Below are 72,089 nucleotides of genomic sequence, written 5' to 3' on the forward strand. Positions count from 1 at the left end.
TTCTTCTGTGACTAACCCTCCGGATGATGAATCCAGTGATAACTCTTCTGAAAATGAGTTTGTTTTATTTGCAAAAAAATTCAGGAAAATGGCTAAGCTCAAAGGCAAAGGCAGCAGCACAAGGAGAGTAAAGAAAGACCTTAGCAAGGTAACTTGCTATAATTGCAAGGAAATGGGGCATTTCAAATCTGATTGTCCCAAGCTGAAGAAGGAGGAAAAGCCGAAAAGAGGAAAGAAGAAAGGACTGATGGCCACATGGGAAGACTTGGAGAATGACTCTGATGATGATGATGAAGAAACCGAGACCAAGTCACAAACATGTCTCATGGTAGACCACATAGATCAGGTAGTCTTTCATAACCCTAATACTGAAGATCTTCATCTTATGATAGACCACCTTTCTGAAAAAATAAGATGTTTTCTGCTGGAAAATCAAGAACTTGAACAGCAAATTACCATTCTTAAGGCCGAAAACAGTTTTCTAAAAGAAAAGGTGAGAGAGGCCGAAACTGCTTGTGATCTTGTTGAAGAAAATAAGCAGTTAAGAGCCCAAGTTAGGAGCTGTGAAAGTAACCATTGTGTTCTTGCATATGTGGACTGTTTTAAGCAAAATGAAGAGTTGCTTAAAGAGGTTAAAAGACTTAAGGAAGACTTGGCCAAGTTTACACAAAGTTCCAAAAGTTTAAATCACATCTTGGCTAGTCAAAAACCTCTTTATGATAAGGCTGGGTTGGGATTCTATAAATCTGAAAATTCACATTTTGAAAATATTGCTTCATCTTCTAATGACACAAGATTTCAAGATCCCACCTACTTTAACAAAAAGGCAACTCCAAGGTTTTGTAGACTATGCAATCGGAATGGACACTTTCCCATTCAATGCTTTTTCGGTGAAAGAATGGTTGGTGACAAGGTTTATAAAATTGTTTTTTATTACAATGGCTTAGGACATAGAAGATGGTTTAACGTAAAAGGATCTAAAAAGATTTGGATACCTAAGGTTACTTAAGCTTGTTTTGTAGGTGTGCCTAGCATCCAAAAGGAAGGAAAATATGTGGTATATGGACAGCGGATGCTCTAGGCATATGACCGGAAAGGCAACCTTCTTCATAAAGCTTGATGACTATGATGGAGGACTTGTCACTTTCGGTGATGATGCAAAAGGAAAAATTGTGGCTGTTGGGAAAGTTGGTAAAAACTTTTCTTCTTGTATAAATGATGTTCTCCTTGTACATGGCTTGAAACATAATTTGCTTAGTGTTAGTCAACTTTGTGATTTGGGTTTTGAAGTTATCTTTAAGAAATTTGTTTGTTTAGTTGTGTGTGAGAAAACTGGGGATGTTCTTCTTGAAGCTAAGAGATGTAACGATGTGTATGGATTAACTCTTGAGGATTTAAAGGAACAAAATGTAACATGCTTCACATCATATGAATCTGAAAAATGGCTTTGGCATAGAAAGTTGGGACATGCTAGCATGTATCAAATTTCTAAGCTAGTCAAAAGAAATTTGGTTAGAGGAATCCCAAACATCAAGTTTGATAAGGATCTTACTTGTGACGCTTGTCAATTAGGCAAACAAGTAAAATCCTCTTTTAAATCAAAAGATGGAATCTCAACCAAAAGGCCATTGGAAATGTTACATATTGATCTTTTTGGTCCTACTAGAACTCAAAGTTTAGGAGGTAAACATTATGGTCTTGTGGTGGTAGATGATTACTCTAGATTTGGTTGGGTACTTTTCCTTGCTCATAAGAATGATGCCTTTCATGCTTTTTCTACCCTTTGTAAGAAAATTCAAAATGAAAAGGATTTGAAAATTGCCCATTTAAGAAGTGATCATGGAAGAGAATTTGAAAATCACGATTTTGAAAAATTCTGTGATGACTTAGGGATTTCTCATAATTTTTCATGCCCTAGAACCCCCAACAAAATGGGGTGGTTGAAAGAAGGAATAGAAGCCTTCAAGAAATGACTAGGGCTATGTTATGTGAGAGTGAAATTCCTAAATTCTTATGGGCTGAGGCTGTGAATACAGCATGTTATATTTTGAATAGAACAATCATTAGAAAAGGGTTAAAGAAAACGCCTTATGAGCTATGGAAAGGAACCCCTCCAAATCTTAAGTACTTTCATATTTTTGGATGCAAATGTTTTGTGCTTAACAATAAGGAAAATCTTGGAAAATTTGATCCAAAATCATATGAAGGAATGTTTGTTGGATATTCCACCACAAGCAAGGCCTATAGAGTTTATCTCAAAGAACATAGGACAATAGAGGAATCCATACATGTTACTTTTTGTGATTCTAACTTAATTCCCAGTATTGTGAAGGATATTGATTCAGATTGTGAAGAGGATGGAACAAGCAAAGAAAATCCCAAATCTGTCCAGAATGAAGAATCTGTCAGCCCGGTTCTGTCTCGTCAGATTGGAGGAGACACTTCCATTTTGTCTCCTGAACAGGCACGAGCAACTGAAACAGTGAGACCACCAGAAGTTCATCAAAGTTCTACACCTGTTCGAAAGCCTAGAGAATGGAAGTCTATGAGGGGTTATCCTCATGATTTCATCATTGGTGATCCTTCTCATGGCGTAACAACAAGATCCTCCACCAAAAGACAAACCGAACCTAGCAACTTCGCTTTCTTGTCACAAATGGAGCCCAACAATGTCAAACAAGCTCTTGAAGATCCATCATGGGTCAAGGCCATGCAAGAGGAGCTAGCTCAATTTGACAAGAATGAGGTTTGGACATTAGTACCTTATTCGGATGGTATGAAGGTAACGGGTACTAAGTGGGTCTTTAAAAATAAACTTGGTGAGGATGGACAAGTTGTTCGTAACAAGGCTAGATTAGTGGCCCAAGATTACGATCAAGAAGAAGGTATAGATTTTGATGAGTCTTTTGCTCCGGTAGCTAGAATGGAAGCAATTCGGTTGCTTCTTGCCTATGCCGCCCATAAAGGTTTCAAAATGTTTTAAATGGATGTTAAATGTGCTTTCCTTAATGGATTTATTGATAGAGAAGTGTATGTGGCACAACCCCCCGGTTTTGAACATAAAGAGTTTCCAAATCATGTTTTCAAATTAACTAAGGCTCTTTATGGTCTTAGACAAGCTCCAAGAGCTTGGTATGAAAGGCTTAGTGCCTTCTTGTTGGAAAATAAATTTCAAAGGGGTACCACCGACACTACTTTGTTCATTAAAGCATCTAATAATGATATACTTCTTGTTCAAGTTTATGTTGATGACATTGTATTTGGATCGGCCAACATTTTCTTGTGTGAAGAGTTTGGAAAACTCATGACTAGTGAGTTTGAAATGAGTTTAATGGGAGAGCTCACTTTCTTTCTTGGCCTCCAAATTAATCAAACTCCTAGTGGTACTTTTATTTACCAAGGAAAGTATGCAAAAGAACTTATTAAAAAGTTTGGCCTAGAAAATTCCAAAGCAATGGGTACACCAATGCATCCCAACACAAAACTTGAAAAGGATGATGATGGTCAAGATGTGGATGAAACAAAGTATAGAGGAATGATAGGTTCACTCATGTACCTTACCTCCTCTAGACCGGATATTGTTCAAAGTGTGGGTGTATGCTCAAGATTTCAATCTCACCCAAAAGAATCCCATCTTACGGCTGTTAAACGCATCATTAGATACATTAAGGGAACTTGTGATTATGGCTTGTGGTATCCTAAATCTGATGAATTTTGTGCCGTAGAGTTTTGTGATGCAGATTATGCGGGAGATAGAGTGGATAGAAGAAGCACATCCGGAATGTGTTGCTTCCTTGGAAGCTCACTCAATATGTGGTCAAGTAAGAAACAAGCCACAGTAGCTTTATCCACAGCTGAAGCAGAATACATTTCCGCATCTGCATGTTGCACTCAATTAATTTGGTTAAAAACACAATTAGAAGATTACAAATTAAAAATCAATAGTATACCCTTATTTTGTGATAATATGAGTGCTATAAATATTTCAAAAAATCCTGTTTTGCACTCAAGAACAAAGCACATTGAAATTAAATATCATTTCATTAGAGAATATGTGCAAAAGGGAACTATTGATATTCAATTTGTAAAATCTGAAGACCAAATTGCTGATATTTTTACAAAACCCCTCTATGAAGACAGATTCTATAGCTTGAGAAAAAGTTTGGGAATGTTTGATTTAAATTTTATTGAAAATCTGTGAATTTGTGACTCTGTTCAGATTTTGCTCGTAGGTTTGGACGAGATAAAAATTATGATGGAAGAGCTGTGGTCAAGGGGGAGGCAGCGCAGAATTCAAAATTTTATGGGCCCCACCAAAAATTCCTTGACCCCACCTTAACAGTTATGGTAGTTATCTTTCTAGTCATCAAATCTTCTTGGAAGTGGTTATTGTCAAATCAAATCCCTATATCCATCTAATCCCTTGATTTAAGGCAACAACTTTTCAGTTTTGGATTTCAAAAGTTAAAAGGGAAAATCATTTTTGGATAATAACCACTCATTATGGTCATTAACCGTCCACTAATGGTCATTACTCTCCATATTCTCTTTCCAAACCCCATTAAATGCGTTCACCCACCTTGTCTCTCTCTCCCTCTCAATTCGGTTATCACCCCCAACCTTTCATATTTCATTCCCCCATTACCATGAAAAAGAAAACCGCGCCAAGAAAGAGTGAAAGAATTCTTCTTTCTCAAAAACCATCAACACCCCAAACTCACACTCACATCCACATACATTCTACTTCCTCATCCTCTCCCTCACCTCCAACCAAACAAACCGAAGCCATGAGAAGAAAGGTAGTGGCCCAAAAGAGTTCCGGAAGAGGACGAAACAGAAAGAACAAGGACCCCCAAGAGGAAGAAGAGCAAGAATCTCATACTTCTCCCATTCCTTCACCTCCACCCTCATCACCGAAACGGACTACTCCTGGAAAAAGCTCCCAAAAGAATCAGGGGTTTGCACTCAATGACACTACTGAACCTCCAAACTTGGAATCCATGGAATTCAGAGACAAGTATGGCAAGACTCACTCCCACTTTGATCCAAGCAGATTTAACTCTTGCACCTCTTTTGAGTTTCATAAAGAGGTTATGGAGAAGCGTCATTTGTGCACAACCTATCTTGTTAGCCTTGAAAATCTCACCAACAAGGGTATCAATATCTCCTCTCTGTTTGAACTCCTCAATTGGAAGCCTCTGCTTCTCATCCAGAAACCAGTCTACCCTGGTCTTGTTCGAGATTTTTATGCCAATATGCGGCTCATTGACGGCACCCTTCATTCCTATGTCAAAAGGGTTCAAATAGCCCTTGATGCTGAGACAATTGGAGCGGCTCTTGGGTTCAAAGATGAAGGACCGCGAGCGTACATGGTGAAAAAATGGGACACACAAGTTGGCGTTCCATACAAAACTGTTCTCAAGCACATTTGCGAGAACCTTTCTGGATTGCATGGCACCATTCCAACACATAAAGCTCTAGGACCGGTCAATTCCCTGCTTCACCGAATCATCACTCATATTCTGACTCCCCAAAGTGGCTCACACAACCGAGTAACATTTTCTGACTGTCTCATCTTATTTGCTTTGGTTACTTCTACTCCTATATCCTTTGGTTATATTATGATTAGGCACATGTGGGATTCTGTTAGAAGCACCAGAAAGGCCAATCTGCTTTATGGTATGTTTTTAACTAGAATATTTGAGTACTTTAAAGTTGATTTGTTGAATGAGGCTGTAGAAAATAAGGTGTCTTCAATTAGAGGAGGAGGAGCAACTAAGGACACCAAAGGGCGAAAATCTGTTGCATCGGATAGTGAGTATGAAGGCAGGCCAGACTCTTCCAAAACAATTAAGTCCATCAAACAGATTTTGGGAGAACTTTCGAACATGGCAGATCTGATGTATAAATCCCACAAAGAAGCCCGCAAACAAGCTTGTGAAAGTGAGAAAGCTTGGAACAATTGCAAAGAAAGGGTTAATCTGATGATGGAACGTTTTAAAGAAGATTTGGGAGATGATAGTGACGGAGATGCTGAAGAACAAATTAATTTAAATGATGATTAGTGACTGTTTCTTTACTCTGTTTGATATTGGCTCCATTAGGCTCAATCTGTTTTTTGTATGAGCATGACTTGATACTCCCTGCTCTAGGATAATCTCTAGGATATTGTCATATACTCTTGCTACTTTATCTTGAATATTTTGCTGTGTTGATCATGTTTTGTGCAGGTGCCCCCATGATGACAAAAGGGGGAGGAAATTTATGTGTTTCCAAAATTGAATTTGGAACGAAACAGGGGCTGGAGAAACAGGGGAACAGGGGATGAAATTTTCAAAATTGAAAATTCATGATCACCCTTGTTCAAAGAATGCATGTCGTTATTGCATTCACTATGGTTGTTGCTTGAACTGCATTTGGTTTATAATGATGGTTGATCTATTTTTGATGCCTGGCTGTTGATTCATCATTGATAAACTTGTTGTTTGAAAAACTTATTTTTGGCAGTTCCTTTAAATTGTGTAATACATTAAAACTGCCTTGTTTTGATCATGTGTACTTCAAATACTTTTCCATCATGTTGTTTTGCTCTGATATCTTTAACAGGAAAGGATTTGAAAAATATTTTGATATTTTTTGTATGAAATAGTTTGAGCAGTAAATCAGTTTATGATATCAAATGAGTTTTGATTATCAATTTAAACTGCTCATAAATCAAGCATTTAGCATCATAAAATATACTAAATAACATTGTTACTTGAAGCTTGATTTAAATGTTACAGGTTGAGTGCTTCCCTTGGTAACATAAGCATACATCAAGGGGGAGCTATGTGACATTTAGAAAGGGGGAGAAATTCAAAATCAAAGGGAGTATTTTTTACTCAATCTTTAAATTTCTTTCCATTTCAATTTTAATAATGTTTGTCATCAAGGGGGAGATTGATGAGTTTGGAAAACTCCTATTTAATTTTGATGATGAACAAACATTATTGAAATATTTAATTACAAAATTATTAATTTGATTTCAACTAACATATGTTAATTAATAATTTTGTGGTGCTGATTTTACCTTGGGCCGGAAAATATAAATGTTGCTAGCCCAAATTAAAAACCAGCCTTGCTGCATGTGTTATATTTAATGGCTGAATTTTTATTGATGGGCCAAGCTCAATGTTAGCCCATGATTAATTTTTGATGAGAGCCTTCTATGCTTGATCCGAAACAAATCTCATCAAGAAAGCAAATGTTAACCATTTGGGCCAGATTAAATCCTAATGCTACCAAGCCCAACATTATTTTGATAAAAGTTTCCAAGCTTGGTCCGAAACCAAGGTTAAATGAAAGCTAAATGGTTTCATGCTTTTCAACGGATTCCATCTCTTTGTTAAGAATGGATTTCAAATTTTAATATGTTAGCATTGGAAACATGAGAGAGAACTTGACTTTGATTTGATGGGAATCATTATGATTAATGCTATACGCTACTCAAAGCAAGGGAAGTAAAAAGCAATCTATCAACTTGTTTTATTTTCATTTAATTGCTTTTACTTTAACTTCACATTCTCTCTCATCTCTTTCTTCTTCTTTCTTCGGTCTTTGTCCAGGAAATAATGGAAGAAATGTTCTTCAACCAACAGAAGGAAGAAGATGCATGCATCAAGACCATCAAGTTAATGATGGCAAGAAAAAATACTAAAATAAAAATGAGCTGTGGCTGAGATTTTCACCATATTTGGTTAGATTTGGTGAGGTATCTTGAGCCTCTCATACTCAAAAATGGACATTGAAGATTCGGCCAGCATGGAGGAGATTCTTGAAGCATGGCTTGTCTTTGATTCTGTTCAACCACCACAGGGAGTAGCTAGAGTGGCGAAGTGATGGTTGAAGGCAGAGATTGAAGCAGATGAAGTCATCATCATCATGAAGCATCAAGGGCCAGAAATCCATCTTGGAGAGCAAGCCAAGGATGGAGAGCTCGGATTGATGAAGGTGATGATCAAGAAAGGTCCAGAGGTAATTGCATGTTGAGTTTTGCATGGTTATCTCTTCTCTCTCTATGTGGCCGAACCGGTTCTGTTTGTTGAAGGAGGAAGAAGTTGGTTTGGCTTTGGCTTCAATAAGTGGAGGCTCCCCTCTTCTATAATAAGGGTGGACAGCCACTGTTTGAGGCAAGGAGAAAATTGAGAGTGCAAGGCACAGTGTTCTCAGAGCTACCTGAGCTAACAGTTTTCTCTTCTCCTTCAATGTGTTCTGTTTTGTATTTTTTTTGTTTAATTTTGTCATGTCTTGAGTCTCATGGTAAAAGGCAAACAGTGAGGTTTGTAATGAAAAAACCATAGAGCGGAAAAAGGCAGAGAGTGCAAAATTATAAAGAAAAAGCCATAGATGTCTTAGAGTTCCTTTGTTCATCTATGTTGTGTTTCATGATTCTGTGGGAATCCCCTTGTAAGTTGGGTTAGCACTTTACAAGTTGTAATCAGATTGATTATAGTGAAATTCCATCATGTTTGTGATGGAGACTGGATGTAGGCTGTACTGCACTTAGCAGCTGAACCAGGATATATTTGGGTGTAATCTTTCTTCTCTCCAACTCCATTTCTGTTTTCTACTGCATAGGAGCAAAAACTAAAATGTCTCGTGCCAAGTGACGAGACAAAACAAAAAGTCTCGTGGCAAGTGACGAGCAAAAACAAAAAGTCTCGTGTCCAGAGACGAGCTAAAACAGAAAAGTCTCCTCTGAGTTCAGCAAGTGTTAGCAACAAAAAAGGGGGCTAAGATTCAACCCCCCTTCTCTTAGCCACCGAAACCATCAAACTCAAAGAGTTCAATGAGAATACAAAACTCTAATATCGTACTAAAATTCATGATAATAATTCAAGAATAATAAAATTGATAACTAGATGCTCTAACAATATGTATGATACAAGGTACCATTTATTTATTGGTTATGAACAATTCAAAAAATAATTAAATACTAAATACTTTTCATTATTAATAAGAGTATCAATCAAAATTAATCTAATTAATATTTAAATAAATATGTTAATATTATCTAACAAATATTGCCAAGGAAAAATATGACACATGATATGAGAATAACTTAAATTTGTTCAAAAATATTAGACAGTCAAGCAATTTTTTTATTAAGTCCAATTATCGTGACTTTCTTCAATGTTTCCAAAGGGTACAAATAGTGGAAACAGATAAGATCAGGCTAGGCTTTATTTTTAATAGATTAGATTTATAAAGTAGTTAATTAGTTTGAATTTAGTTTGCAGTTTTTTGTAAAATTTGACTTGTTATTGAAATTGGTCTGTGGATTGAATTTTGTTAGAAAATCTGATAAACTTTTGAGACATTATTTGGGTCACTAAGTTTAGTGAGGTTAACAATTTTATTACGGCGATATAATTTAGCTTCACTAATTTTGGTGAGATTAACAATTTTATTATAATAAAAATAACCATAAGTTTACTTTGATTGACCCAAAGATATAAACTAAATTTCTTATTTTAAAGAGAGCCTAAAAAATAAACACAAACTTATGTTATATTCAAATTAACTTCACTTCATAAACAAAAAAAGTACATATATATTTATAGTAATAAAAAAGAAAAGACTATTTATGATTTAGACAATGTGAAATTAATATATAACAAAATTTATCATACTAAACTTATATTTTCTTATTACAATTAATTCATATACTTAACCTACAAATTTACTTACTCCTGTGTAATTTTTTTTAATAAAAATAAAAAATATTATTTTAAAATACTTTTTTTAATAAAAATTACTTATATATAATATATTAAATTAAATTTAATGTTTATAAAAATATTTAAACTTTTAAAATATTCTTATTTATATTTTAATAGATCTAATAAGCCATCAAGATTAATTTATTAATTTAAGTATAATTTATTGAGAATTTTAAATTTTTAAAAGTTAGACCTATTTTATAACAGATTAAATCAAGTTAAACACTGTAATTTTTTGATAAATCATTTGTCTCATTTTTATTCCTACGTACAAATAGTATTGTTTAACGGCAAATATGGCCAAATGATGGTTAAATCAATGTTATTAAACCAATGAAACAATTGTTTCAACCATATAATAATGAAAATATATATTAGCCAAAGAAACGATTCAAATATTATATACGGTTAAATCAATGTTATTATTTATAACAATAACAATAAATCCAATTGTTATCTGGTTAAATTGATCAATTTATATAACTCATTGGATCTTTTTTTTTTAAAACAAAAATCAAGAATATATTTATCTTTTTATCAAAAATTTAAACATAATTCGGTTTAGATTGTGTAAATCAATCAGATTAAAATGAGTCTAATAATTATAATGCAGACAATCGGATTTATTATTGTTACTATAATAAACTGATTTTATTATTCTAATTTATTAACCAATTTAATAAAGATATCCAATAATATCATGACACATGTAAATATTTAAAAAAAATTATTTTAAGTATTTTTATCGAAATAGTCTCCATGAAACAATTGTTTCAACTATATAATAACGGAACATTTGAAAAATTAACTATATAAATAATAATAATGTTGTTGTAACGTTGTTTCATATAACTTATCATTTATATGGCCGTTAAGTCAATGAAACAATTCAACATACAATGGTTGATAAATTGTTCCTTCAAATATAAATAAATTGACGTTATTCAACCTCGATTATATATTATTCAAAATTTTCATTCCCATGATTTAGTTCTTAATATGCAATGATTCTCTTCTTATAAAACTTCTTTATTCACATGTAACTTTCTTCTTTGGGAAGATAAGTATTTTTATTTATGGATAATTTTGTTATCCACTTTCATTCACATTAATGACTCTTTTAAAATTTCAATAATCTAATTAATAATCTCTTATCTTTATCCTTTTAAAAGGATTCTTATCAAGGGGAAAAAGGAAAAAAACTAAACGTTGCACCTTCTTAATATTTGAAATAAATATTTTTATTTTTTTTTCCTTGAATGATATCAGCATATTAGAATTAACATTATTAATATTAATTATTGACTACTGTGAGTGTTGATCATGGTCTAATATTAGGCTGTATGTGTTTGGAATAAAAAATATATGAAATTGAACTATTAAAAAGTATGTACTATAAATATTACTAGCTAGCAAGTAGTTTGAAACATGATACATTACTACAATTGCAAAATCTATCATCAATTCATCATGAAGGTTCACACATGTACTCTTGTAGTCCTTTGTTCTATGCTTTTAAGCACTAGTTGTTATTGCATCAACCCCAAATTTTTCAATCCTTCCAAAGTTGCAAATGATGAGAAACTATGGAACCAAACACAAGCTACATGGCATGGAACCCCTGATGGTGCTGGATCAGATAGTAAGTGTGCAAGTTAAATTAATCTTTATTATACATACTTTGTATATTTTATTAATTGGCATGCTAATATTGAAACTTTTCTTTGTAAGCACCAAGTATAAAAGCCTTTTTTCTAGAAACTAGTCAAACTACCATAGTTGATTTGAATAATTTTATTACCAATTGTTTTTGTCACGGAATTGTTTTTAAAATTTTACATTATTTTATAAAGACACGCAAACAAATTATATATATATATATATATATATATATATATATATATATATATATATATATATATATAATATTTTTTCGTAATAGCTTTATTCTTAAGTTTGAAACCTGGATAATGTAGAGATCTCTAGTCATATTTTGTGCTAAAATTATACTTTTTTGTTTGCTTTTAATTTAAAAGAATAGGACAGTAGGGATTAAATTTTAAATATTTTAGTTATAATAAGCACCCTAATAATATATCATATAATTTTTGAACACTACTTATTAAGGGTTCATCAGATTGACAGGTGATATATATATGATATATTAATATCTAAAAAATTAGAATTTAATAATATATACATTCATATTAAGAATGTATGTAATAAGATAATTAAGAATGATATTTTAATTGAATCAATTTTATGATGTACGGATACTGACAATACGTAGATGCAGGATACAACATAATTTGAAATAATATACGTACATATGAATTATAAAGTATTTTTTAGATAAATTATTAATAATATTTTGATATGCTATTAATATTAAAATATAATTTTTTAACTCTTTTTAATATATTTTTTAATTATATAAAATATTTAAAATAATTTTTTAATAAATAATACTATTTCTAAACTTATTTCAAGAATATATATTAAAAATTGGACCTATAGTATTTAAGTGTGTTTAAGTATATTCGAAAAAATATTTTGTATTTTTTATTAAGACATTTAGATACAAAAGACACTAATATTAAATATCATGTCAAAATATATCTGAACATATAAATTAAATACGACAATTTAGCGAAATATTCGTGCTTGAGATACTCAATCAAACTAATCTGTATATGTTAGAGATTAATTAATTAATTAATTAATTATTTTGATGATATTAAGGTAATTATGTGCAGATGGTGCATGTAATTACGGTAAAACTGTGGAGAGTCCTCCAATCTCTAAATTGACAGCGGCTGCTGGTAGTTCTATTTTTCGCAAAGGCTATGGATGTGGTTCTTGTTATGAGGTACATTTATTTGCTTTAATTTTCCATAAAAACTGCCCTGTTTTCTTTTATATTTTCATATATGTTTGAGGAATTTATTTTAATAAAAATATAATTACTAGAAAAAAAATTCAAAAGTATATTTTCTAAGTAAGCTACTATTTTTAGTTTTCAAAAAAAAATCAATGAACATAAAAATGTATTAAAAGACGAATTAATATTTTGAATAATATTAAATATATACAAATTTTATGTTATTTCACGCCTAACCACTAAACTTTTAAGCATTCAAATTGTTATCTTAAAAAAAAAAGAGAAAATATAAGAAAGAATAACTGTTTCTTAATCAATTTATTACTCACTACATGCTAAAGATTCATTTCTCTCTTACAAGTATTTTTAACTTCTAGAAATTAAACTACAAAGTACAAACACGTACTTTTTTTTAATTTATCAGTATAAATTAAATACTTTTCCAAAAAACAATTCCAAATCAAACCTAATTGATATGTATTTCTTTACTATTTTTCTTTTTATTTTCATTTAATGATGAAACATATGATAACAAATAAAGATGATTATGATATATAGGTGAAATGCACAGATAATGCAGCATGTTCAGGGAAGTCAGTGACGGTGGTGGTAAGTGATGAATGCCCATCGTGTTCAGGATACCATTTCAATCTCAGTGGCGTCGCTTTTGCTTCCATCGCAAATCCAGGTCAACAAGATACTCTTCGCAAACTTGGACAAGTCAACCTTCAATACAGAAGGTATAATGCTTTGCAAATAATTTTATTATTTTTAAACTAAATCTTTTATATATAGTAATCTAATAAGTTGGTCCTCTTAATTATTTATGTTTCGGAAAGATTATTAGTTCAAAAAAAAACTAAAACAAAAATTAATTTTAAATAGTTTTAACAGAATGACAAATTAGTCCATTTATATTAAAAAAACTAATGACTTTTTATTTTGTTTAGGATTAATTTGTTTAATATTCTAAAATTATTAGAGTTTTTTTTGTTAGAGACCAATTCATTTAAAGCATGAATTGTTAAAGATTATTTTGGGATATTTCTTTTTCTTTGTGTTAAAATAAAATTGAATTGATTTTCGATTCTTCTTGAATTTTAATTAACTTGCTTGTTTTTCAGATTCTATTAAAATTTGAAGAATTAGATAGAAATTCATTTAATTTTAAATTTTAATAAGCACTAATAAAATTAGAATGATCCATTTTAGTCATCACGATTTACAAACAAAATCTAATATATTTTAAATATATAATCATTCCAATAAATTCCAAAATAACACCATTAATTATATTAAAAGTTTAATAGCCAGCTGGTCACCAAATTAAAATATTAAAAATATAACTATTCATATATATCTGTTTTAAATTTTTTAAAAAAATAATTTTATAATATAGTATTAAAATTTTTATGACGTAAAGATCCAAAATGTTATATTTATTGAATTCAAAAAAATATATAAAATAAATAAAAACACAAATCCAAAAAAATTATTGCATCATGAGGAATATATCGCCAAAAGATTTAGACCAATATAATAAAAATAAAAAATACAACATTTCTATCATTGCATTTCAAACTATTTAGAATGATATATATATATTGTAGTATTAATTTTAATTTGGTGTGTTTTAGGGTTTCATGCTCATTTGGGAATTCTATAGCAGTGAGGATCGGTGAAAACTCTAGACCACCAACTTACATGGAAGCATCAATCGAATACGTAAATGGAGATGCAGACTACATTGATTTAAAAGTTCGTGATCAAAGTTTCCTTACTGTTTCTCGTTTGGGGGGTGCAACATGGAGTTTCTTTTTTGCTGGTTATAATTTGCAACCTCCAATGACTTTAACACTCACTCAACGTTATTCCAATGGCACCAAAGGAAAGACCATTCAACTTCCTAATATCATCCCAGTTGATTGGAAGATTGGTCAAGTTTATCAATCAAAGACAAATTTTTAGAAGATTCTTACTAGAAAAATTTACTATATTTTTATTTATAAATAATTGTCTTTTTTTTTTAAAAAAATATGAATTTGACATAAGTATAAGGGTAAGTAATTGTTAAATAAGACGATTAAATCTACTTTTATTATATGTGATGAAACCATCATGTTACGTGTAAAATTAGACATATATTTATTTTTACGATTCTCATAAATTCAATCAACTTTAATTCATAACACCGGTCAAAATTCAATTAAATTCATAATATTTTTAGCAAAATATATTAATTTATTTATACTATTATTATAGTAAATGAGTATAAATTTAATCTATCTTAATAACTTAAATTCTCTAGCTAAAATAAAAAGTTAAATCTAACTCAATGATAATACTAATTATTAACTAAAACACAAATTAAAAATAGAGACATATAATCGAGCACTTGGCATGCAAAAGTATCAAATAATAAGAAATAGTACAATCAAGTATTTCTTCAACATCAATTCACACAAATTAGTGTCAATGACCCAACCATTAGCAACACATTGCAGAAATTTAGCAAAAAATCAATCAATCAAGTCTAAAAAAATTCAAATTCAAATTCAAGAAACATAACAATATGTTGAACTAATTTTTATAAATTCTTTAATTAATTCTAAATTATTACCTAATTGAAGCAGCAAGCAACTTGAAAACAAAATTAAAGCAACAAAAAATAATTTTCAAGTTAAAGATTAAAAATAAATTAAATTAACAATAATAAAAATATATATATAATAAAAACTTCACTAAGCAACCTGAATAATCAACACAAATCGATCAATAATAATTAATACAAATCCTATTTTATAATAACAAGTAAATTTAGACCTTAATCCTATTTTAGAAGTTTAGAAGTATTATCTGAAATAAGCTTTATCAGGGGAAGGAAACGTCTGAATAGGAGCTTCTGACCTTCCTTCTCATGCCGGCAATGAGAAGAGGAGTAACAGGAGAAGAAGAAGAAGAACAAGAGAAGAAGCGGCGGCAGAAGCGTTTCGAACAGCAGTGACATCAAAACAGTGAGAGGGTGCCGTCGGAGGGGTTGCCAAAGAGGAAGGGGTTAACAGTAAAGGAGAGAGAGAGAGAGAGAGAGAGAGAGAGAGAGAGAGAGAGAGAGAGAGAGAGAGAGAGAGAGAGAGAGAGAGAGAGAGAGAGAGAGAGAGAGAGAGAGAGAGAGAGAGAGAGAGAGAGAGGGTTTGAATTTAGGGCACGATTATTGTCATATATGCCGGTAAATCCAACGGTAATGCGTTGCTAAAACGCAGCATTCCACTAAATGTGTTTACCGTTGGAATAATCCGACGGTAAATCCAACGTTAAATTTTGCACCTATCTTTCTCGTCTTCTCTCCAATTATTAAGAGCAAATTTATTGTCGAAAATAAAAATCCGTCGGTAAAGCCGCTGCTAAATCTGACGGTAAATCCGATTATATTTAGCGTCTTTCTTGTTGTGTTTTATCTTATCAACATAGCTACGAAATTTTTGTCAAAAAGTATTGAAATTATTGATATAGTATAAAAATTTTTGCACATAACACAAAAATTTATTAATATAGCACAGAGTAATTTTTGTCCTATCCGTGGCCATCTAACCTGGTCGGCCAATCCGACAGGTTAATATGCGGGTCGAATAAGGTATGTGTTGATGCTCAACTCTACCCAACCATCCAAAATGTATTAGGAGTGAGTATTGAATTAAGAATATTTCATTCTTATAAAAAACTTTTAATTACTAAATCAAGATCTTTGGTTAAAAATTTAATATTTTTATTTATATAAAAATTAAATTTATTTAGTGATATATAAATAATTAAATATTAAAGTATAACTCCAAGATATCATCATATTATTGTTTTTTTTTTTAATGACTCGCAAATAAGGTCGGATAACCACGTGTTGACTATTCCTAACCATAAGTTAAAACAAGAGGATTTATTTCGAATTAGAATTTATGGAGTTTAAGGCTAAATGATAACATTCTATATTAAGATTCTTTAGCATGGATAAGTAGGAGTGGTTTTTGTTTTGAGAATATAAACTTAAAATATATTGTTCTAATATTATTTTATTTTTGTTTGGTTGAAACTTTGCTATTTTGCCTTTTTCCATGGTCAACCTCTTACTATACACATTTTATGTTCAAATAAAAAATTTAATTAATTAAAAATTTTATGATGTATATATTCTATTGAAATTCAAAATAGTTTGGCATATGTAACACCAAAACTACTAAAATAACGATATATATCGTTGAAAGATTTTTCTGTTTTCAATTTCTAAATAGATGCAAAATTTTATGCTAAAATAAAAGGATGATGATTGTTTGTGATCAATTAGTCCATCTCATTATTAATGTAATTAGGTGGCAGTATATTATTGTTATAATTAAATAACATGAAAATAGTATGACTTTATTCTCAAATCTTTCTCAATTCAATTATATTCTTAAATTGTTGATCGAATTAATGAAGGATTAATAGTCTATAAATTCACATAATTTTGATGTTTTTAATGATAAAATAAATTTTTAAATACATAAAATCCTGTATTTTTATAAGTTTTTTTCCTTTCATCATGAACAAGTAAATCAATTTTTAATTACTCAATATTAATCTATTTTTTATTATAAAAATAGTTTTTTAATTCTTATTTTTTAAAAAATTTAAAATTAGGATTTAGAATAATATAGGATTTAAGATTTAAGATAAAAGAATAATTTTTAAAAAATTAGTTGATATTAGCTAAAAAATAATTGTATTTTTTTAACTACTATTATAGGTGTTAAGTCCAAATTAGCATGACTTTTCTAATGAAAAATAAATCAGAAACATTTTCTCTTGGAAAAACTTTTGAAACTTTTGATAGCATTAGAACAAAAAATGCAGCAGTGTTATTGGGTCTTCAGTTTTCTTTTCCCAGAAACTTGCATAATGCACCAGACATCTTCGACAAAATAGAATTGTTGAGAGAAAGCAGTAACATATCTATGTCCTCACAACAAGTGCCACAATTATTCACTCTAATATAACAAGATGCTTCTCACACCACCTTACCAAAATTTTTAAATCTTGTCTAGTTTATCTTGCTACAAATAGAAAGGAATTGGATCCAAGATCCAAGAGATTTGCCTTCTTAGGATTCAGGGAGGATACCAAGGATTAAATCCTCGTTGATATTGAAAGCGGAGAAATTTTAATTTATCTCAAGAGTGTAGAATTTTATGAACATCAAATTAAGAAAGTCAACTAATTAAATAAAGAGGAGAAAACCTTCTCATCTCAAGAATTTTCAATGTTTATTAGCTACCATCACTAACACATCTTGTATTTCGAATGAGAGATATATCCCTTATCAAATATAGATAATGACTAAGATATATTAAAATTAGTTATTAGTTACTTATTATTCTAACAAAAATATTATTAGTATATCAAAATTAACTACTAAAATCAGTCATTATATATTTATGTATATCAAATCGATATATAATTTAAGTATTTAACTAATTTTTAGTGTGTATTTATATTTTATATTTTTATATATAAAATATACGAATAGTAGTTTGGTTGGCAAAACTAATATAAATTAGACCTCTTACTTCTAAAAGAGCCTAAAAAATAAACACAAAACATATATCATATTTAAATCAACTTTATATATATATATATATATATATATTGATGAATTTGAAAAACTCCAAATTAAATTGATGATAATCAAACATTATTAATATAATTAATTACAAAATTATTAATTTAAATTTTAATTCATATTTGCTAATTAATAATTTTGTTGCTTGCATATTTTGTTTTGGGCTGAAAGAAAAATTAACAAGTCCAATGTGAAGTTAAAATTCAGCTTTGGTACAAAAATGTTTTTAATTATTATGGCTGAATCAATGCTTGGTTAGATGGGCCATATTTTGTTGAACAAGCCTAAATTAATATTTGCTACTAGACCAACAAGGTTTGGTCCGAATTAAAAAGAAAGGGGGAAGAAGCTTTGCATGTTTAGTTCAGTTACCCATTCACTTGGGTTATGGAATTCAAATTTTGATTTACTTGGATTTAATGCAAGCATTGGAAACATGAAAGAGAAAGTGAAATTGATTTGATTGGCATCATTACTATCACCGCTACCAAGCCAAAGGGAAGTGGAAAACTTAATTCATTTCATTCTATCTCTTAGTTCCATTGAAAACATTTCAATTTACTCTTTCTTCTCTCTCAAGTTTCGGTCACTTCTTTGTCATAAAGAAAGATGAAGAAGCAAGCCATCAGAGGTAGTAGTAGAGAAGCTAGTTACAAGCAAGAAGCCATCGTGATGATGGCATCAAGAAAAAGAAGATCAACAGTATAGTGTGGCTGAGATCTTTGCCACTTATGGTAAGAAGTGGTGAGGAAGCCTCAAGCTCTCCATACCCGAAAATGGAAAAAATCCAATTCGGTCAGAGGAAGAAGATCCCTTGGAAGCATGGCTCGTCTCTACTTTTGCTCAACCACTACAGGAGGTAGCTACTGTAGCTACGTGGAGGATGAGGCAGAAGATAAGAGCAGGAGGAGCTGTCAAGTAATCAAGGACTCATCAAGGGTTAGGAATCCTTCTTGGGGAGCAAGTCAAGATGGAAGGCCCAGATTGATGAAGTTTGGTGAGAAGGGAAGACCCAGAGGTAATTGCATGTTGGTTTAAGCATTCAGTTTCCTCTCCTCTCTCTCTCTGGCCGAACCAGTTTTTGCATGAAGAAGAAGAAGTTGGCTCGGTTCAATAGTATCAACCTTGGAGGCTTTTCCTTCTATAAATAAGGGAGAACAGCCAGGGCTTGAAGCAAGGAGAAAAGAGTGAAAGTACAGAGTTCTCATAGCTACCCAAGCTAACAGAAGTTCTTCTCCTTCAATGTGTTTCTTTTTGTATTTTTCTGTTTAGTTTTGTCTGTCTTGAGTCTCATGAAAAAAAAAACAGTGAGGTTTGTATGAAAAAGCCATAGAGCAGAAAAAGGCAGAGTATACAAAATTAAAAGAAAAGCCATAGATGTCCTAGAGGTCCTTTGTACATCTGTGTTGTGTTTCATGATTCTGTGAAAATTCCCTTGCAAGTTGGGTTAGCACTTAGCAGTTGAAAGCTTGGTAGGTGACCAAGTCAAGTTCAGGATTGGGGTTAGATTCTGGACTTGTCTCAGATAGGAATGGTAGTTCCTAGGGAGAATTGGTGTATGTAATCATGAAGATTATAGTGAAATTTCATCATTGTTGTGATGGAGACTGGATGTAGGCTGCACTGCACTTAGCAGCTGAACCGGGATACTTTTGGGTGTGATTTTCTCTCTCTACTCTACTCAAATTCTGATTCCGTTCGAAGGAGACAAAATTGAAAAATATCTCCTCATTGGTTACGAGACAAAAAGAAAAAGTCTCTCGACCAGTGACGAGACAAAAAACAGAAATATCTCCTGAAGCGTTTTAAAAGGACAACAAGTTTTACTCAAAAAAAGGGAGCTAAGATTCAACCCCCTTCTCTTAGCCATTAATAACCATCATATTTCTATAAAATATTTATAGTAGTGAAAAAGGAAACGTCTTTATGATGGGATAATATAAGACTAATACATAATATAAAGTTTACTATCATAAGCAATATGAGATTTATATTTTCTTATTACAATTAACTTATATACTTAACTTTCATAAAAAAAACAAAACTTATATACTTAACTTATAAATCTACTAGCTCCCACATCATTTTTTTATATAAAAAGAAAAAATATTCGTGCACTGACATGTGTAAAACATTTACATAGTTAGAATGAAAGAATCATTAGAGTTCTTGATAAATAGAGTTGTGTCAGTGGTGCCTCTTTGAAAACCATTTTTCAAAAGAAAAGAGCTAAGTCTCTCATACCAAGCTCTAGGAGCTTGTCTTAAACCATAGAGAGCTTTAGATAATTTGAAAACATGATCAAAATGCTCTTTATTTTCAAAACCAGGAGGCTGCTCCACATACACCTCTCTATCTATCACACCATTCAAAAATGCACATTTCACATCCATTTGATATAATTTAAAACCACAAAATGCGGCATAAGCTAAGAGAAGTCTTATGGCTTCCATTCGGGCAACAGGGGCAAATGATTCATCAAAGTCTATTCCTTCTTCTTGGTCATATCCTTGTGCCACTAGCCTTGCCTTGTTTCTTGCAATGCTACCATCTTCTCCCAACTTGTTCCGAAATATCCACTTGGTGCCGGTCACTTTCTTTCCACTTGGCCTTGGAACCAAAGTCCATACTTGGTTCTTTTCAAACTCAAGAAGCTCATCCTCCATAGCTTTAACCCAAGAAGGGTCACTGAGTGCTTCCTTGACGTTTTGAGGCTCTATTTGTGAAAGAAGGGCAATGTTTGATCCTTCATTTGCTTTTCTAGTGGAAGACCTTGTTTGCACTCCATGAGATACGTCCCCAATGACAAATTTCTCAGGATAATTCTTCAAGAATCTCCATTCACGAGGTCTGGTGGACCTGGAGGCAGATTCAGTCACCAAGGGATTCTAAACGCTGCTTGCTTGCAGAATTCCTTCAGATTCATGAGACAAAATGGAATTGTCTCTTGAATTCTCAGCATTAGCAGTTTCTGGTGCAGCTTGTCCAGAATTCTCTTTTTCATGATTTTGAGCAGCTTCATCTTCCTTTTGAGCTTGATTTCCTGCATCACAATCTTCCAAAATACTTTGTACCAAGTTAGTATCACAAAATGTAACATGTATGGACTCCTCAATAATCCTAGCATCTTGATGATAAACCCTATATACTTTACTAGTTGTGGAATATCCTACAAACAAACACTCATAAGCCTTTGGATCAAACTTACCCAAATTTTCTTTGTTGTTCAATACAAAACATTTGCATCCAAAGATGTGTAAGTAATCTAAGTTTGGTGGGTAGCCTTTCCAAAGTTCATAAGGGGTTTTCCTTAAAAATTTCTTTATGATTGTTCTATTCAAAATGTGGCAAGCCATGTTAACCGCTTCAGCCCAAAGGAATTTTAGAACATTACTCTCACAAAGCATAGCTCTTGTCATCTCTTGTATGCTTCTATTTCTTCTTTCCACAACACCATTTTGTTGTGGTGTTCTTGGACAAGAGAAGTTGTGAGATATTCCAAATTCCTCACAAAATGATTCAAATAAATTATTTTCAAATTCAGTTCCATGATCGCTTCTTATAGAAGAGATTTTCAAATCCTTTTCATTTTGAATTTTCTTGCAAAAAGGTTCAAAGGCCGAAAAGGCTTCATTTTTGTGTGCAAGAAATAAAACCCAACCAAACCTAGTGTAGTCATCCACAATTACTAAACCATAATGTTTACCACCTAGGCTTTGAGTTCTTATTGGACCAAATAAATCAATGTGTAGCAACTCAAGTGGTCTTTTAGTAGAGATGTCTTCCTTTGGTTTAAAAGAACTTTTTGTTTGTTTTCCCATTTGGCAAGCATCACAAGTGATATCTTTGTCAAACTTTATCAAAGGAAGACCTCTTACTAATTCTTTCTTTACAAGTTTGTTTATTTGAAACATACTTGCATGGCCCAATCTCTTGTGCCATAACCACTTTTCAGATTCTTTAGAGTGAAGACAAGCTACATTTTGATCTTTTAGTTCATCAAGAGTAAGTCCATATATATTATTGAAACGCTTGGCAACAAACATCACTTCATTTGTCTTTTCATTAACAACACAACATTCAAGCCTTTTGAAAACAACTAAATATCCTAAATCACACAGCTGACTTATACTCAAAAGATTATGCTTTAAACCACATACCAAAAGTACATCATCAATGAAAGTAGATTGCTCATTACCTACTTTTCCAACAGCAATGATTTTACCTTTATCATCATCTCCAAAGGTCACAAAACCTCCATCATACTTATTTAGTTTGATGAAGTAGGTTGACCTCCCATTCATGTGCCTTGAACATCCACTATCCATGTACCACATGTCCTTTTTGTTCTTGGATGCTAGGCAAATCTGCATGATGAGTTTCAAGTAGCCTTAGGTATCCAAATTAATTTGGATCCTTTGAAGTTAATCCATCTTGGTTGCCCAAGTGCATTGAAATCACAAACAACATTGTAGACTTTGTTTCCTACAACTCTCTTTTCAATGAAGCATTGTGCATATGAGTGACCAAATTTCTTGCAATTAACACAATAATTTTCTGGTGTGTGTTGCTGAAACTGATGTGAGTTATATTGCTTGAAATGATTAAAGTTTTGAAATTTTCTGTTTTTTGGAGGAGATGCATTTCTTTTGACAAACTGATTTTTATTAAATTTATTCCTCTTTGCAAAAGCATTTTCACCAGAATTTTTTTGAACATTTTTACCTTTCGAAAATGAGGTTTTGTTGTAAAAAGGTGGTTTCTTGAAAGCAGCCTCATTTTTCAAAATGTAACCCAAACCTGGCCGGTTTGAACTCGGACCAGTTCTTGGTGAAGGCTCAGCTTCATTTGTGTATTCTTCATCAGATTTTTCTTCACATGTTGAAACATATCCGATACCTGATTTGTTTGGTATGGATTTGGTATTTGATGAAGAGGCCACAAATTTTATAGAGGAAGTGGTAGAAACTACATCTTCCTTGGCTATGTAGCCTAAACCAGATTTTTCAAACAGTGGCCTTTGACTTGCAAGTAATTTATCCAAGTTGCTAGAACCTTGAGCAAATTTTGCTAAGTCACCATTCAGCCTTTTGATCATATCATTTAATCTTTCATTTTTAGCAATTAACTCATGAGAAGGATCCACAATGTGCTTTCCTTTTAATTTTTCAAGTTCAGATTTTAGAAATCTGTTTTCTTCAATAATGTCCAAGGCACATTCAGTTTCCTTCACTTTTTCTTTTAAAAAATCATTTTCAGCTCTTAACACATCTCTTTCAGATCTGCATTCATTGTATTTGTCAAGCAGTTTTGATGTGTTTAAAGTGAGATCATCAATAATAGCATGTAAGTCCTCAATGGTCAAATCATAATAGTTTACCTCATCAAGATTGTTGTTTCCAGCCATGAAGCAGTCTTTGTCATCTCCTTCAGATTCTTCTTCTTCATTTGAGTCATTTTCAAGATCCTTCCAAGCTGCCATGAGTACTCTCTTTCTTTCCTTCTTGCCTTTGTCCTCCTTCTTGAGCTTTGGACAGTTTAGCTTGAAATGTCCAGCCTCCTTGCAGTGATGGCACGTCACTTTGCTCAAGTCGATTTTGTGCTCCTTTGAACTTGAACCCTTGTATTTGCCCATGTTCTTCATCATCCTTCTAAATCTCCTAGCAAAAAACAAAAGTTCGTCATCTGAAATACCATCACTAGACTCACTCTCTTTCGGTTCTATTTGTGACTTGAGGGCTATTCCCTTTTTCTTTGAGTCTGTGTTTGTGTGTGTGGCTTCATAGGCAAGGAGTTTTCCTCTCAGCTCATCATAGGTTATGGGACTTATGTTCTCGGTTAGGACAGTGACAGTATTTTTCCATTCTTTTGTGAGGCTTCTAAGGAGTTTTCTCACCAAGGTTTGTTCTGTATAGTTTGTACCCATAGCATCAAGGTTGTTGATTATGATTGAGAATCTCTCAAACGCTTTATCAATGCTTTCTCCATCCTTCATGCTAAACATCTCATACTCTTTTCGCAACATATCAATCCTCATTTTTTTTACTTGTTTGGTGCCTTCGTGTGTAACCTTGAGTTTTTCCCAGATTTCTTTAGCTGTCTTGCATCTAGACACCTTCCGGTACTCTTCAAAGCTGATAGCACAATGAAGAAGGTTGATTGCTTTAGCATTCAGCTCTATCTTCTTCTTGTCATCTTCATTCCATTCAGCTTCTTCTTTTGGAGTCACCACTCCATCAGCACTTATTTTTGTTGGGATCTTGGGACCGCTCACAACAATCTTTCATATGTTGTAGTCAATGGATTGGATGAAAATCCTTATCCTTTCTTTCCAGTAGGAGTAGTTCTTCCCGTTGAAGAAAGGTGGTCGGTTGTTTGACTGGCCTTCAGTGAGGGTGTAGGCAACTGTGGTTGTGCCCAAGTTGTTCGCCATTGGATCTTTGCTCCAAGCGGTTAAGCTTGATTCTTGAGACCTTAGTTCCTGATACCAATTGAAGGTTGTAGTAGGCTTAGAGAAGGGGGGTTGAATCTATGCCTTCCTTTTAAGTTGCTGTTATGACCCTTTTAAACAAACTTTCAATTCTGATTCTGTTTGTACTCAGCAGCAGAAATTTATGAGACAATTTATTTTTGTCTCATGAATATCAGAAAACAGAACACAGCAGAGAAGAGAAAAGCTAACACCAGCATGTATCCTGGTTCGGTTGCCTTGTGCTATGCAACCTACGTCCAGTCTCCTCCACAACAATGGAAGAATTTCACTATAGTTAACAGTATTACATACACCAATTCCACAGGATTGACCAAATCCTTTCACACTCAAGTTCTAACCTAACTTGACATTGGCTATGCTAATACCTAACTATTCCTCTTAGTGCTAACCCAACTAAGAAAGGGATACCTCACAGGTACAAGATACAAGACATAAACCTACCTAAAGAAATCTGAAAATATTTCTAGGCTTTTCTCTCAAGTGTTTCACTCAGCCTTTTTCCACTCATGGCTTTTACTTGAGCTTTCTCACAATACCTTTTCTCACAAGAAATTACAGAAAGATAAACATAGAAAAGTACATTACAATCAGTAAAACATGAAGGAGATTGACTTCATCAGCAGCCTCTTTGCTATGTGCAAAACCAGATTCGCAAACCTCAAATGCAGTTCTTCAGTATTGGCCGAATGCTTCTTTAAAAGAAAGCATTATCCAAGTAGAGAAACTTCTTAACAGAACACTGTTCTCACACTCTGGTTTTCTCTCCTTGCTTTCTGAATGAACAGCAAGCTTCATTTATCTCCTTGCATGTTGCTGGGTTCTTCTTCCAAGGTCAACACCTTGAGCCTTGAGCTTCACCAACCCACAGATTCACTTTTTCACATTAAACCTTAGAGTAGAAACTTTGCTTCTGACTCCTTCATCTTGACCGAAAGCCACAAAGCAGTAACCATAGAAATCTTCTCATGGTCAACTTGATCTTAGCCATTGAGAAACTACTTGGTCCCCAAGTATCACTTGTGACCGTAGATGTGAAGCAGAATAGGGCAGAGAACAACTTTTCCTTGAATGCCATTTTCAGATATAGCAGAGAGTTGGGAAGAAGAGAAGAAGATCTGATGCATGCAAGATGTGATGGATTACCTTTAACTTAAGCTTGATTTGGTTTGGATTTTCTGTTTTAGCTTCTGTGCTTCATGCTTAAACTTTCTCTCTTTTGCTTCTTTGGTTACTAGCTTAGGGAAGAAGCTTTTTCTCTCTTTCTCTTTCTTACTTTTCTGAAACTTTGATTTGACTTGATTAGAGAGTAGAGGAACGTTGCTTCTGGTAAGGCAAGATGGAGGGAATTGAAAATCAATTCGGGCTTGGATCGGGTTCTTCTTAAGTTCAGCCCGTTGGTGCCTTGCCTTGCTTCTTGGAAGACTTTTGCTTGAGATGAAAGACTTGGACTTGTCTTTCTTACCATTTAGCCCATTAGCATATATCTTTTGTTTGATGTTGGGCTGCTGCAACACTTGTTTTTAGCCTGCATCACTTATAAAAAATAATCAAAACTAATTGGGTGATTAGTCCACTAATCAAATGTTTGTCATCATCAATATTATTAATTAATTTCTTAACTCAAAAAATTAAATTTATTTAATATTTACAAGAATATTTAAAATTTTAAAATATTAAAAATATTTTTATTTATTTATATTTTAACATATCTAATAAATCATCATCAAGCTTAATTTATGAATCTGAGCTTAGTTTGTTGATAAATTTAAATTTTTTAATTTTAAATTTATTTTACAATAGACTAAATACAAGTTAGATACTTAGGCTGTAAAGATGTATTTGGTTTAGCGTTTGGAGCATCAAAAAATGTAAGTTTATTAGTTTTTTTTAAAGCTTCACTTTTTTTTTTGGCTATTTGTTTTTCTTCAGTTTTTTTTCTTCTTCTAAACGCAAACGTAATTCTACCCTCCAACCCAAGTTTACCCAAAACTAAAAATTCTAGATTTTGCTTTTTTTTTAGAGGTTAGATTGAAATTTATTTTCTATCTATTAATTTTGTCTTTTATTATTCATATGATTAATTTTATTATTTTTTTATAATAATTTTTCTCTAATGATCTTTTATATATATTATTATTTTTTATAGAATTTTTATTATTTTTTATTTATATGAATTTTTTATGTTATTTTTTTGTATAGAATATTTTTTTCTTTGTATTATGATTATATTAATTTTATTAAAATATTAAAGAATACTGAAAATAATAAAGAATAAAATATTAAAATTTATTTAAATATTTAAAATAAAATTATAAGATAATATAAAATAATTATTTAAATTTATATCTTTTTTAAAAAATTTTATCTATAAGTAATTTTAAATAATATAATCGAAATAACATTTAATCTCTAATAGATCATCTGTCTCATTTTTATCTTTACGTACAAATAATACTGTTTAACGGCGAATATCGCAAAATGATGGTTAACCAATGTTATTAAACCAATAAAACAATTGTTTCGACCATATAATAATGAAAATATTAACCAAAGAAATGATTAAAATATTATACGGTTAAATCCATGTTACTAAACCAATGAAACAATTGTTTCAACCATATAATAACGGCACAATTCAAATATTAACTATATAATAATGTTGTTTGTAACGTTGTTTTATTTAAATGGTCATTTATATGGCTGTTAAGTCAATGAAATAATTCAATAATGATACCGTTCCTTCAAATATTAATAAATTGACGTTGTTAAGCCTCATTTATATATTATTCAAAATTTTCATTCCCATGATTTAGTTTTTAATAGGCAATGATTCTTTTCTTATAAAACTTGTTTATTTATATGTAATTTTCTTCTTTGGGAAGATAAGCATTTTTATTTATGGATAATTTTGTTATCCACATTCATTCATATTAATGACTCCGTCCTTTAGCATTTTGATAATCTAATGAATATTCTCTTATCTTTATTATTTTAAAAAGATTTTTAAGGGAAAAAAAAAGGGAAAAAAAAAACTAAACGTTGCAGCTTCTTAATATTTGAAGTAGGAGTCCCACTAGAGAGTTAATGACTTATTTGTACAATGTATACAATGAGCTATATGAGTTGAGAGTCAATGACTTATTCAGTTATTTGTACAATGTATACAATGAATTATATGAGTTACAAAATGAACATCACCCATAATATTTAGAATAACCATCTGTTTACTGGGATAATAAACAAAATTAAATGATATCAACAAAATTAGAATTAACATTATTAATATTAATTATTGACTACTGTGAATGTTGATTATGGTCTAACGTTAGGTTGTATGTGTTTGAAATAAAAAATATATGAAATTGAACTATTAAAAAGTATGTACTATAAATATTACTAGCTAGCAAGTTTGAAACATAATACATCACTATAGTTGCAAAATCTATCATCAATTCATCATGAAGGTTCACACATGTACTCTTGTAGTCCTTTGTTCTATGCTTTTAAGCACTACTTGCTATTGCATCAACCCCAAATTTTTCAATCCTTCCAAAGTTGCAAATGATGAGAAACCATGGAACCAAACACAAGCTACATGGTATGGAGCCCCCGATGGTGCTGGATCAGATAGTGAGTGTGCAAGTTAAATTAATCTTTATTATATAGACTTTGTATATTTAATTAATTGACATGCTAATATTGAAAATTTTCTTTGTGTATGCACCAAGTGTGAAAGCCTTTATTTTATTTTATTTTATTTTTTTCATTTCCATACAAGTATACTGTGTCATATCAACAACCATAGTTGATTTTAATAATTGTATTACCAATTGCTCTTTTGTCACGGAATTATTTTTAAAAATTTAAATTTTTATAAATAGATGTAAATAAATTATATATAACATATATTTTTTTTTGTAATAGCTTTATTCTTAAGTTTGAAACCTGGGTAATGCAGAGATCTCTAGTCATGTTTTGTGCTAAAATTTTACTCATTTGTTTGCTTTTAATTTAAAAGAATAAGACAGTAAGGATTAAATTTTAAATATTTCAGTTATAAACATCCTAATAATATATCATATAATTATTACTTTTTCGAACACTGTACTACTTAAGAGTTCATCAGATTGACAGGTGATATATATATATTAATTTTAGATCTAAAATATTAGAATTTAATAATATATACATTCATATTAAGGATGCATGTAATAAGATAATTAAGAATAATATTACAATTGAGTCAATTTTATGATGTACACATAGATACAAGATACGACATAATTCGAAATAATACATGGGCATATAAATTTTAAATTTTATAAAGTATTTTTAAAAAAATTATTAATGATATTTTGATATATTATTAATTTAAAATATAATATTTTAACTCTTTTTAATATATTTTTTTATTATATAAAATATTTAAAATAATTTTTTTAATAAATAATACCATTTCTAAATTTATTTCAAAGATATATATTAATGATAAAAATTGTACACAGTATTTAAATATTCAAGTGTATTTAAAAAAATATTTTATATTTTTTATTAAGACACATATCAAATGTCGTGTCAAAATATATCAGAACATACATATACCACAACTCATTAAAATATTGGTGCTTGAAAAACTCAATCAAACTAATATGTATATGTTAGAAATTAATTAATTAATTAATTTCATGATATTAACGTAATTATGTGCAGGTGGTGCATGTAATTATGGTAAAACTGTAGAGAGTCCTCCGATCTCTAAATTAACCGTGGCGGCTGGTAATTTTATTTTTCGCAAGGGCTATGGATGTGGTTCTTGTTATGAGGTACATTTATTTGCTTTAATTTTTCATAAAAATTTCCCTGTTTTTTTTTATATTTTTGGAAATATGTTGAGGAATTTATTTTAATAAAAATATAATTACTAGAAAAAAAATTCAAAAATATCTTTTCTGAGTAAGCTACTATTTTTATTTTTTTTAAAAAAATATAAAAATGTATTAAAAGACGAATTAATATTTTGAATAATATTAAATATAAACAACTTTTATGTTATTTCACACCTAACCACTAAACTTTTATGTATTAAAATCATTATTTTGAAAAAAAAAAAGAGAAAGGATAGAGAGGAATAACTGTTGCTTAATCAATTTATTACTTATTATGTTAAAATTCATTTATCTTTTAAAAGAATTTTTAATTTTTAAAAACTACAATTACGTACAATTTTTTTTAATTTATCAGTATAAATACTTTTTCAAAAAATCATTTTAAATAGTCCATTATACATATTGTACAGATATTCCATTAGCTCCCTAGCAGAATTCTTTTTCTTTTTATTTTCATTTAATGATGGAAAATATGATAACAAATGAAGATGATTATGATATATAGGTGAAATGCACAGATAATGCAGCATGTTCAGGAAAGTCCGTGACGGTGGTGGTAAGTGATGAATGCTCATCGTGTTCAGGATACCATTTCAATCTCAGTGGCGCCGCTTTTGCTTCCATCGCAAATCCAGGTCAACAAGATACTCTTCGCAAACTTGGACAAGTCAACCTTCAATACAGAAGGTATATAATGCTTTGCAAATAATTTTATTATTTTCAAACTAAATCTTTTATATATAGTAATCCAATAAGTTGGTTCTCTTAATTATTTATGTTTCGGAAAAATTATTAGTTCCAAAAAAGAACTAAAACAAAAATTAATTTTAAATAGTTTTAACAAAATGACAATTAAATTAGTCCATTTATATTAAAAAAACTAATATGACTTTTTATTTTGTTTAGAATTAATTTGTTTAATATTCTAAAATTATTAGAGATATTTTTTTTTGTTAGAGATCAATTTATTTAAAGCATGAATTGTAAAAGATTATTTTGGAATATTTCTTTCCCTTTGTGTTAAAATAAAATTGAATTGATTTTCGATTCTCCTTGAATTTTAATTAACTGGCTTGTTTTTCAGATTCTATTAAAATTCGAAGAATTTGATAGGAATTCATTTAATTTTAAATTTTAATAAGCACTAATAAAATTAGAATGATCCATTTTAGTCATCACGATTTACAACAAAATCTAATATATTTTAAATATATAATCATTCCAATAAATCCCAAAATATAACCATTAATTAGGTTAAAGGTTTAATGGCTAGTTGGGCACCAAGTTAAAATATTAGAAATATAAATATTCACGTATCTTTTCATCTTAAATTTTTGAAAAAAAATAATTTTATAACATAATATCAGAATTTTTATAACTGAAAAATCTAAAATTTCATATTTGTTGAATCCAAAAAAATAAATAAAGACACAAATCCAAAAAAAAAAATTCTTGGATCATGAGGAATATATCATCAAAAGATTTAGATCAATATAATAAAAATAAAAATAAATATTTCTATTTTTGCATTTCAAACTATTTAAAAATAATATATATTCTAGTGTTAATTTTAATTTGTGTCGTGTGTTTCAGGGTTTCATGCTCATTTGGGAATTTTGTAGCAGTGAGGATCGGTGAAAACTCTAGACCACCAACTTACATGGAAGCATCAATCGAATATGTAAATGGAGATGCAGAATACATTGATTTAGAAGTTCGTGATCAAAGTTTTCTTACCGTTTCTCGTGTGGGGGGTGCAACATGGAGTTTCTTTTTCGCCGGTTATAATTTGCAACCTCCAATGACTTTAACGCTCACTCAACGTTATTCCAATGGCACCAAAGGAAATACCATTCAACTTCCTAATATCATCCCAATTGATTGGAAGATTGGTCAAGTTTATCAATCAAAGACAAATTTCTAGAAGACTCTTACTAGAAAAATTTACTATATTTCTATTTATAAATAGAGTAATGCTAGGTATGCTAGGTAGACAATTAATTAATGCTAAATAAGGTAAGTTCTAGTTGTTTTTGGCTGATTTTCTTTAGTTACCAAATATTTTTGTTATAAATAATTGTCTTCTTTTTTTTCAAATGAAAAACTATGAATTTGACATAAGTATAATGGTGAGTAATTGCCAAATAAGACTATTGAATCTACTTTTATTATATATGATGAAATAATCATGTTACATGTATACTAAAATTAGTAATTAAAATCAGCTATCATTATAAAATATATGTTGGAATATAAATATATATTAGAAATAAATTAAAATCACGCATGTATTTATATGTAAATATATTGATGACTGATTTTAGTGACTAATTTTAGTACACAAATTTTTTATAATCAACATATGAAAAAGTTTTGACATGCAATTTCTTTTCTTTGTAAGATATCTTTCATCGTATGTAATTTATAGAAAAAAAAAAATTATTAACTCCAAAAATTAAATTCATAATCTTCTAATTTTTGTGTAAAATATTTATATCTTGACTCAGATTAAATTTATTATTATTATATATATAATGAAAAACTCACAACAATTGTGAGTTAAATTTTAAAGTGGTTTTTGAGATTTACGAATTGCACCAATTTAATTCCTGACTTATCAATTATACTGTTTATATCTCCGACTTTGTTAAAAATGTACCATGTTGGTCCCTCTTCATATTTGCGGCCAGTTTATCTGCCGCCAGCAGTGACATGTCACACTGACGTATATAATGGCTAGCTGAGGTAGCAATTGGAACTATTTAACCCATTGTGGTCTCTCTACCTATTTTCAACCCTAATTTCAGCATCACATCTCTATCGCTCTTCATCTTCTTTTCTTTGCTCAAGAATGTTCTTCTCCTACTTTTTTGTAATTACTCTTATTTGAAACTGAAAGTAAAATTATGATTGGATGTGCAAGTTAGGATCAAGGGATGATATGTGAAATTGTATTGTTTAGCATTATAATGATGAAACCTTAGAACCTCAATTGGGAAGTTGTGGACCTAATCAGTCCAAAAGTTTTTTTTCTTAATAGAGTTTATAATCTTGAGAGCTTTCCATACTACACTATTACACTTAAATTCAGAATCAAATGTTATTTGCCATACTCTATTACCTTTCTTGACCCTTCCTTTGGTTTCACGTAAGCCAATTCATACCATAACAAACTGCTAGACGTATTTCCAAAACGATAAAAGGTCATTCTTGATGGCTCCATATGTCATGGAGATAGCTGCAAGTTCTTCTCCAACTCATCCAAAATGGCCCTGCCTCCTGTATGGATGCAAAAATGTTCGAAGCCAAGCTTGAAATCTGGAATATATACTTTGACTTTCGACTTTAAAAGTTTTTTGGCAACCAATGTTGCAAAGAATAGCAACTGCTCAGATGTTGGAAGCACAAGAGGGCCTAATGTGGTGATGTTGGTTTTCAAAGTATCCCTTGTGATGGTTTTAGTGGCTAAGAGAAGGGGGGTTGAATCTTAGCCCCCTTTTTTGTCTTGGTAACACTTGCTGATCTTTGAGGAGACTTTTCTGTTTTTATCTCGTCCCTAGCCACGAGACTTTTTATTTTTGTCTCGTCACTTGGCACGAGCTATTTTTGGTTTTAGCTCCTGTGCAGTAGAAACAGAAATGGTGAAGTAGAGAGAGAAGATTACACCCAGATATATCCTGGTTCAGCTGCTAAGTGCCATGCAGCCTACATCCAATCTCCATCACAACCATGATGGAATTTTACTATAATCAATCTGATTACAAGTTGTAAAGTGCTAACCCAACTTACAAGGGGATTCCCACAGAATCATGAAACACAACATAGATGAACAAAGGAACTCTAAGACATCTATGACTTTTTCTTTTAATTTTGCACTCTCTGCCTTTTTTCGCTCTATGGCTTTTTCATACAAACCTCACTGTTTGCCTTTTTCCATGAGACTCAAGACATGACAAAATTAAACAGAAAAATACTAAACATAATACATTGAAGGAGAAGAAAATCTGTAAGCTTAGGTAGCTCTGAGAATCCTATGCCTTGCATTCTCACTGCTTACTTCTAACTTCTTGCTCTAACCAGTGGCTGTTCCCCCTTTTTATAGAAGAGAGAAGCCTCCACACTTGAAGCTAAAAACCCAAGCCAAATTCTTCTTCCTTCAAGAAACTGGTTCGGCCACACAGAGAGAGAAGAGATAACCATGCAATAACCAACATGCAATTACCTCTAGTCCTTCCTTGGTCATCACTCTTCATCAATCCGAGCTCTCCATCCTTGGCTTGTTCTCCAAGATAGATTTCTGGCCCTTGATGCTTCATGATGATGATGACTTCATCTGCTTCAATCTCTGCCTCTACCATCACTTCGCCACTCTAGCTACTTCCTGTGGTGGTTGAGCAGAATCAAAGACAAGCCATCTCCTCCAAGAATCTCCACTTGCTGGCCGAGATCTTCTTCTTCCTTTTTGAGCATGAAGAGGCCAAGATCTTGTCACCATATCTTACCATACATGGTCGAAGATCTTAGCCACAGCATACTTTTTCTTTTTTATGTTTTCTTGCCATCATCATGATGGTCTTGTAGAGTATTCTTCCTTCACTTCGGTAGCTATGCTTAGCTTCCATGGTTTCTCTGTGTTATGACCGAAGGTTAGAAGCAAAAGAGAGAAGAAAGGAAGGTATGAACATTAACTAAAGGATTTAGACAAAATAAATTAAATGTCCACTTCCTTTTTGTTTCTTGGTAGCATGCCTTTCATTAAAGGCCATCAATCAAATCAAAGAAACTTTCTCTTTCATATTTTCCATGCATTTATTAGCTTTACTTAATAAAATTTTGAATTCCACTTCATGATGAGTAAAGAAGTTCCGTTGGAAGCAATGGAACTTTGCTTTATATGCTTAATGGATTCGGATTATGCATTGGGTCTTGTAGTATCAATATTAATTTGGGCTTGTAGCAATAATAACTTCAATTTGGCCCAAATAATATCACAACAATTCAACCATACTTCTTTGAACATTTTTTGAATCAAAGCTGAATTAGAAATAAAATCACACTTGGGCTTGTAGCAATTATATTTTATTTTCGGCCCAATTATAAAACCTGCAACACAAAATTATTAATTAACATATGTTAGATGAAAATTAAATTAATAATTTTGTAATTAATTATTTTAATAATGTTTAGTCATCACAAATATTAATTTAGAATTTTCTAAACTCATCAATCTCTCCCTTGATGACAAACATTATTAAAATTGAAATGGAAAGAAATTTAAAGATTTGAGTATAAAGTACTCCTTTTGAAGATTTGAATTTCTCCCCATTTCTAATTGTCACATGGCTCCCCCTTAATATATGTTGTTTTTACCAAGGGAAGCACTAACCTGTAACAATTTTAATCAAGCTTCAAGTAACAATGTTATTCAACATATTAATTTTGAAAATGTTGAATGCTTGATTTATGAGCAGAATTGGATGATAATCAAAACTCATTTGTTATCAATAAATTGATTTTATGCTCAAACTATAATCAACCAAAAAGTCTTTTGAAAATAAATTGCTGTTTAAAATATTTTTCATTCAAATAAGAGCAAAGTAATTATGATAAGGAAAATATTTTTAATCAAGTTTGATCCTTTCAAACCATAGCAATTTTCAAACTTCATGTTTATATCATAGTTTAAAGGAACTGCCAAAGACAATTCAAAACAGCAACCTAAACAACAATAATTTTATCAAGGTAAGTTAAATGTCACACAACAAACATTTTACCAAGATAAATATTAAATTACAAACTTCAAAGCTTCAAGCATCAACTCAAAACAGCAAGCATCAATTAGATGCATTATTAACATCAAACACATAACAAAATATTGAAACTTAAAACGAGGGAGATCATGAATCCAAACAAAAATTTTATCCCTGTTTTGTTAATTTCAATTTTCAGCACTTTCTCCCCCTTTTGGCATCAAGGGGCACTGCAAAATAAATGAGAACAACATACAAAAGGCAAAATATTTGTTTTTCACCAAAACACAATGGTCCAGTCAGCACACATGCATTTGAGCAAATGACAATCAAAGCTTAACTCGAAATTAATCCATTAACACAGAGTGTTCAAAACAGAGCCAGATCAGAACGTAAAACAAAGCAAAACAAGTTAATGAAACATAACAGTTTCAATTCAGCCCTTTTTCCTTCTCCCCCTTTTGTCATTAAGGAGGGACCTGCAAAGCAATGCAATCCATTATAATTCAAGCATAAAATAAAACAGCATCGAGTTAAGTTTGGTACAGTCATCCAAGACACATGAAAATAATTTTCCTGAGTCAAATACACATAGAGCAAAATAACAGAGCTTTCAGCAGCAGCAACAGGTAACCAAAATTCAACATGTTCAAAAATATTTCCTGCCAAACAATTCAATCAAGCAAAAATATCCAGCAACATAAAGTTCAGCCAACATATCAGATCAAATAAAAATTGACAGGCAATAAATATCAGAAAATTCAGAGTATCATTAGATCAGTCACTCTCTTTTTCTACTATCCTCCCCTATTAAGATATGATGTGATAATCTCCAAAAATTATTATTATTATTATTATTTTATTTTTTTTAATAAAAATATGATGAAGAACTCAAACGGGCCAGAGTCATAGAGTGGGTAAAAGAAATTGGTTGGGCCCATGATTATTAATATCAGAATCTGTCTCCCCCTGTATCAATGCCAGTTCATCACGTCCTCAATTTAGTCTCCTGATTTCCTACGAGACAAAAACAAACAGAATCAAAAAATTTACAAATTCTCAACAGAACTTAATTCTATCATTCCCAAACTATTTCTCAAGGTGCAGAATCTGTCTTCACAGAGGGGCTTAGTGAAAATATCCGCAAGTTGATCTTCGGATTTTACAAATTGAATATCAATAGTTCCCTTTTGCACATGTTCTCTAATGAAATGATATTTTATCTCAATGTGCTTTGTTCTTGAGTGCAAAACAGGATTTTTTAAAATATTTATGGCACTCATGTTGTCACAGAACAAGGGTATACTATTGATATTTAATTTGTAATCCTCTAATTGTGTTTTTAACCAAATTAATTGAGAGCAACATGTAGATGCGGAAATGTATTCTGCTTCAGCTGTGGATAAGGCTACTGTGGCTTGCTTCTTGCTTGACCACATGTTGAGCGAGCTTCCAAGGAAGCAACACATGCCCGATGTGCTCCGTCTATCCACTCTATCTCCCGCATAATCTGCATCACAAAATCCTACTGCACAAAAGTCATCAGATTTAGGATACCACAAGCCATAATCACAAGTTCCCTTAATGTATCTAATGATGCGTTTAACAGCCGTAAGATGAGATTCTTTTGGGTGAGATTGAAACCTTGAGCATACACCCACACTTTGAACAATATCCGGTCTAGAGGAGGTAAGGTACATGAGTGAACCTATCATTCCCCTATACCTTGTTTCATCCACATCTTGGCCATCATCATCCTTTTCAAGTTTTGTGTTAGGATGCATTGGTGTACCCATTGATTTGGAATTTTCTAGGCCAAACTTTTTGATAAGTTCTTTTGCATACTTTCCTTGGTGAATAAAAGTACCACTAGGAGTTTGTTTGATTTGGAGGCCAAGAAAGAAAGTTAGCTCTCCTATTAAACTCATTTCAAACTCACTAGTCATAAGTTTTCCAAACTCTTCACACAAGGATACATTGGCCGATCCAAATACAATGTCATCAACATAAACTTGAACAAGGAGTATATCATCATTAGATGCTTTAATAAATAAAGTAGTATTGGTGGTACCCCTTTGAAAATGATTTATTTTCCAACAAGAAGGCACTAAGCCTTTCATACCAAGCTCTTGGAGCTTGTCTAAGACCATAAAGAGCCTTAGATAGTTTAAAAATATGATTTGGAAACTCTTTATCCTCAAAATCGGGGGGTTGAGCCACATACACTTCTCTATCAATAAAGCCATTAAGGAAAGCACATTTAACATCTATTTGAAACATTTTGAAACCTTTATGGGCAGCATAGGCAAGAAGCAGCCTAATTGCTTCCATTCTAGCTACCGGTGCAAAAGACTCATCAAAAACTATACCCTCTTCTTGATCGTAACCTTGGGCCACTAATCTAGCCTTGTTACGAACAACTTGTCCTTCCTCACCAAGTTTATTTTTAAATACCCACTTAGTACCCGTAACTTTCTTACCATCCGGATGTGGTACTAGTGTCCAAACCTTATTCTTGTCGAATTGGGCAAGCTCTTCTTGCATTGCTTTAACCCACGATGGATCTTCAAGAGCTTGTTTGACATTTTTGGGCTCCATTTGTGACAAGAAGGCAAAATTTCTTGGTTCGGATTGTCTTTTGGTGGTGGATCTTGTTGATACGCCTTGAGAGGGATCACCAATGATAAAGTCATGAGGATAACCCCTCATAGATTTCCATTCTCTAGGCTTTTCGGACAGGTGTTGATCTTTGATGAACTTCTAGTTGTCTCACTGTTTTAGTTTCTCGTGCCTGCTCAGGAGACAAAATGGAAATGTCTCCTCCAATCTGACGAGACAAAACTGGGCTGACAGATTCCTCATGTTGAACAGATTTGGAATTTTCTTTACTTGTTCCATCCTCATCTCCATCTGAATCATTATATATCACAGCACTGGGAATTAAGTTAGAATCACAAAAAGTAACATGTATGGATTCCTTTATGGTTCTATGCTCTTTGAGATAAATTCTATAGGCCTTGCTTGTGGTGGAATATCCAACAAACATTCCTTCATAGGATTTTGGATCAAACTTTCTAAGGTTTTCTTTATTGTTAAGCACAAAGCATTTGCATCCAAAAACATGAAAGTACTTAAGATTTGGAAGGGTTCCTTTCCATAGCTCATAAGGGATTTTCTTCAACCATTTTCTAATGATTGTCCTATTCAAAATGTAGCAAGCTGTATTCACAGCTTCAGCCCATAAAAATTTAGGAATCTCATTCTCACAAAGCATGGCCCTAGTCATCTCTTGAAGGCTTCTATTCCTTTTCTCAACTACCCCATTTTGTTGAGGTGTTCTAGGGCATGAAAAGTTATGAGAAATTCCTAAGTCATCACAGAATTTTTTAAAATCTTGATTTTCAAATTCTTTTCCGTGATCACTTCTCAAATGAGCAATTTTTAAATCCTTTTCATTTTGAATTTTCTTGCAAAGAGTTGAAAATGCATGAAAGGCATCATTTTTATGAGCAAGGAAAAGTACCCAACCAAATCTAGAGTAATCATCTACCACCACAAGACCATAGTGTTTACCTCCTAAACTTTGTGTTCTTGTTGGTCCAAAAAGATCAATATGTAACATCTCTAATGGCCTTTTGGTTGAGATTCCATCTTTAGGTTTAAAAGAGAATTTTACTTGTTTGCCCAATTGGCAAGCATCACAAGTAAGATCCTTATCAAATTTGATGTTTGGAATTCCTCTAACCAGATTTTTCTTAACTAGCTTAGAAATTTGGTACATGCTTGCATGACCCAACTTTCTATACCATAGCCATTTTTCAGATTCAAGGGATGTAAAGCATGTTACATTTTGTTCTTTTAGGTCCTCAAGAGTCAATCCATACACATTATTGCATCTTTTAGCTTCAAATAAAATATCCCCAGTTTTCTCACAAACAACTAAACAAACAAACTTCCTAAAAATAACCTCAAAGCCTAAATCACACAGTTGACTAACACTAAGTAAATTATGCTTCAAGCCATTCACAAGAAGAACATCATTTATACAAGAAGAAAAATTTTTTACCAACTTTCCCAACAGCCACTATTTTTCCTTTCGCATCATCACCAAAAGTGACAAGTCCTCCATCATATTCATCAAGCTTTATGAAGAAGGTTGTCTTTCCGGTCATATGCCTAGAACATCCGCTATCCATATACCACATATTCTCCTTCCGTTTGGATGCTAGGCACACCTGATCTATGTGATCTGCCATGAGACAAGGTTGTGACTTGGTCTCGGATTCCTCATCATCATCATCCGAGTCATTTTCCAAATCTTCCCATGAAGCCATCAGTCCCTTCTTCTTTTCTTTTTTCGGCTTCTCCTTCTTCTTCAACTTGGGACAATCAGATTTGAAATGCTCAAATTCCTTGCAGTTATAACAGGTCACTTTGCTGAGGTCTTTCTTCATTTTCCTTGAGCTGCTGCCTTTGCTTTTGAGCTTCACCATTTTCCTGAATTTTTTGGCAAACAAAACAAACTCATTTTCAGAAGAGTTATCACTGGATTCATCATCCAGAGGGTTAGTCACAGAAGAAAAAGCGATTCCTTTCTTTTTTGGATCCCTTTTTAAATAAGTATTTTCAAAAACAAGAAGGTTTCCTCTCAAATCATCACATGTCATGGAATCTAAACTACTGCTCTCAGAAATAATTAAAGCTTTTGTTTTCCACTCTTTTGTGAGACATTTCAGCACCCTTCTCACAAGCACAGAATCAGGATATGTAATTCTTAGAGCATCTAAGCCAACAATGATGATGTTGAAGCGTTCAAACATCTCATCAATAGATTATCCTTCCTTCATTGCAAACATTTCATACTCTCTGTTCAACATATCTGTCCGAGTCTTCTTTACAATAGAGGTTCCTTCATGAGTGATTTTCAATTTGTCCCAGATTTCTTTTGCCGTTGTGCATCGTGATACCCGCCAGTATTCCTCGAAGCTGATAGCACAGTTGAGTAAGTTAACAGCCTTGGCACTTAGCTCCACCTTCTTCCAATCTTCCTCTGTCCACCTTGCTTCTGGTTTAAGAGAGACTATTCCTTCAACACTGGTGATAGTTGGAAATTGAGGACCATCCAAAATGATCTTCCAGAGTCTGTAGTCTACTGCTTGCACAAAGATTTTCATTCTCTCTTTCCAATAGGTATAGTTTTTCCCATTGAAAAGAGGCGGTCTGTTGCTTGACTGTCCTTCTGTAAGATTGTAGGACACCATATTAGAGCCACTGCTTTCTGCCATTTGGATCTTTTCTCCAAGCTGCAAAGCTTGATCTCTTTGAGACCAAGCTCTGATACCAATTGATGGTTTTAATGGCTAAGAGAAGGGGGTTGAATCTTAGCCCCCTTTTTTGTCTTGGTAACACTTGCTGATCTTTGAGGAGACTTTTCTGTTTTAATCTCATCCCTAGCCACGAGACTTTTTATTTTTGTCTCGTCACTTGGCACGAGCTATTTTTGGTTTTAGCTCATGTGCAGTAGAAACAGAAATGGCGAAGTAGAGAGAGAAGATTACACCCAGATATATCCTGGTTCAGCTGCTAAGTGCCATGCAGCCTACATCCAGTCTCCATCACAACCATGATGGAATTTCACTATAATCAATCTGATTACAAGCTGTAAAGTGCTAACCCAACTTACAAGGGGATTCTCACAGAATCATGAAACACAACATAGATGAACAAAGGAACTCTAAGACATCTATGGCTTTTTCTTTTAATTTTGCACTCTCTGCCTTTTTTCGCTCTATGGCTTTTTCATACAAACCTCACTGTTTTCCTTTTTCCATGAGGCTCAAGACATGACAAAATTAAACAGAAAAATACTAAACATAATACATTGAAGGAGAAGAAAATCTGTAAGCTTAGGTAGCTCTAAGAATCCTGTGCCTTGCACTCTCACTGCTTACTTCTAACTCCTTGCTCCAACCAGTGGCTGTTCCCCTTTTTATAGAAGAGAGAAGCCTCCACACTTGAAGCCAAAAACCCAAGCCAACTTTTTCTTCCTTCAAGAAACCGGGTCGGCCACACAGAGAGAGAAGAGATAACCATGCAATAACCAACATGCAATTACCTCTAGTCCTTCCTTGGTCATTACTCTTCATCAATCCGAGCTCTCTATCCTTGGCTTGTTCTCCAAGATGGATTTCTGGCCCTTGATGCTTCATGATGATGATGACTTCATCTGCTTCAATCTCTGCCTCTACCATCACTTCGCCACTCTAGCTACTTCCTGTGGTGGTTGAGCAGAATCAAAGACAAGCCATCTCCTCCAAGAATCTCTTCTTGCTGGTCGAGATCTTCTTCTTCCTTTTTGAGCATGAAGAGGCCAAGATCTTGTCACCATATCTTACCATACATAGTCGAAGATCTTAGCCACAGCATACTTTTTCTTTTTTATGTTTTCTTGCCATCATCATGATGGTCTTGTAGAGTATTCTTCCTTCACTTCGGTAGCTATGCTTAGCTTCCATGGTTTCTTTGTGTTATGACCGAAAGGTTAGAAGCAAAAGAGAGAAGAAAGGAAGGTATGAACATTAACTAAAGGATTTAGACAAAATAAATTAAATGTCTACTTCCTTTTTGTTTCTTGGTAGCGTGCCTTTCATTAAAGGCCATCAATCAAATCAAAGAAACTTTCTCTCTCATATTTTTCATGCATTTATTAGCTTTACTTAATAAAATTTTGAATTCCACTTCATGATGAGTAAAGAAGTTCCGTTGGAAGCAATGGAACTTTGCTTTCTATGCTTAGTGGATTCGGATTATGCATTGGGTCTTGTAGCATCAATATTAATTTGGGCTTGTAGCAATAATAACTTCAATTTGGCCCAAATAATATCACAACAATTCAGCCATACTTCTTTGAACATTTTTTGAATCAAAGCTGAATTAGAAATAAAATCACACTTGGGCTTGTAGCAATTATATTTTATTTTCGGCCTAATTATAAAACCTGCAACACAAAATTATTAATTAACATATGTTAGATGAAAATCAAATTAATAATTTTGTAATTAATTATTTTAATAATGTTTAGTCATCACAAATATTAATTTAGAGTTTTCCAAACTCATCACCTTGCAATCATCGTAAGATCTTTTGATAATGTGGCACCAACTTTGCCATTGGCATCATCTTCTTGTGTAACGCAGCTAAAGTTCTTGTCTTCACTGGCTTTGTTCGTGCGAACAGTGTGAAACAATTGGTATTTCGACCATCTCTTGTTGGAAAGTAAAATTGCAGCTCCTCCCACATGGAACAATTTAAGACGAGTTTCGATCAATCATTTCCAGTATACCAATTCAAAGTAATATTCTCCGTGCTAACTACTATTGCATATGAGTTGGAATGTACTTGGAGAAAATTTTTAGCAAGATCAGTCGATATAACTTTGGCACTAGCTACACCCCCATTCCACCCAAGTTAAAGCTCTTTATATTCCCTCGGAACTTATAGTGATTGACAATATTTGCAGACAGGGATGGAGTTGGATTGAACAGGCTACAATTTACAATCAAAATCTCAATGTCTTTTGGATTTATTGAAGTCTTTGCTAACAGATCATCAATTGCACCAAACATTACATCCTCGACTTCTTTCCTAGCTGTACACATTAAAGGGTTTGGAGGAATGCAAAGGACAGCCTATGGAAGATAAGTGTTGTCCCCAAGACCAGATCTCTCAAGAATTTTTCGTTGGAATTCGAGATTTTCTGGACCACTGAAGCATGGGACGATAGCCACATCCACAACGCTCTGGCACCCGCGAAGGTCTGCTCCGACTTCGAGTTCTCATCGATGATCTTGTAGAGCTTCTTTGACCCTGACTCGCACACCAATCATGATTTTGCTTTCAATTTTAAAGAGTAACAACAAAGAAGCAGGAGAAGAACGTTCCTGAGCAAAGAGAAGAAGATGAAGAGCAATAGAGAAGTGATGATGAAATTAGGGTTGAAAATGGGTAAAGGGACCACAATGGGTCAAATAGTTTCAATTGCCACCTTAGCTAGCCATAATATACGCCAGTGCCATGTTACTGCCGGCGGTAGGTAAACTACCCGAAGATGTGGAGAAGGACCAACGTGGTGTATTTTTAACAAAGTCCGAGACATAAATAGTACAATTGGTAAGTTAGGGGCCAAATCGATACACTTCGTAAATCTCAGGAGTTAATTTGGAATCTAACTCTAACAATTGTTGATGAAGGAATGGAGTGGTAGTGAGAATGATATCAAATTAAGAGGAACAAAGAGAGAAAAATAGAGAGAATCAATAAAATGAATATAGTGTGTATGAGTCATAGTGATTACAAACACATAATTCAGCTTATTACGAGCAACAAGCAATATTCAAACCATGTCCTATAGAGTGAGAAATTGAGATTTGAGAGTAGAGAATGTGTGGGTGGCATCAGTTAAAAGAAATAACCGATGAAGAGGATGATTTTTTTTTAAGATCAGTTTATTTTATTTTTTGTATTTGGTTATATTTGGGCTTTTTAATGTTTTTTAGAAAAAAGATATAAGCCAGTGCTACTTGGCCCACCCGCCAAAGATGCGGGCAAGCGTGATGTGTTTGGCGGATTTTCTTTTTTTAGTAGTTTTAATTTTTAAATTATTTTTTTTTGCGGGTTAAATAAGCCAATTTAATAGATTTCGTCTTATTTATCACCTCTATATCAGACATCTTAGTTGAGAAAGGCTTTAAATGAATTAGACTTTTCATGAATTTTTCTCGAATATTATAGCAATTAATTTGGATGTGGTTAATTTTCTTGTGAAACATTAAGCTAGAATAAATGCAATATAGATGATCGATTGACTGTTACGGTATGTACTAATAGGTTTGGTTATAAGTTTTTCATACAACAAAAGATTTGATTAGAGATATTTCTCATTAGTGATGTGTCATCAGTGATGGTAGCTTAACATTGAAAATTCTTGAAATAATATATTTTATGCATCTCAATATAGTTGTTGTTTCATTAGCAATAGGGAAAAAAGATGAACTTCACAAAGCTTTTAGCAAACAGGAGAGAGTGTGCAATTCACATTTTTCTCAATTTTGGGCTTCACATTACAAAATTGCACAAAAGTTAGTTATATTAAGGTGTTCTTCATCTTATACATAGAAGGTGCACCTTAGCTGCCAAACTAACTACATAATCAACAAGCTAACTAATTAACTAACTAATGAAATCTTCTACACATTAATTATGTAAAATCAACCATTAAACTAATTACTCTACATATATAATTAACTGATATAACAACTCAAGTAACAGACTCTCTCGAGCCAGAATCATCATTTGCACTTAACATTCTGAGGTTGTTATGACATTTTTGAAATATGTTAGGAGCTAGTGCTTTAGTCAATATTTTAGCTGTTTGATTTGTTACAGAAACTGGTAATAGTTTTATCAATTATTCTTGCCATTTATCTCTAATAACATGACAATTTATTTCTATGTGTTTCATCCTTTCGTACAACACATAATTTGTTTCAATATGCAAAGCTGATTGGTTGTCGCAGTAAATAACAATTGGTTTCTCTAATTTGATATGCAAATCCTTCAAAATGTATGTAATTCATTGTGCTTCACGAGTTGTTATAGATAGAGCTCTATATTCTGACTCACATGATAAAATTGCCACTGTGTTTTTCTTCTTATTTTTTCATGATACGATTGATGTTTCCATGAAGAAACAATACCCAGATTTTGATTTTCTTGTGTCTAATGGAAAAATGCCAAAATAATGGATAAAGGTCTCTCCGAAAGGCAAAATATATAGCAAAGTTTCAACCAAACAAAAATAAAATAATATTAGAACAATATCTTTATTCTTTATAAGTTTATATTCTCAAAACAAAATCCTTTCCTACTTATTCATCCTAATGAATCCTAATATAGAATAATGTTGTCATTTAATGGATTGAAAAAGATTAAAAGAATTATAATCTTCCATTAATTTGCGAAACCAATCAACTTGTCCTTAGCTTTCAATTACTCAAAATGGATATTATCTCCGAATAGAATTCAAGTTTCTCAAAATGGTCAAAATGAAAGAATTATGGTAGCGCTAAAATTAAATGAGAGGAAAAAGAAAAAGAAAAAAAAAATTATCATGGATTCCAGTATCGAATTACTTAGGGAATTATTTTTTTTTTCCAATCACAATGAATTCAAACATGCTATATTATATATAAAACAAGGTATAGTATATGAAATTATGAATGGAGAAAGAGGGATGGATATATAAGAGAAAAAGACAAAATTGTTTGAATAGTATCAATACTGGTTGACCAAAAAAGTTGGGTCTTAATATATAATTTTTTCTCCTAGAATGTTACTTTTAGATAAATAAATTATAAATCATTAGTCACGGACTATCTACTTTATATTAGATTTAATTAATTCATAAATTACTGATCAGTGATCACGGACTATATACTTCATATTATTAGAATTAATTAATTCATTTAGATAAAAATTACAAAAAGAAAAAAATCAAACTCTGATCTGGGTATAAGAAAAGAATATTACCATAAATGAAAAAATTATATTGTTATAAATGCCACTGTTAGCAAGCAAATGCTGGATGGAAAGACACAAAAATAATTGAAAATCCGAATATAATCCCATATATCATCATCATGAAGGTTCACACGTTTAATGTTGTAGTTCTTTACTGTATGCTCTTAATATGCACTTGTTATGGCTTCAACCCCAAACTATCGTTCTATAATTCTTCCAAAGTTGATGCAAATGCAGAACAATGGCAACCAGCATCAGCTACATGGTATGGACCGCCAGATGGCGCTGGAACAGATGGTAAGTGCCCATTTTTTTTTTTTTTGGAAAATTGGGTACTTTTAATTTAATTTCAAAAGTTGGTTTAAAATATGAGAAATATTTTATATTTATAAACTATTTAAATATTATATTTTAAAAAATATAAGATTTGTAATATATTTTTTATTTAATTATTTTGTTGTTCTAAAATTTTACCAAATTTAAAATTATTTTTTATATTTTTTTATTCAGTTGGATTTCTACATACTACTATTAATTTTATAATTAAGTCTTTATTAGTGTAAAAAATGTTAAAATTAACAGAATATTTTTTCACAAATTGAAGATATATATAATTAAGAACTTAATTAAATCTTTAACTACATATTTTTTTAAAAAAAATATTTTATTAATTTTAATATTTTTAACATAAAAAAATTTAATTATAAAATTAAAAATAATTAAAAATATAATTAAATATATATAAATTTAATTATAAATTTAATAAAATTATAGACATTAACAAAGAAATTAAACCTATATACTAGTTAAATTTTAATTCTAATACTACACTAAAATTGAGTGTGTTTAACTCAACTATAAAAACATAGATAGATATTATTTCAAAGGATGAATCAAATTTAATTTGTTTATGTCATATTATATATCTAGCTATTAATTTAGAGATTAATTTGCTATATATTAATAATCTTGTGTATGTGTGTGTGTGATATATAGGTGGTGCTTGTGGATATGGTAGTAGTGTGGGGAATCCTCCACTCTCTAAATTGGTATCAGCTGGTGGCCCTAATATTTTCAACAATGGCGAAGGATGTGGCGCTTGTTATGAGGTGCATGCAGCCATTGATTTACTTTAATTTATGTATATAATCTTGTCAATATATATATATATATATATCTTGTACATTCAAAATCTCATAATTTGGTTTGATATTTATTGTATTAGTCCTAGGTTTTAATGTTCTATATCATAATATTTTTTGTGACTTTTTTAGAAATTTTAATTTTTGGTGACTATGTGTCATATCTCATTTTAATACTCAAGTCTATATTTTTTTATTATTAAATTGAATTTGTTGTCTTTTATCTACGAAAAAAAAGTTGTCCAGTAAAAAGTTACACAGTTTTTGGAAATTAAAGAAAAAAGAAAGATAAGTGCTTGCTTGATAGCCACATATATATTTCCGTTAAATTTTTTAAATTAAAAAAATACTTTTACACTATTTAGCATGTTTGAACTTTAATTTAGATAACTTTTTAAAATATATAAGCTATAATTATTATATGTTCAATCTAAATATGTAAAACAATTTTTTATTTCTTTAAAAAATTGTTTGAGAAAAGGATAAATCGATCCCTCACTTTTTGGTTTGCGGATATTTAAATCCCTGAAAATTTAAAAATACATTTAAGTCTATGACCTCTTCAAAATTTGGACATATCGATCCCTGAGTTTAATTTTAAAAACTCTTTCACGTGTGTATCCGTATCAACCAGGTCAGTACAGCGGGAGTCACGTTTAATTTTTCTGTTGAGTTTGACAGATCCAAATAAACATGAGGGATCGATAAGTCAAGGATTTAAACATATTTTCAAATTTTCGAGGAGTTAAATGTCTGCGGATCAAAAGATTAAAGACTCATTTATCTTTTTTTCAATTTTTTTTATTAAATCATCTATTAAATTGCTGGTAGATCAACTGCTTACTTATCTTAAGATATCTCAATAAGCATAATAATCATTCTAATCATTATTCAATTTACTTATGGAAAATCTAACATAGTAATATGATTATTATTATTGGTCATCATAAAATGATAGGTGAAATGCACAGAAAATGAAGCATGCTCTGGTGAAACAGTGACAGTGATGATATCAGATCAATGCCCTGGATGTCCAGCCATTCATTTCGATCTCAGTGGCTTTGCTTTTGGTTCATTGGCAAAACCAGGGCAGCAAGATAATCTTCGCAATGCTGGACGCATAAACCTTCAATATCAAAGGTATACCGTACTTGATGAGTTTTTGAAAACATGAAAATAATTTTATATTTAAATATCTGGTAAAAAAGAATTTTTATTTATCAAATATATTTGAGTATAATAATATAAAATATTTATTTATAAAATATTTATTTATTATGTAAAAAATATTTTTTTAAATTAAAAAAAAAATAAATTATAATTTTTTAAAAAAGATATTTTTTATTTTTTTAACATAATTATATTTACTATTAAAAATTTTTTAAATATACTAAAAAATAAAAACATTCATTAAAAAAAGATTTTTTTGATTAATTTATTAACACCCAAACAAACATATATTATAACGAAATAGTATTTATTCTAAAAATTTAAACGGTTAGATAAAAGACATAAAAAACACGTAAATAATTATATATTTAGTATAGATTTATTTTTATGTTTGCGGTATCCTATCTTTATATCAGAGTAATAAGCATTTAACTCTAAATTTATTTAATGTCTTTTTCAGGGTTTCATGCTCATTTGGACAGCCAATAGTATTCACCATAGATAATGGGGCAAACCAATACTACTTTGCAACCGAAATTGAATATGAAAACGGGGATGGAAATCTTGTGGATGTAAAATTGAAGCAAGCAAATAAAGATTCATGGATTCCAATGAAACGTTTATGGGGTGCAAGATGGGTTCTCAACCTTGGTTCTTTAATGCAACCTCCATTTTCTCTTGAGCTCACTGAGACTTCTGCCACTGGCTCCAGCAAGACCATTGAAGCTAACAATGTTATCCCTGATGGTTGGCAACCTGGCCAAGTTATTCGATCAGCCATAAACTTTAATAATTAGATCTATCACTCTTATGTGAAATCAAAATAAAAAAAGATATGAGAAAAAATCAAAAATGTTACTCATACGTTAAAATACGTTAAAATTAATCACTAAAATCAGCTACCAATATATTTATGTATAAATACATACGTAATTTAATATATTTTCAATATATTTTTATATTCAACATGTATTTTATATTAGTGACTGATTTTGATAACTGATTTTAGTGTATACATAGCATAATCCAAAAAAAATATGTATGTGATCAACTGATCATGGAAATTGATGGAGTTTAATTTGTATACATATTTAAATTTATAAATAATATCTAATTACATATTATCATATGAGGAAAATAATTAATTTAAAAAATTAAAGAATAAATATGAAATCTTACTCTTGTCCATTTAAAAGTTAGACTACTAGGTCCCAACGAAAAAAAAATAGCCAATATGTCCCAACGAAAACAAATTAGCCTATTTTTTAGTCAACTATACGTCCAAAGTTAATGGCAATAGTTTATGTGACGCACTTTTTTTCACACCACTCACCCACACTGCATGATTTCTAAACCACATCACTCGTTAAGTGTTTGAGTTGGTCGTAATTAATATTGAGGGGTTTGATGAAAAATAATTAGGAATAACCCAATCCTTTTTTTAGAAGAGGGCCCCCGGGGAGAGAGAGGGGGGGGGGGGGGGTTGGGGGTGTTTGACTTCAATTTGTTTACTCTCGACTTAGTATGATCTTCCATCTTTTTTCTTCCTATGGACGTTTCTTCAATTATTTAATAGACTTGAAATTACATCATATCATATAACAAACATAAAATCTAGGATTGGAATATTCAACCACGCCTTGCTGCCACATAGATTAATAGTTAACCTAATATTTATTTGCATCCATTTTCATTTAGTTTCTTTTTTGCATAGCAATCTTCAAAACTTTTATCCAAAACTAGTAGAACAAATATTTTTTTTTTGTTTCTGATAATTTATTTAAAAGACAAAGTATATTTTTATAATTTAAAATTTTTAATTAATCACTAATTATCCAGTTAATTAGTCTAAGTAATCTTTATTATTGAACTAAACGGCTCCTGTTATTAGACTATGCAGGGCAGGCGGCTATCTACAATTAATTGGAACGTTTGGAGTTTGGACCAATTATTTAAATGGTTAGAAATTGATTAAGAAAAAAAATATTTACTCAAATGAATATACCAGGCTTGTGCTGTAAATCTGAAGCCCAAATGAGACGCTTTTCACAATGGCCCAATAATCGTTGCGGCCCATTGAGCCTCACAAATAAGAAGTACACAAAACGCATAAACCCTAATTCCCATTGTTCTAACATTTCTTGTGGTTCACCTCACAATGGGACGTGTGATCCGTGCTCAGCGTAAGGGTGCAGGCTCTGTCTTCAAGTCCCACACACACCACCGCAAGGGTGCCGCCAGGTTCCGCAGTCTCGACTTCGGCGAACGAAACGGTTACCTCAAAGGCGTCGTCACTGACGTCATCCACGACCCCGGTCGCGGTGCGCCACTCGCCAAAGTCACTTTCCGCCACCCTTTCAGGTTTCTCTCGATGTTAATTTTGTTGCACGAGTTTGAAATTTTCGATGCGATTGTCTGATTGGAATAATTTTGTTACGAAACGCGGTGCAGGTACAAGAAGCAGAATGAGCTTTTTGTTGCGGCGGAAGGAATGTACACTGGACAGTTTGTGTATTGTGGGAAGAAAGCGACGCTTGTTGTCGGTAATGTGTTGCCTTTGAAAGCTATTCCCGAAGGTGCTGTTATATGCAATGTTGAGCATCATGTTGGTGACCGTGGCGTTTTCGCTAGGGCTTCTGGGGATTATGCTATTGTTATTAGTCATAATCCTGATAACGATACCTCTAGGTACCTAACTGTTTTGTGTAGCTAAGCTTTTTTATGTTGCTCTGGTTATGCCGTTGTCGTTGCGTTGCTCTTTGATGGGGAAAATTGTATGAAATGGATACAATTTGATTATTCGTTCTTTCATATGGGCATTCACTTAGGTGATGGATGGAAAAGTAGTTATTTTTGTCAACGTGACATTAAGTGATTGTGCCTGCACATGTAAAATTGCTTTGCTCTACAGTCAGTTATGAAAATCAAATTCTATAAATAAAAAAAGTTAATACCATCCTTAGAATATATTCCTAGGCAAGTTAGTTTGGACATAGCTTTGGGGTCTTAATATGCATTTTGTCTTGTTGATTCTAATGGTAGGAGATATCTTGAGTTCATGGTCTTGTGTGCAATGGTTATTGATTGGTGTGATTCCACATTTAGGATTTCACTGAATTGTCTCTGTTTGATCATTTTATTTTCAAGTCATGGTGAATTATTCAATGTCCTTCTTTTGATGCAGTGAGTTGGAAATATCTTATTTATATAGGATTTAGAAACTTTTGATATGAGGTGCTGGAGAATTGGGACTGAAACTAAGGATGTGTTTGTTGTGGTGGACCTGTTCTTGGTTCTGTCTAATTCGATTCAGTTATCCTGTGTGATTTTCTAACAGGATCAAGCTTCCCTCTGGTTCAAAGAAAATTGTTCCAAGTGACTGCAGAGCTATGATTGGTCAAGTTGCCGGTGGTGGGAGAACTGAGAAGCCTCTACTCAAAGCTGGTAACGCATACCACAAGTTCAGAGTAAAGAGGAATTGTTGGCCTAAGGTTCGTGGTGTGGCTATGAACCCAGTTGAGCATCCTCACGGAGGTGGTAATCACCAGCATATTGGACATGCGAGTACCGTCAGGCGTGATGCTCCCCCTGGGCAGAAGGTTGGTCTCATTGCTGCCCGGAGGACAGGACGTCTTAGGGGACAAGCAGCTGCAACTGCCGCAAAGGCCGATAAGGGTGCTTAAAAGGATGGTTAGGATTATTTATTGTGTTATGTTTTCCAATTTTGTTTATTTGATAGTATGTCCTGATATTTTGAACCATTTCCCCCAATATATTGGACCATGGATAGACAGTAGTGCTTTATATTCGCTTATGTTGTATGTTCAATTCTGTAGTTGGAATTGGTTATATTGATATTGCATTTTGAACGGACGCTATGCTATCATACATTAATTATTTTAATCATATGAAGTTGAACCAGCAAGCGTAATTTGTAACTAAGTATCCGTAGATACATTTTTTGTTTCATTAGCAATTTGACACTACAAGAAAATGATTGTGGTACTCTGTTGGTGTCGGATACCAGCAAAATTTAGAAATTTTAAAAAATGGTGTATATGTGTATATATTTTAAACAATATTTAGGATTTAGAGCATATAAAATTTTAAGAAGACATGCTTATTTTAATTTTGCCACTTTAAGAAACATGATAATACTGAGAAAGTTTAGGGGATCAGCAGATTTTGTGGTTTTTAACTATCAATTAACCATCAATGATGTTTTTAACGGTGTGAGATTGCATCTAATGGTATAAAATCATTCATTTTCTTTTTGATGGTTAAGTGTTGGTCAGAATTTAACAAAAGTGCTGGGTCCTAGAACTCCTCGATAATACTTTTAGTTAGTCCAAATCAGTTATATATAACATTTACGAAGCTTTTTCTTGTCGGGAAAAAAAATGAAAGAAGTAAAAGATAAACTTAGAATCTTAGATTGAGTCGGTATAAAATTGGGCAATCCACAGTCAGAGTAAGGTTTCTCAAGTATGAATAGTGTTTTTACTTTTATGTATTCTAACTATTTCATAAATTATTAGCCACGCCCATTAGGGTTAAGTATACTCTACTTGGTTTTTTTTCTTAGTAGATTCCCAAATACGGCTGATCTCACATTGGCCGTCAAAACTCAAAACACACCAAATTCCAGGTGCTCTTTACGGGGAGTCATGGCAGATCAAGGAGGTGGGAGGAATGTCGGGAGGGAGGAGTATGAGGGAGAAGAAGATGACGGAGTTATCTTTTTCTATGTGAAAGAGGTTGAAGAAAATCTCCAGAATTGTGCTAAAAGTCTAATTGGCAGAATTCTGGCTGATAGATCCTTTAGTCCAACAATCACTTACCTAGTTCAGTTTTATCCTCTATAGGGCTGTGAAATGGGTTAGTCCGGTTCATTTAGGCCCGGCCCGTTAAGTTTGTGGGTTAAATGAACTGAACCATTTAAACCCGCTTTATTTGCGGGTCATGATTTTTCAGTCCGGACTATTTATGGTCAGTCCAATGGGTTAAACGGACTAGTCCCGTTTATTCTTTTATTTTATTTTTTGAAAAATATTTTGATAAAAAATATCACTTTTAGGTCAAAACTTTAAAAAATTAATATTTTTTTAATTGATGGGTCAGATTTTCGGATTGGATAAAATAGAAAGAAATATCGACTAAAAGTGTTACTTATTTTTTGAAAAAATGCAAAAAAAAATAAACGGGCCACCCATTTAGCCCGCGAACTAACCCGTTTAACCTGTCATCTTTTTCGGATTAATAGAATTTAGTCCGTTTAACCCGAAATTTTAAAAAACTTAATTTTAGAAGCAAAACTTACCCATTTAATTGGGTAAACCGGCTGGTCCGACGAAATTGGCCCATTTTGACAGCCCTATCCCTCCATTCCAATCTCAGGCATTGACGTCCACCTACCTCCCTTAGATACTGCCGCCACTAAATCAGACTTACCTTTATTTCCACACTCTGGTCCTACTACAATAGTCATTCTATGATTACAAGGTCCAAGGCTAACAACAATAATCCAAATGTCTTTAATTCTATCATTACAGCCCCTGATTATACACACCAATCCCCAACATATGCTAAAATAGCAGTCACTATACCTGATTAGCATAAAGTCATGATGGAAGAATATCAAATCCTTATTAATGCTAAGACCAAGATTGTAGTCTCATCATCATATAATGCTAAAATTATCTGCAGCAAATGGGTTTTTATCATAAAAAAACATTCGGATGGCACTATATATAAGTAAGGTTGAGTGAGTCTATCTCTTGTTGTACGAAAAATTGAGTAACAGGTTGAGAAATCTCTTCAATTCAATTCTCAAATTATGATGTGGACAAGTTAGATTGAGGAATCCTTTTTTGTTGCATAAAAAAATTGGATAGAAAGTAAGTGATTCTTTTGTATTCAATTTCACCCTATCTTTTTTATTTCTATTTCAATTACAATTTATCCTTTTTATTCAATTTCAATTCTTGCCTTATTTAACCATTCTTATCAGGAGTTTATTCAAGGTGTAGCTAGGTGCAGGGTTAAATCTCTTTTTTAAGTTCAAAATTTCTTTTTGTTTTTTGATGAAAAGATGGATAAGAAGTCCAAATAGTAGAAAAAACTAACAAATAATCATCCTAAAAGATCTAACTCCAAAAATACTACCTAACGGAAAAGGGAAAAGGAAAGAAAGGGTTGTTAAAGAAGCTCATCCCCATATCTTGAATCTGTCCTTATCTTGTTAAAGCATCAGCGCTGGCGTTTGCTTCTCTGAAGATTTGCTCCACAATAACTTCCTCCATCTCTGCCAACAGCTTTTTAATGGAGTATATGAGAGAGGAGCCAACATAGAGGTCTGCTTCCTGTTTCTAGACTAATTGGGTGGCGCATTTGGAATCGCTTTCAACAATTAGTTTGGGGATTTTCATCTCCTTTGCTATTTTCAAGCCAATCTAAAACTCCCAAAGCTCAACTATGGTAATGGAACAACACTCAGCATCCCGCAACCACTCTATCCAGAGAATCTCTAAGTAAACTGCCACACACTCCCTTACTCCCAGATTGAAGAACTGAGCCATGGAAGTTGAGTTTGATCCGGCTAACCTCAGGTAGTTCTGAACTTCTTAGTACTTGTTTCTATCACCTTTTAGCATTGCTCATCATTCTTTGCAAGAGCCATAGCTAATTGAAGAACTTATTCACTTACAGATTCTGGTTGTTAAAGATGAGTTCGTTTTTGCATCTTCAGGCTGTATTACATGTTAATAATTTTCCCTCTTGCAAGATTATTGTGATAAAGTTAAGTGATTAACTGCCAATCAATTAGTTCCGTAAAGATAAATATAAGATATAATTATGACTGCATAATCAAGACCAGCTTATCAATTATATTAAATTTTACTTGCCATATATATTTTTCACATAGTATAATTTGTATAATTTGTCAATGGAAAATTCTAGTGAAGTATGCAAACTGACATTATCATATAGAAGTGTTATGGAGAAGAATGAAAGGTTGTAGATCATATGAATTATCTTTTGTACAGTATGTTTTAGGTGTTATGATTTTTGTTAATTGCATTGGTTACGAGGTAGCAACAATCCAATGTAATTTTGTAATGAACATATTTATACTATACTACTAAGGATCAATATGTACATATTTGTTGGTTTCTCTTATTTTTAGACTGTTATATAATTAATTTATTTGCAATATGAATGCAAGTTAACGTCATTTTTATTTAAGATCTCTACCTTCCCATCACATGATCATACTATGTATTGTATCATATATTTTTTCTTGATATTCATGTACATTTAAATACTCACCTTTCATCACATGATTATGTTATGTATTTAATCATGTATTTTTTTTGTTCCTTTTTATTCCCATGTGTAGCATAGATTTATTCACTAGTATTATAAAAGAATAAGCATAACGAATACATTTTTAATTAGTTAATATTAGTTATTTTTTATTATAAAATTATTTTTTTACTCTCATTTATTGGAGAATTTAAGATTTATTTGGAATTTAAAATTTACTAGTTTAGGATAAAAAAATAATTTCAAAAGATTCTCCTTAGTTGAATTCATTATAAAAATAATAAATAATAAAAATTGTTGATGTCAAACTATAAAATAATATTACTAACTAAAAATAAATAAATCTATATTTTTTTTCATTCAACTATTAATCGACTAACGCTAGTGCAAGACTATCATAGTCAAAAAATCATTCATTTTTTCAAGCATGAATTTTAAGTGGTCTATCACTCTTGCTGAAATTTTAGTCAGTAGAATGTGTCAAAGACACATGAACACGACACAAGTAACACATTGGAGTTGATTTAGAAAACAAATGGACTCAAAATAAGAGCAACATTCTCTAAGACTCATGGTAGATCCTGACGTTTCGGATGTTTTTTCTCCATTATCATGTAAAGGTAAATATAGCTTTGTCTTTGACTCATCGTGAGCTCGTGTAAGAACAAACAAAAATCACTTGTTTCTTATCTTTACAAGCATACCAACAAAAGTGGACTCATTCAAGATCCACACATGGTAAATTTCAAGTGCTAATTTTATATTGATCATTTTTTAAATTGACAAAAATGAAAAATTTATGGAGTAAATCAAGGAACTAAACACGTTTATTTTTTTTAACAAAAGAAAGGAAATTCAGTCAAAAGTATGGACCAAACACAACCTTTGGATGTTAGAAATTGTAATTTCAATAAATATTATAAAAAAGACAAACTATATATATGAACCAACTGACAAAAAAATGAAGCATGCATATTTTTCTCCTTGTTAGGATAGATATGGTAGTTAGAAGTTAGAACCACTTTGCCTTGTGCTCACTTCTTACATGGCTAGACACACTACACAAATCAATCTTTTGTACATTTATAATTCTCATATTGATAAAAATATGGTACATTTAAAATTTAATTATAAAATTTAATTTTGGTAAACAGTTCACAAGTATATCTAATTAATAAAAATAACTATATTTTATATTGATGACGTAAATAGTTATCTAAAAGAACAATTAAATGACTATATAAAAAATTTGTCACTTCAATCAAACAATTTTAAATTAATAGGAAATTTTAATATATAAGCCCTAATCTATAATACTTAATTTAAAGTAGTTACTCATATTATATAAAGTGATAGTAAAAAATATAGATAATTTGGTATATTTAACTAAATTCATATAATATGTATTAATCTTTTTTTATTATATCAACAAAGATATATTTATTTAAATAACCATCTTAATTTAAAACACTACTCCCTTTAAAAAAGAGAAATGTTAGAAGATTATTGTAATTTATTATTTTTTATTATTAGTTATTTATTAATATTTAAAAATATGAGTTAAAAGTATATTATTAAATTACTAGATTAAAGAAATTAAATTAATCGATAAAAATAATGACAAAACAATAAATTTTAATAGCTTTTTAGCATTTTTTTTTAAATGACCTTAATAAAGAAGTATTTCATGGCATAACAATAATCAAAGTTATAAACCAAGTTGGGTTGGTCTAGTGGTTAGCTCACTAGTCCGCTTAAGCAAGTGTCGGGGGTTCGAATCTCGCCTTGTGCATGCAGCAACCCATTGGCCAGCGGCAAACCCTTAAATGGAGCTCAGTACCGCGACGGATTAGTCCTTAACCTGCCGGGTTGGGGGATACCGTGGGAAACAAAAAAAAATAATCAAAGTTATATCGACACGGTTTAGCTTGATCCAAATTTATTAACAAAAATATCTGAGAGAGAATTGATACGGATAAATTCTATTAATTTGGAGGTGATTATGAAGCAATAATTAAAAGAGCACGATGAGAAACAAATAAAGTCACGTTTTTCTATTTTTTGGTCTACCCTCTCAAAACACACACACAAAAAACAAGAGAAATTAAAACACAAGTTTGACAAGGGGTGACACTTACCATAACAAAGTCGTAGAAAAGGTCCACAACCACAAGCGTCTCACCCTCCTTCCATTTGTCACCTTAGTGACCACACTCTCATGCTGTCAAATTACTCTTAAAACATTTCTCTCTCATCCACAAAACAATCCAACCCATGACTCCAACTATAAACTAGGACTACTTACCCTTAATTTTCACCGTACAACCCCACAACAACTATCACTACAAGAACAAATTAACTCCACCCCTATTCCTTTCATTCATTCTTAACCCACTTTCCCCCCTTCAATCCTATCTGTCTCTTTCTCTTCTTCTCCTCTTCTCTCTCTTCTTTCTTTTTTTTTCTTTTTTTTTTTTTATTTTTTTTATGGCTTTGATTGTGGATCAACAATCAAACTTCAAACACTTCTGTAAAATTTGCAAAAAAGGATTTGGTTGTGGAAGAGCTCTGGGAGGACACATGAGGGCTCATGGAATAGGAGATGAATCAGGTCACATGGATGATGATGACCCAGCAAGTGATTGGGAAGATAGGCTTGGTGGAAATGTTCCACCAAGCAACAAGCGCATGTATGCTCTTAGAACAAACCCTAATAGGTTAAAGAGTTGTAGGGTGTGTGAAAATTGTGGCAAGGAGTTTTTGTCTTGGAAATCCTTTCTTGAGCACGGTAAATGCACCTCCGAGGACGCAGAGTCCCTCGTATCCTCTCCAGGGTCCGATGCTGCTGATGATGGCATCGAACCTACCAGGAGAGGATGCGGGTGGTCCAAAAGAAAGAGGTCGTTAAGAGCAAAAGTGGGTAGCTTCAATTACAATTGCCCCTCAAGCGAAGAGGAAGACCTAGCGAATTGCTTAATGATGTTGTCCAATGCGATTGTGGACCCTCTGACGTCAGCCGCGGCCGAGCCAGAAGAGTCTTGCGCCTCGGCGAGCAGAGAGGAGGAGCAAAGAAGAAACCCTATGAACTTTGTTGCACCATTCTCTTCTTATAAAGTTCCAAACAACGATAACAACAATAACAATAACAACAAGGCCAAAGGTGTTGCTAAGGGTTTGTTTGAATGCAAAGCGTGCAAGAAGGTTTTCAACTCGCACCAGGCGTTGGGTGGCCACAGAGCTAGCCACAAGAAGGTTAAGGGCTGCTTTGCGGCGAGGCTGGACAATCTGGACGACAGCCTCGCCGACGATGACGTCATGACACACGAAGAATTCTTCCCTACAAAATCAAACTCAACATTCCAATTTGATCAAAACCCTCACCATAACTCAGCCACATTGGCCTCATCATCAAAGAGGAAATCAAAGGTTCATGAATGCTCCATTTGCCATAGAAGCTTCTCCTCAGGACAAGCATTGGGAGGCCACAAAAGGTGCCATTGGATCACATCAAATGCACCGGACACTTCCACATTGGCTAGGTTTCAACAATTTCAGGAACATTTGGATCAAATACCAAAGTTTGATGGATCTTCTGAGCCTCTTGATCTCAAACTTGACCTCAACCTTCCTGCACCAACCAATGATCTTTCTAGAAGGAATAACAATGTTAATGTTTCCACAGAAATCTTCTTGCAGCCATGGGTAGGAGGAGCAGGAGGAGGAACCGCCACAAAGGAAAACAATACAAACATGAAAGATGATAGCAACAATAATAACAACAATAGCCAGAGTCAAATTAGTCACCAGCACCCCACCAACCATAACCAAATTGATCATAATGAAAATGTTGGTGTTGATGGGGACAAGAATAATAGTAACCCCAACAACAACAACAACAATAACAATGATTTGATGCAAAGTGTGGATAATGAAGCTGATAGTAAGATCAAGCTAGCAAAACTTAGTGAGCTAAAGGATATGAACATTGGTGGCACTTCTTCACCATGGTTGCAGGTTGGAATTGGTTCAACAACTACTGATGTTGGCACCGATCAGTAATACATACTTTTTTTTTCTTTTTTGGTGGGGATAAATCATATAAATACATATATATATATACTTGCTGATTACTATTGAGTAATCATTTTTTTGTTATAAGATTAAAAAAAAAAAAAAGCTCCTATACTGTAATTACTTATACAACATACAGAAGTTCAATGTTTTAATTTGAACTTACAGGTTTTTTTTTTAATCTTTTTAAAAACTTTTGTCCTTTGTACAATTTTATGATAAGAAGTTACATTATGAATAAATCAGAAGATTAATTTTTGCATAGCTTTTTGTTAGTTTTGGTATGGAAATTACAAGCATTTAATTTGTTCCTCTAATGGAGATAATCTTTGCTGAAACAACCGGGTAGCATTATTAGCACAATCTCTGATCTTGTTTATTTTCTATATAAATTAAAGTTTGGTATGTTAGATTTGGAAAAATTAATAAACTAGAGTAATGCTAGCTAGATAGCCTTTAAAGCATAGGAGGGGAGAAAAACATGTAAGTCCATAAAACTGCATCCACTTGTAAATAGTTACTATTATATATATTACGCACTAATACTAATTACTATGCATCTTCGCATTCAATCTATAAATTCTCATTCATTTTAATTAATAGTTTTTTATGTGTTATTTTAAATAAAATATTGAAAGTTGAAACTCTTCATTCACTTGTTGAAAATTAGACCAGCGTTAGTTGTTAATCTTTCAATTAATTAAGTCTATATTATAACTATTCTTTTGGTTATGTAGGTATTTGTGCGACGTAACTAAGCTAACTTATGAAGTACTGTTAGTGAAGGAGTTGAGAAGATTTATGAGTGTCACATGTTATAAACTATATGGATAATTGATATGTTTGGTATTTATCGGAATTGTAATGGCTTGATTTGTTTCTTAGTTTGGAACCAATAAAATTGAGAATTGATTTTGTTTGTAAATTTGTCGCTTTATTTTACAATTGATTTCAAAATTTTAATTTTAATCGATTTTTGTTACAATTGAAATGATTTAGTCCTACAAAAGTAGTAGATGATTGTGTAATATTTTTTTTTAAAGATAACAATGATATTTTATTCACTAAACAATAAATATAATATTCAAAAGTTAGGACAAGAAAAGAAAAATTTTAAATATTTACAAGCAAGAGAAATTGTAAGAAGAAAATAAAGAAGCAAATAGAAAAAAGAAATCTTAAAATATTATGGATAAGATAAAATAGATAACTTTTTATTTAACTTAAGCGATGTTGCTAGTATTTTTTTCAAAAATTCTAGACATACTCAAAGACTCATTATACCTCTTCTCTCAAATATTTTAAACTATAATCAAAATTTATAAAAATAAAAATTTATTAAAACTCTACGAAGAAAAAGCATATTATCTTTTTTTTTTTTTTTTTGTTGACGAAGGAAGCACACTATCTTAAGAGAGGAAGCATCAGAAATCATAACACAAAAATGAGGTATTCTGTGTTTGGAAGGTTTCATGCTAATTGTTACTTAAATTATTTTTTATTAACTTAATTTTAATTAATTATAGTATAATAAAATTTTTAAAATAAGTGAAAATAGAAAACTAAAAAAAAAATGTTTTGTGTTTAACCTGATGTATTTTTTTATTTTTCTAAGACAGAAAAGATTTATTGCATTTGAGTTCAATTGGGCTAACTTACACATGTTATAAAAAAGGAAAAGATCCAACAAAATAAAACCTATCTTTCGGACAGAGTTGCAATTAAAAAAAGGGATAATTGTTATCTTGTACGCTTTTTCTCTCTCACTGCTCTTTGAGCTTCTTCCAAGCATAGCAATGGAGATCTGCGCTTCTATTCAAACTCTAACTCGTTCTTAGCTTTCCACAGTTGCCAGCACAAATTCTCAACTAGTTCTCTCCTTCCTTCTGTCTATCTTGCTTGATCAATTTCATTCTGGATTGCTAACCACCATTTTCATGCTTCTTTTTCGCAGGGTTGTACAGTAATTCCAAAAGTCTCCCAAGCTTCCACAGAATCTGTACACATCCAGATGCAATGAACGACTGTTTCCTCTGCCAAGTTGCATCTGGAGCAAAGTGGGTTAACACTCGGAATTCGTTCATGGAGTTTCTGTTTAACAGGTATACCTTCATGTAGCACCTTTCAAATAAAGTTCTTTATTTTTGGTTGGCACTTCAAATTTCAGATATTTGACCACATATGTTTATGTTGAAAGCGTTCAGGGAGGTATTCGACTGGTGGGTGGTTAAACTGAAATGTCGTCTGGTAGCCGGTTGCAACTGAGTAACTGCCAGTCTTCTCCTTCATCTAGGTAATTTTATCTTCTCCATCATTAATGGTAGTGTTGATGATAGCTTCTGATACTTCAGCACTAAAAAATTCTGCTATTTTATTGTGGTTCCATTGTTTATTTGGGAGAATCAAATCTGATACTCGTAGAGGAAGGTCTGTTGAGTTAGGGTTTAAGATAGGGGTTATTGTTGTAAACTAGGAAACCCAAGAATCTTCTCGTATTTTAACAGAAGTTTTCCTTCTGATTTTTCATAGTATGCCTTTTTTCAGTACTTTTCTTCCTTCTAAAACACTTCGCCAACCCCAAAAAGGACTATTCCCAGCCTCAGCTCTGAGAAAATTTGTAAACCTGAAATACTTGCTTCTATACACCTCATATATCAGTGAATTTGTTCGAGTTAGGAGTCGTCATCCTTGCTTGGCTAACATAGCAAGATTAAAAGCTTTCAAGCCCTTGAAATTGAGTCCCCCTTGGATCCTTGGCCTACAAGTAGTCTTCCATCCCACCCAGTGCAATCTATTCTCATCTCTCTTTTGTCCCACCAGAATTGGAGCATGGCTCGTTGCAGTTCATCTAAAAGTGTCTCATGGAGCTTAAAACAGCTAAGCGTATATAACGGAATAGCTATAGCCACCGCTTTGATCAAAACCTCCCTCCCACTTGGTGACAATAGTGCTCTCTTCTAATGTTGTAGCTTCTGATTAACCTTGTCCTTAATGTAATTAAAAGTAGCTCTCTTTGATCTCTGGACAATTGCTGGTAAACCTAGGTATTTGTTTTGATTACCAATATGAGGAACTTGAAGAATGGTAGCTAGTTGATCTCAGATAGGAAGAGGAGTGTTTTTACTGAAAAACACTGATGACTTATCCATATTGACCACTTGGCCGCTAATTTCTTCGTAGTTCCGTAGGGTACGCAATATTCCTTGACAGTCAGCAACAGTTGCACGACTGAATAGTATTGAGTCGTCAGCAAATAATAGGTGATTGATCTTAGGACATCTGTGATTTAACCTCAAACCAGAAAACTCTAGCCTCTGTTCTCCTTTGTGGAGCAGATGGGAGAGACCCTCTGCACAAAATAGAAATAGATAGGGGAAAAGAGGATCGCCTTGGCACAATCCTCTGCATGGTTTAAAAAAACCATGAGGTTGACCATCTATAGTAACAGAGTATGAAACCGTCATCACACACTCCTTAATCCAATTCATCCATTTGTTACAAAAACCCAATTTCCTCATAATGGCCCAAACACAAGACCACTCAACCCTGTCGTATGCCTTACTCATGTCCAATTTTAAAGCCATCTCCATTTCACCATAGTTCTTGTTTTTCAAGAAATGCATAAACTCATGAGCTATTAAGACATTATCACTAATTAATCTTCCTTTAACAAAAGCACTTTGATTATCACTAATAACTCTATTCATAACATACTACATTCTGTGGACCAAAATCTTTGAAATAATTTTATAAAAAATACTGCTAAGACTTATTGGCCGAATCTGCTTCATAGAGGTAGTGTTTGCCTCTTTTGGGATAAGGCAGATATGAGTATGATTAAAAGCCTTTAAAATTTTATCTCCCTGAAAGAAACTTCTGACAACTTGACAGACATCCTTTTTTATTGTTTCCTAAAAAAACTGGAAGAATTTAGCAGTAAAACCATCATTCTCAGGGGTGGAAAAGGAGTTAATAGAGAAAACAGCCGACTTAATTTCCTTCTCAGTTACTGTCCGGACTAGCATCCTGTTAGTTGTATTATTGATCTTCTGAGGGATTCCTTGAATATCCTCCTCTGGGTCTTTTGGATTGCTCGAAGTAAAGAGCTTCTCAAAGTATCTTTTGGTCATTTCAGCGATGCCTTCAGAAGTAGTAGCAGTATTACCTTCATCATCCTCTAGATGATGGATTTTATTTCTTCTATTCCTTGTTTTAAACTTGGAATGGAAAAATTTTGTATTTTTATCCCCCCATCTTAGCCACTTTACTCTAGATTTCTCCCGTCAGTATCTCTCTTCACTCTCTAATGCTTCCTCCAATTCAGCCTACATCACCCTTAGATCAATAGGATTGGCTTGTTCCCCCTTTTCTGGATTCAGCAGCAATGCTTTCTTTGAGGTTGATTATTCGGTTCTTTGAATTTGAAGATGAGGTCTGTTGCCAGTCTACTAATCAATGTCTATATTTCTTCAATTTTCTAGCCAACTTGTACATCGTAGAGCCCTCCACATCTTCCCTCCACGTGTTCTTAATCAAGCTATTTACCTCCTCTATCTCATACCATCTTTCTTGAAATCTAAATCGGCGCTTGGTGTTTCGTTCTTACCTTTCTCCTTGAATTAACAACGGCCTATGATCTGACCCCATATCATCTAAATGAGAGACAAAAGCATTTAGCCACTCTTCCCACCATTCAGCCGAAATCAATACCCTATCCAATCGCTCTTTGATTAAATTTTCTCCAAATCGCCTATTACACCATGTGAATGGATCTCCTTCAAATCCTAAATCTATCAGCCTTCCTCCATTAATGAACTCATTAAAGTCGCGGATTGAGGCTTCCGATTTATCTCTTCTACCATGCTTCTCAGGGTGCGCTTTTATCAGCATTAAAATCTTCCATAATCACTATCTTATTGTTCCCTCCCTCCATCATATGTAGGATATATGCAAACTGCTCCCTTCTTCTATTTTTATCTGTTGTCAAATAGACTCTCATTATCTCCCATTCTTTGTTGTGTTGCTGGTCAGTGCATTTAAAGTAAATGAAAAAGCTACCATGCTTTAAAATATGAACATTTACTTCTTCTTTCCATCCAACCACCAATCCTCCTGATAAACCCTCTGGATCAACCATGAAAAATGAGTTAAACCCAATTTTTCGTAGCACACTTTCCACTTTCGAAGTATTGTTTTTTGTTTCACTAAGAAACAATACTTCGGAGGAATGAGATTGAACAATCCCTTTGATGTTGTGAACTATCAGGAATTTTCCCAAACCCTGACAGTTCCACGATAGCATCTTCATTCCTCCTGTGTGCCCATTGAAGGGTGGCACCCTCTGTCCTAACAGCTGTCTTGGTGTTCTCTTGGCAGTGTCGCTTCAAGGTAGATCTATCTTCACTGCTGGTTGGCTTCCTCTTGAGACCTGTTACTGGTTTATCTACATTGCCTTTCCTTGCCAATTTTTTCAGGTTAACATTTCTCCTAATTCCGCCGAAGCACCAAATGTAGATATGCTCTGTGAATTCTCCTCAGAGTTAAGTTGTTGCCCATCTTCGTTCTCCTTTCTCGCCTCCTCTGATTCACCTCTACATTCTTCCACCACTTCTTTCCTCCTATTCTCCGCGTTCTTTTGTAGTTTGCTCTGTACTTCATTGTTATCCTCGTCAGCCCGAGCATTGTCTTCCTAGACAGATAAGCTTGCAAATACACGGATAAGGCTAACTGGTGTATGTAGGTTTTGTTGCTGTGTGCGTGGTTTCTCTCTTCACTGTTAGAGAACTGATTTGGATTGTGATTTTTATTTTTTATCTCCAATTCTCCTTCCTACCTGTTCTGCTCTCAACCAAGGCCCCCACATCTCCTCCCTTACTTCTCCTTTCTCCGAGTCTTCTAAATTCTGTCAGCACGCTCGTATTTTATGCCCTACAAAACCACAATAATGACAGTAATTGCCAATTCTTTCATATTTCAGCTGCACTTCAATTACTTTGTGATTGCTGCCTGAGATCCTCATAATTCTTCTAATAGTTTTTGTAATATCCAATTCCACTTTAACTTTTAGAAGCCGTTCCTTCCTTCCCTCAATTTGAAATAGGTCTGATTCCATAACTTTACCCATTGCCTCCTCCACTCTCCTTCCTAGACTCCTTGTTTTGCATTGCTCTGGCAATCCCCAAAGTTGAATCCATATAGGGTGTAACACCCTACTATACTTAATCTTATGCTTAAGTCATAAGACTGAGTACGACCTCTAAAAATAGTAATATATATATAATAATAGAGAAAAGATACTTAACTAGGAGCCTTGAAAAATGGGTAAAATAAAAATCGCAAAACAAAAAGCGCAACGCTCAGGAAAGGATTACTTGCGTGCTAAGAAACCTAATAGGAACATGATAAAGTTAAGCAAAAGAATAAAGGAAAGCCAAGGAAACAGCATAACTAGCCCCTGACTTAGCCTGCGAAGCTAAGGCTGGCCAAAGGATATATATATATATATATATATATACATATGAACATACATAGGTATTCCCAAAATATACCAAAATACCAAAATAAACTCCTATCTCTCCCTCAACCTCTAAGAGGAGCAGCATACACAAGTTACTTGGAGAGTAAGCTAAACAAATATATACATATATACAACCAAAAAACCAAAATACACCCAAGGACTACTTCGCTTCCCAAGATCCAGACGTCTAGCGAGGAGCCTCTCGACCTGCATCTGAAAAACAACAATACAATATGGAATGAGAACCAGAGGTTCTCAGCATGGTAAAAGTGCCACGCGCATAAGAAATACGGTCCTGAGAATGCCATAGGCAATCCTAGAACTCCGTTATTTAATTATCCAACTTAAGTACTAAACAGAAGCCATAAACAGGGGTAGGTATTCTAAATCTGCCTAACTTACTCAAGTTCAAGCTTAACCTAACACCAAACCATTTCCTCCGTTTCCTCCATCCTTTCATCATTCAGAATGCAACAGAAACAAGCAACCAAACAAGTTCACGCACAAGTAATGATCAAATAGTACAAATAGCAAGTATAACAAATAGCGGGTAATATATATCAATTAGGCATACCCAGAAAATGCATAGCAATCAATACAAACAAATGCATATGATGCATGCCTGTCCTATGGCTGATGGGGCCCATCTGTCGGTTATCCAGCCAACCCGACAAGTCCGAAAACCTTAGACTGTCCCCCGTCGCGCATCCCCAAGAGTCTATGCATAGAGTTCACATTAATATTTCATAAAATCACTCAATGGGGGCTATCCATACCCAGGAATTTATACGTGCCCGGTCACCCTTACGACGTAGGGTCAACAGAGTATCGAGATTCAACCTGGAACACGTGATGGCGAGCCACGGCTCTTACCCAGGAAACTCGTATCTCAGATAGCATTATTCATAAGCCATTTCATAGTCATAATCATTATTTAATCATTCATCAAGCCATGGCATATTAACTTCTTTTATTAACAACCTCCCTTTCACATTTTTCATCGTCATTCTCGTATAATTCATCTTGATTACCCTTTCCGGGTCCTGACCAAACTTTTTATCAAACTCTTCTCATCCTTCTTAATATCGAATACTCTTAAAATCAACCCAACTCTAATATTAAATCAATCACATCACACGAGGATTGAACTTTAACTTCTCGAACTCATGACTATCACTAAGACATCCTCGACACTCTATTTTCTTTTCTGTTTCTAATATAGCAAATGAACTCAGAATTGCACAAACTTTATGTCTAGGCGTTCATATTGAAATAAGCTTTCTAACAAACAAATATCATAATTTTCTGATTTTTCTAGCCTCAAGAATAAAGGAAAAACCGTGACTGCTCTGCAGTGCATAAAACCAGAAAAACAGCAGCAGCATGTGATATTCAAAATTCAATATAAAATCCAAGTTAAATCCAATGACTTTAAAAATTAATGTAATTAAACTTTACTCATCCAGATTTCTTTCTCAATTAGTTCTGAGTTAATACCATTTTTAATAAAAAAGTTATATTACCTGGAAGTTAAGTAAAAATGAGACAAAATCTGTTTTAAAAACCAACAAGCTTAGTACCTTTCAATTGGAATAACTTTTATTACAAAACTCCAATTAAGCTAAATTTTGATTTGAGAACCCCTAGCTCATCCAGAAACAAGTGTGTCTTAGTTGTAACCCAATTTCTATTTAATTCTAAGAGTTACAAGCATTGGAAGTTGATGCATAGCTTGCTGAAATCTGTTTCTTTTCAGTTTTGACCACCAATATTCAAAAATTCACAGCTCCCAATCCTCAACTCTTAAAATTCTGAAATTTTAGAGAAATAAAGCAAGTTAATCAAATTTTATAAGAAAATTAGTTTCACTCCAAAACTCAACTCGTAGAAATCACAGAAAGACAAACAAGTTGCTGCCCTGTTTGATCTTTTCTGCTGCTGGACAGATTTAACAACCTAATTTTAAAAATTTGCCATAAATTGTATATTTAACAAAAAGGTCCCAAATTTTCCAGTTTAGTTTCTTATATTCCCAAGTTTAGCCCAAACTTGGTCTCATGCAATTCCGATCATTACATAATTAGTTATAGCATATACAATACCACCACAACACAACTCTACATCCTTATTAACAACCACCAATTCTAATCCATCATAAATAAATATAAGAGCACACCATTAATAACTTTCACACCTCATAATTCTAATATATAAATTCACTAACAAATCTATTCTAACAACATTACAAGGCTAATCATTAAATACAACAAACAATCTAACTTATTCTATGGTTCCTCTAACCTAAGTTTTCACAACACCGTAAATATTAAACGTGCGAAACTTAAACCATACCTTGGCCGATCACTTAATTCACCCAAGGCAGCCTCACAACTCAAAATTACAGCCCCTCCAAGCTCAATCAAACAGCCCCAAACCAAGCTTGATCACCAACAAGCTTCCAACAAGCATCAACATTCACATACACACTACCTAAACCACAATTAACACATCCAAACATAACAACTCAATACCCAAATTCCTAAATTCAGAAATTTCATTAGGGTTTAAGATCTCTTTTTACCCACTGATCCTTGGGCAATACCCACAAAAAATCAAGTCTAGTGGACCCCTAAAACATGAAAATCATCAAGGAATTGAGTTTCTTAAACCTTAAACCCGAAATTCATATACCAGCAGAAATGGAGCTAGGAAAAAGCGATTCACTTACTGTTTTATTTAAATAGAATTGAAGAACTCAATGAGCCCGACGCGTGGCCGCAAACGGCTCGTCAATCGGAGCTCCGGATCAAAAGTTATCAAAGAAAGAAGATCAAGCTAGGTTTTGGAATTCATTCTCTTCTTCTCCATGCATTTATGCTACTTCTGTTGTGTTCTAAGGCAGAAAATAAGCTTTAGCTCATTTATATACTGGGCTGGTTGGGCCCACGGGCCTGGTTTGGGCCCGGTTCAACCGGCTCGGCCCATTCGGCTCAATTTTGGGCCAAATTTTTCGAAAGTGATATCAAAATTCTCGTTTTGCCGAGCTCTATTCTATTTTGATATTAGTTTTGCATATTTAATTTTCCTATTGAAAATTTGATTTATTGACTAATTATATACCGATTTTAGCGGGGTTTACATCCTACCCACCTAATTAGGAATTTTGTCCTCAAAATTCAGAGTGCGTTACCTGAATAGAGGTGTGGGTAGTCCTTCCGCATCTCTGTCTCAAGCTCCTAGGTATATTCTTCAATACTAGCCCAACACCAAGCTACTTTCACTAAGAAAGTCTCTTTCCCGTGTAAACGCTTAATGCTGGTATCATCAATTCTAACGAGAGTTATTGGAAATGTCAGATCTTCTCTCACTTGAATTAATTCCGGCTTTAGGACATGACTAGGATCAAAATTGTATTTATGAAGCTGCGATACATGAAACACGTCATGCAGGTTCGAACAATATGGTAGTAAAGCGATCCTATACGCCACTGGTCCGATGTGATAGGGATTTAGCTTTTTAGTTTTTTTTTTTTTTTGATTGATCATCCGATTCTAGTTCATTGAAGTGATCTTCAGAAATAGGTATCCCCTTTCTTCCAACTTGAGAAGTCTTCTTCTTAGATCCACCTAACTTTTTTGTCGGCTTTCATAGTGAGAATTCTAACTTAGATTTGCGTAACTCTTCCTCTGTTGTTTCGGCTGTCAAATTCAGGAACTAAGACGTTTGATATTCCAGTTTTTGGTTAATTCAAAGGTGTTTAGCATACTGTGAAGTCTCACCTTCTCCCTGATGTATAGTCTCTTTGATATCCCCAATAAGTGGTTTACTCCGATGGGCAAAACGGGCCTGGTCGCTTGATCCACAGTTCCCTAACAGTATCACCTTTTGTCCTAGTCTTCGGTAACCTATTATGAAATCAATGGCTATTCCCTTTTATCTTTAATGTAGAACCTTCGATGGTTGTGGCATTTCGAACAGTTTCTGGTGGTCTTTCATTTTTTTCTCATACGTCAAACTTGTAATCACATAGATTTCCACCTCGTTCTTCATTTCTGTCTGCTCAAAATATCTTCTTTGATTCGTGGTAGGTTTTAGAAATCTCAAGGTAACTTCAAAAATTTTCTCCTGTAAGCTTCAAACAACAGTTTCTTATTTCAACTTCCGACCTCAACACATAACCCTCTCTTGGTGTCTTCTGGATTCAACCGGTTTCAGTACTCTTAGTAGCCCCTTATCACCGTTATTGCACTCCTTAAGTCTTTGACTTTATAATCTCTATTTCGACATTAAACATATAAATCTTTTCTTAGTTCCCTTTCGTTTGCCAGACTTCGACATCCTCGGTAGGTCTTTATCGTCCCCTCACGCTTCCTGTATTTCGTCTTTGCTATGTTTTAAAACCGCAATAGATTTAGTTTGACTCCTTTATCTATACCCTTAATATCCAATTTAAAGTTCCAACTTATCTAGCCTTCCATTCTCCGAAATTTATATCCAAGCATTTCCCCAAAAATTTCTTACTCAGGGCATCTGTTACCACTTCACGATGTTGTATTTACACGTATCCTAAACCCCTCTGGTAATGTATCGCACTAATTCCGAGTTGTTAAATAAGTTCGGGTATTCTAATTACTGGATTTGGGGTTAATCCTTCTCTTGGAGTTTGAAAGCTCTCTTTATATTCGGGTATCTATGTAACCGGTGTATTTCTAGCGCATTAAACTAATCATAGGCTTTGTGGTCGACAAGAATTTAAAACTCCAAAACTCTTTTTGACGGTGCATGCTTACCTGCTTCATCTTCCGTATCCAAAAGTCATGCTCTTAAGGAATCAACATCTCCACAGTCACAACTATATTTTATACGTGATACTAATATAGGCTCGAGTTGATTTTCAAAAGGACATTAAGCTCGAAAAATGAATGAGCAATACAAACGGTGTTCGTAATGAGTCAAAAAGGAAATTTTGTACACAGTTGTTCAGGATTATACCGAAATGATGGAATACACAAGGAGAGGAACCTAGGTGCATCTCAAGAAAAGAGTTCAAATTAGAGACCTTTGGTAGGAAGAACAGAGCGTACAGAGTCAAAGAAGTCTCAGCTGATTCTGAAGAACATGGTTTGCGAATGGGGGCAACTCTAGTCATAGCGAGCACACAAGATTCAAGGATTACGCGCTTATACCAAGACAAGCTCAGACTCATCCTGGAAGAAATAATATTCATGTGCACAAGGAGTAAAGTTAGAAAGGTAGTCAAGCTATTTAGGAAGAGCTCCGGATCGAATGTCAATGTAGGTTTCAAAAGAAGGATTAGATCGAATCGCGAAGGTTCGTTAGCACACTCTCTCTGCATAAGGTTTCCTACCGTTCTCTTCCTTCTTCTTCAGCATAACCGATGCTTCCCACAAAGAAATAGTTGGTTAGGTGATTCCCTCTTCTAGTACTCCCTTCCACTCAATCCTAAATTCTACCGGTTATAATGATGTCTTCACTTGTGGTGCGATTGAAGTTAATCCGATTTCCGGTACTAAGCCTATCGCAAACTCGCTTTTCTTTGGAATGGAAGTTTTGACACACCTTCAAGAATTGTCTTAGAAACTCTCTCGTATAGAGATTTGGTTTCATCTCCACTTACCTCTGAACAATTAACATCTAAAGGTTGTGTTCGCTCTACTCCTCTTCCTCAAAGTTTCACCGTCACTAAATTCCAAACAATAACTCCGCATAACCCTCAACACTCCTGATTCCTTAGATATGGTCCAACCTGCTTTCACTACGTCACTTAATCCTTAACCTTCAAAAGTCTAACCACCCTGATTCCACTACGTCATTCTGACTCTCATCCTTTAAGAACCTAGTCACTC

General features: G+C 32.8%; 5 protein-coding genes, 2 long non-coding RNA genes and 1 pseudogene across 7 annotated transcripts; 6 read left to right on the plus strand and 2 right to left on the minus strand.

The window, feature by feature from the left end:
• Positions 1–11,231: 11,231 nt before the first annotated feature.
• Positions 11,232–14,610, plus strand: LOC112730507 (putative expansin-B2). Its single transcript, XM_025780588.1, has 4 exons — positions 11,232–11,403; positions 12,518–12,630; positions 13,201–13,382; positions 14,280–14,610. Exons 1-4 carry the CDS (start codon positions 11,232–11,234, stop codon positions 14,608–14,610), a joined length of 798 nt encoding a protein of 265 aa, XP_025636373.1.
• Positions 14,611–19,111: 4,501 nt separating this feature from the next.
• On the plus strand, positions 19,112–31,592 carry LOC112730508 (putative expansin-B2). The gene is made up of 4 exons (XM_025780590.1): positions 19,112–19,307; positions 29,493–29,605; positions 30,174–30,355; positions 31,262–31,592. The coding sequence occupies exons 1-4, from the start codon at positions 19,112–19,114 to the stop codon at positions 31,590–31,592; spliced, it is 822 nt and encodes a 273-aa protein (XP_025636375.1).
• Positions 31,593–32,550: 958 nt separating this feature from the next.
• LOC112730509 (3-ketoacyl-CoA synthase 11-like) lies at positions 32,551–43,493 on the minus strand (annotated as a pseudogene).
• Positions 43,494–46,094: 2,601 nt separating this feature from the next.
• LOC112730510 (putative expansin-B2) lies at positions 46,095–49,105 on the plus strand. The gene is made up of 4 exons (XM_025780591.3): positions 46,095–46,293; positions 46,993–47,105; positions 48,097–48,278; positions 48,769–49,105. Exons 1-4 carry the CDS (start codon positions 46,116–46,118, stop codon positions 49,103–49,105), a joined length of 810 nt encoding a protein of 269 aa, XP_025636376.1. The 5' UTR covers positions 46,095–46,115.
• Positions 49,106–50,352: 1,247 nt separating this feature from the next.
• Positions 50,353–52,233, plus strand: LOC112728178 (large ribosomal subunit protein uL2x). Its single transcript, XM_025778216.3, has 3 exons — positions 50,353–50,669; positions 50,760–50,996; positions 51,646–52,233. The coding sequence occupies exons 1-3, from the start codon at positions 50,467–50,469 to the stop codon at positions 51,989–51,991; spliced, it is 786 nt and encodes a 261-aa protein (XP_025634001.1). The 5' UTR covers positions 50,353–50,466; the 3' UTR covers positions 51,992–52,233.
• A 1,982-nt stretch (positions 52,234–54,215) lies between these two features.
• Positions 54,216–55,487, plus strand: LOC140177122 (uncharacterized). Its single transcript, XR_011868890.1, has 2 exons — positions 54,216–54,916; positions 55,017–55,487. It is a non-coding gene; the product is annotated as an uncharacterized lncRNA (long non-coding RNA).
• Positions 55,488–57,907: 2,420 nt separating this feature from the next.
• LOC112729403 (uncharacterized) lies at positions 57,908–59,875 on the plus strand. The gene has a single exon (XM_025779621.2). It carries the CDS (start codon positions 58,122–58,124, stop codon positions 59,691–59,693), a length of 1,572 nt encoding a protein of 523 aa, XP_025635406.1. The 5' UTR covers positions 57,908–58,121; the 3' UTR covers positions 59,694–59,875.
• A 6,266-nt stretch (positions 59,876–66,141) lies between these two features.
• Positions 66,142–69,117, minus strand: LOC140177123 (uncharacterized). The gene is made up of 3 exons (XR_011868891.1): positions 68,951–69,117; positions 68,575–68,712; positions 66,142–66,435 (listed from the first exon to the last, which is right to left on the minus strand). It is a non-coding gene; the product is annotated as an uncharacterized lncRNA (long non-coding RNA).
• Between the last annotated feature and the right edge of the window lie 2,972 nt (positions 69,118–72,089).

Source organism: Arachis hypogaea, chromosome 12 (genome assembly GCF_003086295.3).
Source record: "Arachis hypogaea cultivar Tifrunner chromosome 12, arahy.Tifrunner.gnm2.J5K5, whole genome shotgun sequence".
NCBI classification, from domain to species: Eukaryota; Viridiplantae; Streptophyta; class Magnoliopsida; order Fabales; family Fabaceae; genus Arachis; species Arachis hypogaea.

Excerpts from the sequence above, each read along its gene's own strand:
- LOC112730507 (XM_025780588.1), top strand. The coding sequence starts at position 11,232 with ATGAAGGTTCACACATGTACTCTTGTAGTCCTTTGTTCTATGCTTTTA. Across the intron at positions 11,404-12,517 it reads TGATGGTGCTGGATCAGATA|ATGGTGCATGTAATTACGGT; the intron begins GTAAGTGTGCAA and ends AATTATGTGCAG. Across the intron at positions 13,383-14,279 it reads GTCAACCTTCAATACAGAAG|GGTTTCATGCTCATTTGGGA; the intron begins GTATAATGCTTT and ends GGTGTGTTTTAG.
- LOC112730508 (XM_025780590.1), top strand. The coding sequence starts at position 19,112 with ATGGCTCGTCTCTACTTTTGCTCAACCACTACAGGAGGTAGCTACTGT. Across the intron at positions 19,308-29,492 it reads TGAGAAGGGAAGACCCAGAG|GTGGTGCATGTAATTATGGT; the intron begins GTAATTGCATGT and ends AATTATGTGCAG. Across the intron at positions 30,356-31,261 it reads GTCAACCTTCAATACAGAAG|GGTTTCATGCTCATTTGGGA; the intron begins GTATATAATGCT and ends CGTGTGTTTCAG.
- LOC112730510 (XM_025780591.3), top strand. The coding sequence starts at position 46,116 with ATGAAGGTTCACACGTTTAATGTTGTAGTTCTTTACTGTATGCTCTTA. Across the intron at positions 47,106-48,096 it reads GATGTGGCGCTTGTTATGAG|GTGAAATGCACAGAAAATGA; the intron begins GTGCATGCAGCC and ends ATAAAATGATAG. Across the intron at positions 48,279-48,768 it reads ATAAACCTTCAATATCAAAG|GGTTTCATGCTCATTTGGAC; the intron begins GTATACCGTACT and ends TGTCTTTTTCAG.
- LOC112728178 (XM_025778216.3), top strand. The coding sequence starts at position 50,467 with ATGGGACGTGTGATCCGTGCTCAGCGTAAGGGTGCAGGCTCTGTCTTC. Across the intron at positions 50,670-50,759 it reads ACTTTCCGCCACCCTTTCAG|GTACAAGAAGCAGAATGAGC; the intron begins GTTTCTCTCGAT and ends AACGCGGTGCAG. Across the intron at positions 50,997-51,645 it reads CCTGATAACGATACCTCTAG|GATCAAGCTTCCCTCTGGTT; the intron begins GTACCTAACTGT and ends ATTTTCTAACAG.
- LOC112729403 (XM_025779621.2), top strand. The coding sequence starts at position 58,122 with ATGGCTTTGATTGTGGATCAACAATCAAACTTCAAACACTTCTGTAAA.